Source organism: Macaca mulatta, chromosome 1 (assembly GCF_049350105.2).
Source record: "Macaca mulatta isolate MMU2019108-1 chromosome 1, T2T-MMU8v2.0, whole genome shotgun sequence".
Taxonomy (NCBI): Eukaryota; Metazoa; Chordata; class Mammalia; order Primates; family Cercopithecidae; genus Macaca; species Macaca mulatta.
The window spans coordinates 128,599,448-128,671,536 of NC_133406.1; the positions used below are offsets into that span (position 1 = coordinate 128,599,448).

At 40.2% G+C, this 72,089-nt stretch overlaps 1 long non-coding RNA gene across 1 annotated transcript; it reads left to right on the plus strand.

Moving 5' to 3' along the window:
- The first annotated feature begins 35,297 nt into the window (after nt 1-35,297).
- LOC107000284 (uncharacterized) lies at nt 35,298-40,964 on the plus strand. The gene is made up of 4 exons (XR_001447317.3): nt 35,298-35,373; nt 35,502-35,635; nt 37,748-37,811; nt 39,889-40,964. It is a non-coding gene; the product is annotated as an uncharacterized LOC107000284 (long non-coding RNA).
- The last annotated feature ends 31,125 nt before the right edge of the window (nt 40,965-72,089 follow it).

Consider the following 72,089-nt stretch of genomic DNA (forward strand, 5'->3'; position numbering starts at 1 on the left):
AGAGGAGTGGTAAGAATAGAATAAGAGTGAAGGGAGGGAGGAAGCAGGAAGATGAGAGAAACTTGACAAAACTTAACCTCTGAAGAGTGGAATTTTTATTTACTAGCATGCTAATATAGAACTAGTCTTCATGTCTCATTGCTACACCTGAAGACTTAAAAACAAAATGAATTATAAAAAGAAAACTAATTATTTCTATATATGCGTATATGTGCATATGCATGTTTTTACCGGAAACTTCTGTAAGGATACACTGCGAACCGAAAACCATTATTTTTGTCTCATTTGCCTTCTTGATCTGTACTTTTCAGGGCATTACCTGTATTCTTTTAAAATACATTACTTAACAAAAATAGTGGCTTTTTTGTTTTTTCTGAGACAGGGTCTCACTGTCACCGAGGTTGGAGTGTAGTGGCGCAATCATGGCTCACTGCAGCCTCAACCTCCCATGCTCAAGCAATCCTCCCAACTCAGCCTTCTGAGAATCTGGGATTACAGGTATGTGCCACCACACCCTGCTAATTTTTTGTTTTAATTTTTGTAGAGACAGGGTCTCACTATGCTGCTTAGGGTGGTCTCAAACTCATGGGCTCAACCTATCCTCCCACTTTGGCCTCCCAAAGTGCTGGGATTACAGGCGTGAGCCACCATGCCTGGTCAAAAATAGTGAATTATTAAAAAACCATGTGACTAAAAGGATGCTCAAGGATTACTTTATTATTACTTTGAATAGGAAAATAATTACAAAAAAGGGCTAGTAAAAATTACTTGATACTTTCCTGAAAAACAGCTTGCTTTTAGTCACTACACGAAACATAAAAATCTCTCAACTTCTATGTACTGTGAAGATGTATATTCTAACAAATCTATTAAAGAATCCTTGCTATCAGATGGCTATTATTAAAGTCTTACTGATACTAATTCATCACAATATTGAGGAAAAAATGTTTTAAATAATGAGAATAAAAACATTTTAAGTTTTATAAAACACAAAATATCACACATTCTAGTTTTTGTAATCGCTTATAATAATCTCACATAATATTTAGTTAAAATCAAATATCGTCCTAAAAATAAATTAAACATCACTTACATGGACTATTCAGTTAAATGAATTTGAAGTTTTTCTATGGTTTCAGTCTTCAAAAAACAAAGAAGTAGGCAATGGTGGTAGGTAAGGCTTTATCTAAGCAATCAGGCTTGGCCAAAGGTCTAAGTGATAATGAGTTAATGCTCAAGCATGGGTTGTCATTTGTTTGCAGCTGTGATTCTGAGATAAAGGATTCAGTTTTATGTACATACACAAAGCATTTAGGTTAAATTTTGCACCAAAGAATACAATCTCTAACCTAAATGGTAAACCTCGACACACAAAATCACTGTTGTGATTTAATTTTCATAAACACACCATGCAAAAAGCATACCACTACCATGAAGGGAAGAAGTTGGCTTTTCACTTTGACAGATGCAGACCCACAATTCAAAGCAAGGTAAACCTCTGCAATAAGCTTAACCTAGCTGTGGTGACAACTCAACTCCAAGGGAGGCTAGTGTCAGAAAACAGTGCTGTCTGAAATGCCTGGGTACTGACTACCATTTATTATATTTATTTGATTAGTTTTCATCCTAGTGGTGAGTGTAGTACTCTCAGGAGAGATTTTTCATTACAAAGGTAAACTAACTCTTCCAGAACACTAAAACCATTTGAGAATCTCACCTGACAGTACGTCCTAACGAAAAAAAAAAAAAGCTCATATTAGTTACTAATAGTATCAGAATCAACATTTAAAAATTTTAACAATGCTGTGAGTGGCTACATTTAAAGAAAAAATAGTCTCAGAAAAAAATTAGTTTTAGAAAGGAAACATATTTCTACTTTAAAAAGCAAAGTGTAATTCATATGCAATGTTTACTGTTTTCTCATAAAGAAACCTACATAAATCCAGCAAAAACACTAGATTTTTAAAAATTCAGATTCTAATTCATAAGTGTTACCTACTATAACATCTATTCTGATATTTTGAGCTATATTAGACTAAACCTCAGGAAAATGTATGTATAACTCTGAAGGTAACACATAGGTAGAGAACTACAGAAATAAGCAGAAACAACACAGTATGATGTACGATGTACCTAAATACATTACCAGAAATGTAAAAAAGATAGAGAGTATATCTCCTTTAAAAAGAATAAAAGCTTGACAGCAGAAAGAGTGTAAGTCCAAAATACTTCAATCAATAAACCAAAGATTAAAAGGCATATTTGACAGAAATGTTATGGTTCCAAGTATTCCCAGAAAGCTCACAGTTCAATAGGTTGTTTGTTCACTATGCAACTTTGATGTGCTTTTAGAGTTCTGAATTACTGCCAGGCCCTAAAAGTCCTCAAAAATCTGTATTATTCTAGACTATTTAAAATACAAATACTTGTCTTTAAAAAAAAAAAAAAAAGATAAAAACCAAACACTTAGCCAAAATTCAACTGCGACTTATCTGCCTACTTATTAGAACATGTTATATTTCCTGATATAAAAGTAATTAAAATCTGGTCCAATACCAGAGTAGGCAAATAAAGGAATGAAAAAAATAGAAAACACAGGGTACGGTGGCTCATGCCTATAATCCCAGAACTTTGTGGGGCAAAGATGGGTGAATGGCTTGAGCCCAAGAGTTCAAGACCATTCTGGGCAACGTAGCAAAACACTGTTTCTACAAAAAATACAAAAAGTTAGCCAGGCATATTGGCATGCGTCTGTAGTCCCAGCTACTCAGGAGGCTGAGGTGGGGGAATCACCTGAGTACAATGAGCCACAATCCTGCCACAGCATCATAGCCTAGGGGTAGGAGTAAGATCATGTCTCAAAAACAAAAACAGAAAAAAAAAAGAAAGAAAAGAAAGAAAGAAAGACAAATAAACACACAAAAAAAGACCTGCACATATACTTTCAATTCTTAAATGACCCAGAATTCCATTACAAATAGGAATTTATGCTAAAAACAAAGACATACACAAAAACAAAACAAAATGGGAAAGAAAAGATCCTTCCATAGAAGAATGGACAAATTACTATGTATCATACAGCTTACAAGAATGAGGTAGAATTATACATAGTGATATGAGATGACCAAAATCTCTCAGGCAAAATGCATTAGGCAAAAAAGCAACTTGCTGTAGTTAAGGAACAATCTATTTTTCTTTTTTAAAAGACAGATACAGCTATATAAATTATTTATATGTAGTTTTTATATAAATAATATATATAGCTATTTATGTTAGGATATATACAGGAAAAGGCTAGACAAAGATTCATTTTAATGGTGGCTGCCCTTGGGGAAAGGGACTTTCACTTTCTAAGTCACACATACCAAAAAATATTAAAATGTACAGAATGAAGTAATTCTACTTTTTGGAATTTATCCTGCAGAAATAATTAAGGATGCATGGAAAAATTCAACTATAATGATATTCATAGAAGAACTTTTATAATAAAAACTTGAAAACTATAGAAAAATCATTTTTTAAAATGATGGCAAATTCACATACTACTATACATCTATAGTATTTATCCATTAGAGATGATACTGTTAAAAGATATTCATTTATCATGAAAATTCACAAAATATTAAGAAAAAAGGGTGCATGAAATATTATGTATCTGATTTCACTTTCATCAAAGGCATATATACATTGAACATCACTGAGAAAGATGCATGCCAAAATATTAACAAGTTGTAAGGTAAAATTAAATGTGATTTTTGTTTTGGCTTATTGCATGTATTCTCAACAGGGGCAGTATCACCACCAATGGGGTAAAAATTGGCTCTTGAGGGGCAAAAAAAAAAAAAAATTCTTATTCTTTTAGTGCATAAAACACAGATACACATACAATACATAAATATACAGTTATATCTGTGGCATTAAAATTTCATGAGGGGGACAATTAGAAAAATATCTAAAAAGGCTGAGAAATAATCTCTAATTGGTACTTTATTTTTTTTCTACAATGAACTTGGTATTACTTGAGTTTGACTTAAGTAATCTACGCACATTTAACTAATTGAAAAGGTAAAACAAAACATAACCATGGAAAGCTAAGACATATCATTAATTTTCATTATTAAATATAAAATGTGCTTCTTTACTCCTATGGCTTTAAAAATACAACGCAAAGCATTTTTTAAAAATAATAGTAAAATGAAAATATAGAGATAAATAAACCGAAAAAGTATCTCATCAGAATCATCTGGGGATCACCCACAGGAGTAAAACACAGCACCCTAGGCCTATCCCAGACCCATAAAATCAGTATTTCTGCAAGCGGGGTTACGAGGTATACCAGAGTAGCTTTTATTAAATGAAGCACACTTACATCATCACACCACTCCATGGAAATATGAAATCTAGACAGGAAATATATTTTAATTTGGCCTAAGAGATTTAAAAAATTATGTACTGAAGTAATAGAAATAATATAAGAGGCTGGAAATCTAGAAATTCCCAGTAAACTCACTCCTTCCCTTTAATGTATTCAAAGATTTACATTTTATCGGGCTTTCTCTGGGCACTATGTTCACAAAGAAACAGTTTTTAATTCTATGATGAAAATTAAGTAGAGAACAAAAGTCATGTCACTGTTGGGTAATAAAAACTGGGATACTGTCAGCTATACTCAATTCTCTAGTTAACAGACTTGTTCAGCACATCAGCCTTGAATTCAAAATTCTGCCTATACCAGATTATAAAGTTTTCATGCTAAATATTTTAGGTCTAAACTATTAAGTCATGAATGCCAAAGATTCATTGTATACATAAACAATGAAACTACCTAAGTGAGGGGTTAATGGTCCCACTTAATTAATGGGGAATACACAGGGTTGACCAAAACAGGGGATACACGGCATAATATATTGTTCCAGTCCCTAGGGATCTTTTAGCTCAGTTTCATAGAAACATCAATGCCAGCCTGGCACAGTGGCTCACACCTGTAATTCCAACACTTCGGGAGGCTGAGGTAGGGGGATCACCTGAGGTCAGAGGTCAGGAGTTCAAGACCAGCCTGGTCAACATAGTGAAACTCCATCTCTGCTAAAAATAAAAAGATTAGCTGGGTGTGGTGGCACACACCTATAATCCCAGGTACTTGGGAGGCTGAGGCACGAGAATTGCTTGAACCCTGCAGGCAGAGGTTGCAGTGAGCAGAGATTGCAGCCACTGAACTCCACCCTAGGTGACAGAGTGACACACTGTTTCAGAAACAAAACAAAATACAAAGGAAACAAAGAAACATCAATCCCAACTTTGGGATAATAACAGCAGCAATAATTTTAAGTGCTTCTTGTACCTCAGGCATGCTTATTTAATCCTCAAACAAGTCTAAGACATAGATACTGTTCTTTTTCCACTGATAGATGAGAAAACTGAGAAAAACTGGTAGGCACTATATGCAAACTTTTGCCAAGTGTTTTGCCTGCTGACCACAAATACAAATGACCAAATATTAAAAGCAAGATTTTGCATACCATTTATATAAGTAAGTTTAAATCCTATAATTAAACACTTATCCATAAAACAGCATGTGATGTAACTGAAGCAAATCTGAGTCAGAAGAATCAAAAGGTTTCCAAGGCAAGGTACAACAGTACAAAACCTTTCCTATTTCTCTCATCCCCATGCCCAGAAAATGGCAACTTAATTGTGTGTTTGTTTTAGTTTTAAAGGAAAAATGTTTACCATAACATAAAATTCCACTTTAGAAATCCTATTTATTTGTAAAACCTTTAACTCATTTTATCACCTAAGAATCTTTATCTTTAAAAGCTTTATTAAATTTAATTTCATACTCTATAATGAATTCATTTTAGAACTCTTAGTTTGATTATAAAATATATGAACAGGCCAGGCGTGGTGGCTCACGCCTGTAATCACAGCACTTTTGGGAGGCGGGTGGATCACAAAGTCAGCAAATCGAGACCATCCTGACCAACATGCTGAAACCCCATCTCTACTAAAAATACAAAAATTAGCTGGATGTGGTGGTGCGTGCCTGTAATCCCAGCTACTCAGGAGGCTGAAGCAGGAGAATCGCTTGAACCCAGGAGGTGGGGGTTGCAGTGAGCCAAGATCGCACCATTGTACTCCAGCCTGGCGACAGAGGGAGACTCCATCTCGAAAAAATAAAATAAATAAATAAAAAGAAGGTAGAGTTCATAAAAGGCTTAACAAGGGAAATAAAATATAATATAACCTATAATAATATATATTATATAATATATAACATATAAAGTATCTATAACCCACACATCAGAGATAACAATCTAGGTCTTTTGGTGTTTCCTTTTAGCCTATGTTCTACACATGAATAGATACATGTTTTAAAAATAAGTACAAAACTCATACTATGTAAACACTGGTATTCTGCATTTACCAACGTAACAATAGAGAACTTTTTAAAAATAGCACAGACAAATGCAATTTTATGACTGATTTTCTATAAAACATTTTGGCCTATATAACTAAAAAATAGTTTATTATATTGTGAAAATTAACCAGGGTGGGTCCTTCATATAAAGGGCACTCTCTCAAATATTTGAATGTTTTTAAAAATCATCTTTAAATTTTACTGATTAAATAGCCATTTTCTTTGCACTATTAAAAACTTCACATGTCCATCTTTGGTATGCCAACACACAGAGGACACTGAATGCGTGGTTATGGGAGTGTTGTTATAAATGCAAAAGATCAAAATTGACCACAGGCTCAGCCCAGAACACTAGAACTTAAGCAGAGTCAGTTAAGAAAACCATAAAACAATGATTCTTTATATCCAGTATCTAAGGCCTACTATAGCTTATGTACACATGTAGGCAGATGGCACTGAGTGGTGACACAATCTCAAGCATGTTCTGTTGTGACAGCAGTCCAAGTTTGAAGCATAATGGGAATAACAGGATGAGTATATCAACTAAAACCCTCCAACCCATGGTTTCTATGGCAGATTTTGGTTGGTTCTTGAATTATAATGCTATTCCAATGTAAAAGTTGTAACAGTGAAATACTAGTCAGAAGTTATTAAACAGTAATTTAAAATTCAAAGGGATGTTTTACAACTGAGGTTTGTCCTAGGTGTGAAACTAAGTATTTAAAAAGACACAGAAACTTTTTTTTTTTTTTTTTTTGAGATGGAGTCTTGCTCTGTCGCCCAGGCTGGAGTGCAGTGGTCAGATCTCAGCTCACTGCAAGCTCTGCCTCCCGGGTTTATGCCTTTCTCCTGCCTCAGCCTCCCAAGTAGCTAGGACTACAGGCGCCCGCCACCTTGCCTGGCTAGTTTTTTGTATTTTTTAGTAGAGACAGGGTTTCACCGTGTTAGCCAGGATGGTCTTGATCTCCTGACCTTGTGATCCGCCCACCTCGGCCTCCCAAAGTGCTGGGATTACAGGCTTGAGCCACCGCGTCCGGCCGACACAGGAACTTTTTTAAAAGATTATATACTATTAGACCAATTTCGAGATACTAAACTCCCAGGCTTCTTACCATTTGAATGTAAAAGAAACACTACCAAAATAACCTAATATATGAAAATCTAAACATGCAAATAAAGGTGTGCCTGATTATAATATTCTCCCTTCCAAATCACTTGCCTATGGTTTTTCTTAAGTTAATCTGATATCCTTAAATAATCACCAGTTTTTACAGATACACATTTACAGAGCAAATTGATACTTGCACTTTGTATGCCAAACAATTTTCTGAAGCATAAAAACTTCATGCTGGGGGTGATGTATGTCATTACTAAATCAATTGTATGATTAGAATGGAGAACAGCAAGATGCAATAGTAGGGCAGTCTAAAATCTGTCATACAGAAATCCACCAGGGAAAATTAAAAACCAACACTTTGCGGATACCAAGAACCAAAATATCATATAAAGTTATCTTTCATAGACCTGTCATAACAAGTGTCAGACAACTAGAAACAAATTTTAAAATACGTTCCTTCTTCACAACAACCCTCTTCATTTGATCTAGGTTTATTGTCCTTCCAACTCAAACCAACAAGACACCATACCTCATGTAGTAGTAATTATACTGCCACAAATGGTGACAGAGTAATCATATACTCTCTGAAGGTCCATGTAGGCTGCAGTATCTTTTTTTTTTTTTTTTTTTGAGATGAAGTTTCACTCTTGTTGCCCAGGCTGGAGTGCAATGGTGCCATCTTGGCTCACCACAACCTCTGCCTCCCAGGTTCAAGGGATTATCCTGCCTCACCCTCCCGAGTAGCTGGGATTATAGGCATGCATCACCACGCCCAGCTAGTTTTTTTGTGTGTTTTTTTTTTTGAGTGGAGACAGGGTTTCTCCATGTTGGTCAGGGTGATCTCAAACTCCCAACCTCAGGTGATCCACCCGCCTCGGCCTCCCAAAGTGCTGGGATTACAGGCATGAGCCACCGCGCCCGACCGTGGGCTCCAATATCTAATCCAAAGTATTCTATTCCTTCAACCATAATTTACCTCCTCCTAGCCCTCATTCCATCAATTTCATTTCTCTTCTTTGAGAAAATAAATTCCTTTTCCACAGTCTAGCACGTCAACTTCTGTGTGTTATTCCCCTATGGTAAATTCTGTACCATAATTATGTTCCTTTCTCAAACTTACTTGGATTTCTTTCAATTTCTCAATTAACTGTATTTACTTTCATCCTTTAGGTATCCATTCCTAATTTTAAATATTCATTTAAAAGAATACTAAACTTAAAACTTATTAAGATATTAATTAATCTGAAGGATTAGAAACTTGATAAACACAGGGTTGAGAGATTTCATACTCCTATTCTGCCTGGGTAGAGATGTTTAAAAAAAAAAAAAAAAAAAGCCCTCATTTATCCTACTAACCATTAAATTAAATAACCAAGAATTATCAGTTCGTATTTCTAAGCAACAAATCACACACTTTGATATTCTAATAGAAGACAGAAAGAAACATATGCCAGCAACCCTGCCCCACTCCCCACAGACTGATAGATATTAGGTAGACAACTAACGCTGGCTACATAAACATCTGGACTACTGTAATTCCATCACTTCATTTCAGAATACTAAATTCCTAAATGGTTACCAAAAAAAAAAATTAAGACACAAACAGAACCAAAAGAGGTTACTGATAATGAATACTATGGTGCAAACCAGACTTTTTTTTAAAGCTGAAAATTCTACAAATTACTCAGTTAACAAAGCCTAAGAGAAAATTATACTTTGTAAGTGTTTGGTCTTTATTTCTCTCCTCAGGATTTTTACCATATGATTTATGAAAAAAAAGACAGGTGAAGTCACTTTATTTCTGAAGAAATTTTCTAGACTCATTTAAGAGAAAAATGGTGTGACTCACTGAAAACAGTATAGGGATAGAGGCAGTCTCCTGTCATTTACTCATTCATTCATGTTTACATTTAAGCAAGATACAAATATGTATTGATCACCTATTTTCTGCTTTGTATTGCAGAAGTTCCTTCTTCTGGAAGTTTACCATCCACATGATCCTCTATTATTGGAGCTGTGTAAATTTTCACAAATTATATAATTACTTTGAGTTTCATCGGCTGTAAAAAAACTGAACAATATCTACTTTATAGATTGACTGTGCAAATTAAATAGGATATAAGGGGTCTACACTCAAAAACATGATTCCCTTCTCCCTGTAGGTTCATTACAGATAGGACATTAATCAATGGCTCCCAACCTTTCTACAAAAAAACTCTATTCCCTTCCATGGGTTTCGCGTCTTTAAAGATTTTTTGTCTACCAACTGCATTGACATCTTATTAATCACGTAAGTAAAAGTTAATCAAAATCACACAAGTAAAAATTCTCAAATTGCCAAAGACTTAAAAACTAACAAAACCCAATGCTAGGATCTTGAAGGGATAAGAACAATATTTTATTTCCTTAACAATCTGGAAATCGCTACAATGCATGATAATGATTTGAGTCAATATAATCATTGGTCAAAGAAAAGATACATAATATTTTACCTGTATAAATCTGTTTAGAGTAAATGCACAATTTTCATTTGGCCTTTTGTAATACTAATCATAATTCTTTCCTATCTCTGCAGATCCCTGGGAAAAACACAATTTATGGACCATAAATCAGTGATTCTGTATGTCTAGAAAAACTACTGGTTATCCTACAGATGTAAATGAGTATTATTAGTAACACCATCTTCAAATTCATAAGTTGCATATATTTACCCATAAAGAGAAATAATATCCAGTGAGTTGTTCCCTATAAACCTCATCTACCAGGCTTTTCCTAGTCTTGTGATGACAAGGATCTTCTTGTTCTTCCTCAAACATGATGACCTGCTTCCCACTTTAGGGCCTTTGCACCAACTGGGCCCTCTGCCTGGTTCATTCTTCTTATATACCGCTATGTGTCTGGCATTTTGTAATTCGGGTGCCACATTAAATTTCACCATCTCAGTGAGCTTTTCCACAACACTCAATTTAAAACCCTTTCATCATTCTCTATCATTTCATCTTGCTACAGTTTCTTCATGGCATTTGGGACCTCTGAAATGATCTTATTTACTTGTTTTTCTACTGTGTTTCTCTACGATCATCAACCCTTCAGTGGTATAAAAATTGCCATGAAAGCACACCTTATTCACTGCTAAATCTCTGGTTCCTAGAATAGTATCAAGCACTCAATAATCACTCAATAAATACATGTTGGACGAGTAACCAAACTGTTTATTATTACAGTAGGGAATAACTGATTTCTTAGTCAAGAATTTATAGTTAGCATTCAAAATTGCTGATTCAAAAGGAGTATGAAAAAAATCTTCTGATAAAGAAAAATATACATAATATTTTATTCAACCAGTAGGCTTCATTGTCTTTTATTTTAATCCTCTGGGATAGGCTATAATACTTTATTCACATTTCAGACACTTCGTATGTCACCTTATATAAAAATTAAATGAACTATCTTATAACAGTATACCATAAACTGCTAGCTACTTAATTTAATAATTTTTCTGTCAAGATGCAAGCACATTTCTAAAAATGTAAGACAACAGTCCATCATAGTGACAATACCAGAATGGCCCAAACTAAGGACTACGCTATTCTCTCAGCTACAGTTTAAGGAGTAGGAGTGATGGGGAGAGAATGACTATAGCTCAGATTTCTGCTGGACAAACAGGCAGAAGTATCCTCAAACCTATTCAAGAGAGACTCATAGTCTGTAGACATTAAATCATCGTTTTGAATATCTGAAGCCCCTTTAGTAAATGAAATTTCATTCAGTTGACCAGACCTGGGCTTTTGCAGATTCGCATAGCAAAAAAAAAAAAAAAAGTCACACGCACACAATCCCCAACACTACAATGAGCACTATGAGTTACATTTGCTTATTCATTTAAAAATATTTTCAAGGATACTTTTAAAGGGAAGAGATTTGAGTAAAAATAATAAGAACTTTATTTTTGAATTTAGGCAATATTTGGAAACTAAAAGAAACATTAAGAAAGGTATGACAACTCACTGTTTTAAAAAATGCAAACACCTTAGAAGTATCACAAGCCTGTATTTTTTTAAATTGGTGGTTGCTTCTTTTCTCCATTGGAAGATAGCGAGCAAACAATTCACAGTTCATGTGAGTTTACTTATTAGTCAAAAAGAAATACTATTAATATCAATCTCTGGCTAACTTGCTTTATATTATTCAGTCAAGTGGAAAATATGAGTAGAGCTCTAGTCAGGTACTAGAATGACTAAAAATGGCATCTGCAAACTCTCTTTTTTTAATTAGGAAAATTCAGGGGTGAGGGAGAAAACAGGAATACTAAAAGTAATGTTTTTCTAAAGATCATACACCCAATTTCCCATTTTTTTGCTTCTATATTTTACTTAGAAGCTGCTTAACAAACAAGAACTCTATATTTCACTTCTCATCACCTCTGCTCACACACGACTGGTGTTTTTAAAGTCCTGCAGCAATCACAAATGCTACAAAAACCACATGCAGAAGAACTTCACCTTACAGTGAAGAGTTTTAAGGTAATACCTCCAGAAATACAAAGTCTAAAAGCGAGGATATCCTGTTAATCAGGAACTCAAAATGCTATCTAAATAAAATTACTGCAGGAGATTGTGCATATATATTTTTAAAAGCATAAATATATGCTTTTTACTGATGAAATGATAGGAATCTCAGAATGTTTTATCCTTCAATTTTTTAAAAACCAATAGTAACAAGCAAAGTATACTGAGTCCCATCTTCTCTCAAAGGCTGCCTAAATGCATATAAGCCTAGACTGTTTCTTTTGAATTTAATCTCCAAATTGGTTGCACAGATCTTCACAACCATGAAGCCTAAGCACTTCCCCCAAAATCCTCCCTGTTTTCATTTAAACCCTCAGATCTTACCTTACCTGTGTTTATATTAATCCAGATTCCCTGTCTTCAACCTCTTCCTTCCTCAATTCATTCTGTACTCTACAAGCAAATTCATCTGCTTTTTGATGAATGCTTTTATCAAGTCATTTTCCGCATACCAAAGCTTGCACTCCTGAAAAAGTCTACTTACCAACCTAGCATTCAATGGCTTAAAAGTCTAACTCCAATCTCCATATTTCTCCCTTATCTCCATATTTTCTAACTATACAAAAGTCTAGGCTTCTGTCAAATTAATCACCTGTCCTCCAACTTCTCCTGAACTTTCCTTCTATCTTGGCACATGCCATTCCTACCACAAAGAATGTCCACCACTCCCCTCCTGCTGCCACTGCTCACCACAGCCCATTTGCATTTCTGTATTTATTCATGTAAACAAGAACACAAAAATGAGATATTTCTTGCCCTTGAGGAGACTGTCAGAAAAAACAAATTTAATGAAAATAGCTAGTTTTTATTAAATACCTATGTGCCAAGTGGTCTTACGCATTATTTCTAATCCTCTCAACAATCCTACGGGGTAGATATTATTATTCTCCTTTTATAAAAATAAGGAAGCCAAGGTTTAGAAAAATAAAATCATACACATATTTAGCAGGTTGCCTCAAATCATATACTTAGTGAGTGGCAAAGCAAGGACACGAACCCAGGCTGCCTAACTCCAGAGCTACTGCTCTAGACACTAACAGATTTTTTGTTTTTAAAGTCAGAACCATGTGACTACCCCCTTCATCTATCTGAAATAATTTAGTTTTACATAATATTTCTACTTATTACATACTATAAAACAAGCTTTCTCATGTTTGTCATTTTAATAAAAGAATATTAAAATTCTAGCTCTCCAAAAAAAATGCTCAAATTGCAACTTTAGGGTAATTTTTTTTGTCACAGATTACTTTTACCTAAAATATTTTTAAAGAAACTCATTTCAGTAAGTTTTTGGGAAAATAACTGCAAATTTCTTTCATACACTATGATGGTTTTACACACTACTAATATGAGGATTTTTGCTATTACCCCCCAAGAATGTAACAGATATCTATCACATTGGCAAAGACTGTAAAAACTGACCTACTCAATGCCATTGAAGGTGCAGTGAGACACATACTCTTATACACAGGGTAATCACCCTCTGATCCAGTTACCCCACTTCTGGGAATCTATCCTACAAGAAGAAAAAAAACCAGAGATGCAATCAAAGATACATGTACAAAAAATGTCTGTTCCAGCATTATTTAAAATAGTAGTATTATAAAGAATCAACCATAAAGTCTCAATCTAGGAGACCAACATCCCATTCAGGAAAAAAAAAAAAGTAGGATCAAAACAGTATATATAAAGTTATAATTCTAAGTTTGGTAAAAAAAATAAATAAATAAATAAATAATCTGTACATGCAAGGAACGAACTGGAAAAATGTATATTAAAAATATTAGCAGTAATTTTTTCTGGATGATAGGATCATGGATCTTTTCAATTTATTCTTTACACTTAACATTCTTTTCAAAATATGCCACAGTATAACATGAATTACTATAAACAGAAAAAAATAATGTTTAAGCAGTTATAACCACTGAAAAACATCCTGAACCTAACAAGGGCATATTTCTTGGAATATGAAATACATTTCTTAGTGCAAAGAAAATGTCAGACTTGTTTCCAGCTTCTATTATGCCCAGAAGCTTGTTTCCAGCTTCTATTATGCTCACCTTTACTTTTAGGTTGTGTAAAGAATGTCATCCAAAACCCAGTAGTACCTGTATTTATGAAACTGCACAAGGTCCACTATCTAAAAGTCAGCCAATGTTCCAAAACAAAGAATCACAGTTAAATGGACTATTTTATTATATATGTCTACTGAGAATAATACATGTCCAATTAATCCAAACTCAAAACATGCAAAAATGGAAAAACCAGAACAATTATTCTCATTTTGCAAACTAACTAAATATATTATTGTTGCCTTATAAGTACATCATAATTAGGTTGGGAGAGAAGAGGATCTTGAAAATAAAACTGTCAAGCTAATAACAGTCACTAAAAATGCACATTTATGCATGTTGTCTATTTGCACATTTCTGTCCTAGCAGATAGTTGACTTTAGTGGCAAAGGATGATTTTAATCAGCGTAGAAAAAAAATTAACATGCCATTCTACAAAACAACTTCTGACATTAAACAGAGAATTGAAATTGCTAGCTGAACCAGGAAACAACTTCCCTACAATGTCTGTATATACAGGCATATGTGTGTGTGTGTGTATGTATGTATACATATGCAGAAAAGCTATTTACTAAAAATAAGTGTTGGACTGAAGTAAAATAGGCAGTAAAGCAAAAAATTCTTTTTTTTTTTTTTTTTTTTTTTTTGAGACGGAGTCCCGCTCTGCCGTCCAGGCTGGAGTGCAGTGGCCGGATCTCAGCTCACTGCAAGCTCCGCCTCCCGGGTTCACGCCATTCTCCTGCCTCAGCCTCCCAGTAGCTGGGACTACAGGCGCCCGCCACCTCGCCCGGCTAGTTTTTTGTATTTTTTAGTAGAGATGGGGTTTCACCGTGTTAGCCAGGATGGTCTCGATCTCCTGACCTCGTGATCCGCCCATCTTGGCCTCCCAAAGTTCTGGGATTACAGGCTTGAGCCACCGCGCCCGGCCAAAAAATTCTTATTTAACTCTATTTTAAACAACTGGGAAACTGATTTGGTCCAATACTAATAAGCTGTTAGAAAACAAGACCACCAAAATAGCTGTTCACCAACTAAGAGAATTTGAAATGTCCACAATTTATTTTACTTATAAAAATGAGTATCATTCTATTTTCACTCTATAATGAAAATACAACAGTGATTTACAAAACACATGACAGGCTGTGGCAAACAAAATAAACTGCTAGACTATAAATTCCTTAAAGCAGAAACTACACCTTCACATCTCAGTATTCATCAAAGAGCCTAATTTGGGGTTACTCAAACATCTGTTCAATGACTGAATCTGAAATCTATTAATGAAATTATGAATTAACTGTGGTGGCACACGCCTGTAGTCCCAGCTACTCAGGAGGCTGAAGTGGGAGGATAGCTTGAGCCCAGGAGGTGGAGACCAGCGTGGGTGATATAGCAAGACTGTGAAAGAAAAAGGAAGAAAAAGGAAATAGAAAAAGAAAAAGAAAAAGGAAGAGGAAGAGAAGAGAGAAAAGAGAAAAGAAATTATGCAACCTATTCACAAGCACAGGATGGAATTGAAAGGGTAGTTACAAAGGTATCAATAGATTTGGGCTAGATTGTTAACTGTGTAAAACTGAAAGATTGGTGTTAAAATTTCAACTGCTACAATATTTAACTTAGTGCCTGTTTGCTTAATGTTTTATAATACAGCCAACGTGTCTAGAACAGAATAATCATACTGATAAAGGAATTTTAAAATGTCACTGAAAATACAGTGAGTGAATTTACTCTCTGGATTACACATCTGACATATCTGAAATGTATATAGTCAGCAATAAGAGATTTCCACTACTTACAGTCATATAAACTGCATTTGTGATATATCCAAATAGTTGTATTCAGTTCTTTGTGCCTCTTTTTATAGTTTTGTCTTTTCTAAAGACAAAAAACCAAACAAACAAAAAAGAAAACAGTTAAAAAACAAAAGACAGCTAAACCACAGTCCTATCATGAACAAAATTATCTTTTACATCCAGAATAAGTGGGTACAGCACTGCACTGCAAAAAACCATGAATGAGTAGTAACATGTTATAGGTGTATACACCTAGGAGTTCAAGGTAAGGCACTTCAAGTTTTAATTAACCCAATAGTATCTTTTATTCATTTTTTTTTTTAGTTTAATATACTGCTATTCTTGTGAAATATGGCCTAATTTAAATACATTCAGACACTAAAACATATGAATACATATTTAATTTTAAATTTGGTTAACTTTAACACTTTGAACCACTCTACCAGTATAAACTAAACAGGTTAGAGGTAAGAAACACTGGGAAAATTTGAGTGACTTATAAAGAAATTTTTTTCAGATTTATCTAACCTAAATTTATATAGCCTAAGTAAATAAGTCATTAGTGCTTTTTAAAAAGCCATTACCTTGTCTACTGATTGGAGTTTATTTCATAAAACATTTAATTTTCCATGTGGATATCATGTACTTCTGAAAATTTTATTAAAAGAATTATTTAAACCACTTATAAAAGCACGTTATTTCCTGTTTCAACTCTACCTTAATAACCATACACAATTTCCTTTTTTTATTGGTGCACATGTATATGCGTGTTTGTACCTTCTACCTCTAAAAGGTTTATTTTCAAGCGGAAATGAGAGCACCGCATGGTTCTCTGTTGAACTGCTTTGTTGATCAGAACCTCATGATAATGAACAAAGCTAAGCTTATAGGTTCAATACTCATCTGGATCATTTAACTTTGAAACAAAGTGCCCTCTTAACCAGTCATCTCACAACTGTGTGTAGGGGACTGAGAGAACGTGAATTATGCAGTGCAAATCTATACCACTATTACAAAAGTTTCAAAATGTAAATGAGCTAATATTAACATCATCTTTGTATATGAAAAACTGAAAAGCACATAAAAACGAATGCTTGTAATTCCCATACTTCATGCACACAATAAAAGAAAATATGGACACTTCATCTGTCTCAGTAACATACTAAAGCTTAAATATTTTTGTTTAATGCTAATCTGTTTCACAAGATATGAATCTGGCATTAAGTAATGCAGCACTTACATGACATCAGAATAAGCAAAACATTCTTGGAAATAGGCCGTAACTCTTCTTACAAATGATTAGGTGTAATCAATTAATTGTTACAACCAATTAATTTGGAAAGTGACATTATAAACAAGTAAACTTACATTCAATGTATCTCAATATTAAAATATAAATGCTTTACATTAGTTATTTTCATTGATCAACTAAAGAGAATTTTAGAACCACGAGATTAGAAGTTATCTGAGGTTCAATGAACATTTACGGTGTCCCTATCACATGTCAGAAACAGAGCAAGGTGCTTTCAAGTAACTCAAATGATTCAACGCACTCCCCTGTATAGATGTCAAAGCTCCCCACCTATGTCAAATTAAGCCATCTAGGTTCCAGAACCAGAAATACTGGGCAAAGCCCTCAAAATGGTATAGTTTTCTATCAAAACTGGTATCATCATCCCCTATAAACCAAATAAAATTTCAATGTTGACCTATTTAACAAAAACAATAGTCTCAGTCACACGAGGCCAGCACTTTGGGAGGTCGAGGCAGGCGGATCATGAGGTCAGGAGTTCGAGACCAGCCTGACCAGCATGGTGAAACCCTGTCTCTACTAAAAAAAATACAAAAATTAGTCGGGTGTGGTGGCACACACCTGTAATCCCAGCTACTCAGGAAGCTAAGGCAGGAGAATTCCTTGAACCTGGGAGACGGAGGTTGCAGTGAGCTGAGATCACATCACTGCACTCCAGCCTGGGTGACAGATCAAGACTCTGTCTCAAAAAAAAAAAAAAAAAAGTCTCTTGAACAACTATAAAGAATTACAACAAAAAAATTCAACTGTGAGTCTACAACTAAGTACCTACACAATTTACTGCAAAGAACAAAACATGGGGCTGTCACAGCTATAAAATTCTAAAAACAGCACACAAAACAGAAATTAAACAAATTACAGATACCATTAAAAATCGCTTTGTTGCTGGCCACAGTGGCTCACACCTGTAATCCCAACACTTTTGGAGGCCAAGGTGGCCGGATCACTGGAGGTCAGGAGTTTGAGATCAGCCTGGCCAACATGGTGAAATCTCATCTCTACTAACAATTAAAAAAAAAAAAAGAAAAAATTAGCTGGGCTTGGGTACCTGTTATCCCCGTTACTCGGGAGGCTGAGACAGGAGAATCGCTTGAACCCAGGAGGCAGAGGTTGCAGTGAGCCAAGATTGCACCACTGCACATCAGGCTGGGTGACAGAGCAAGACTCTTCTTTTAATTTTTAAAAATATCCCTTTGTAAGGAAAAAAACAACTACCGACATGAAAATTTGGATGTCTAATCCCTATTTTATATAAAATATCATCAACCATACACTAAAGTTCATAGGTAACACTAAACACTGGCAAGATCTGGAGTAACACTAAACACTGGCAAGATCTGGAGTAACTATTACAATACAAATCATGACAGACTGTGAAACCCCCTGAGGGCAGAGACCCTGTCTAATTCATCTCTGTATCCAACAATTAGCACCCTGTAGTTAAATGTTGAAGAGAGGTAAGCTAACATCCGAACTTTAAATGTGAGCTGTTGAAATATTCAACTTAACAATCTGAAAGATCTCCTTTTATGACTGACATTGTTTTTCAAATGTTAAACAATAATGTCCAATGCAAGTATAGCAGTGGCATTACCATGAAATGTTTGTCAACAACTGTGGCTGTCAAAATTAGTATAACCTAGTCTTCAGAGTATAAGGCAGGGTAAGGAGATAGAAACAGTGGCAGGGAAGGGTAGTGAGGGAAGACTGAGACTGGTGCAGAGACCTGAAGGAAGTGAGGGATATATTACAGGCAGAGAGGACATCAAGTGCAGACACCTGAGTGTATTTTACCTTTTGGGGAACTAGGAGGCCAGTGTGGCTGGAGTACAGTAAGCAAGAGGAAAAGTAAAGGGGCTTGAGATTCCAGAAATAGCCGGGCCGCTGTAAGGCTTGTCAAGGCCATGGTAAGAACTTTGGATTTTACCGCCGAGATGGGAAAACACTGGAGGGTTTTGAATAGAAAAAAGACTTGTTCTGAAGTTTGTGAGCATCATTGTAGCTGCTGTGTGGAAATCAACTTGGGGTGGAGGGGCAAGAGTGGAAGCTGGAAGATCAATCAGGAGATTAATAATCTTCATTTCTGGCCGGGCGCGGTGGCTCAAGCCTGTAATCCCAGCACTTTGGGAGGCCGAGGCGGGCGGATCACGAGGTCAGGAGATCGAGACCATCCTGGCTGACACGGTGAAACCCCGTCTCTACTAAGAAATACAAAAAACTAGCCGGGCGAGGTGGTGGGCGCCTGTAGTCCCAGCTACTGGGGAGGCTGAGGCAGGAGAATGGCGGGAACCCGGGAGGCGGAGCTTGCAGTGAGCTGAGATCCGGCCACTGCACTCCAGCCTGGGCGGCAGAGCGAGACTCCGTCTCAAAAAAAAAAATCTTCATTTCTAACCTTTTTCAGTGACTGCAAAAGTGTGTATCTTTCTGCTGTTGGGCCAGTAGTTTCCTTTTCTTCCCATCTATTAAAATAACTAAACGAACATGTGCATACACAACATTTTCTTTCTTTTGGAATATTTCTTTGGGATTCATTTCCAGAAGGACTACAGGATCAACGTATATGAATATACTTGTCGTCTGGGGTATATTAAGTGTAGATACTGTCCTTCCTGAGGCCATACAAAGAGTGAACAAAGGCTTTTGAGTTAATATCTAACTGTGGGGATTCCATCCAGTTCACTTCTAAGACAGATGTTCATGGTTGGCTTCAGAGGGTCCCTAAAATTAATGCAAAATTTTGTGAATAAATGCCTATTAACTTTATTCTGGGAAGAGAGTTTATATATTTCATCATATTCTCAAAGGTGTCAGTGGCCTAGAAAAGGTTAAGAATTACTATTTTACAAACTGGAAATGGACTGCAATATCCTAATATAGGGTACCTCTCAAAAGGACAGAAGATTTAACACCTTGACTCATCTTTGTAATCATTCAATTCATTCAACAAATACTGAACACATGATCCTCAATACCTAACAGCTAATCGTATCTGAAGTAGACCGTAATTTAAAACACCAAGGAAACTAGACAGGATTCACTGAAATATCACGCTACAAAAGAATATCGAACCATATAATTTCAAAACAAAAATGTTACAGGAAAGCATAATAAAGACAGAAAGTCTGGGGCCTAATTTAACGCTTATTATGTCAAAGTATCACAGAAATAAATTACATCACAAGGAAAGAAAAACTACACATAGGCATGTCCACCCCCACACATTCTGACAGGAAACCCAAAGAAAGTTTCCAAATCCTGTTTCCAGCAGCATCTCTTCTGAGACGGCCCTTCATGCTTTTGACGGTAGGAGCCCCAAGTTAAATCTAAGAGCTGATGCTTTACTCTTACTGTAATAAAAACAGAACTATCATCCGCCACCTAAGGAGAAGAGTGGCCACCTGTAGGGCTGTGGCTCATTCACCTTCTGCCCTATTATTTTATTTCATTTTTTATACCTCCTCCCTTCAAAGAAGTAACAAAACTATTTTCCCTCCCAAAACAGAATGCATTACTCCTCAACGGCAGTTCTTTTTCCAAGAGGTCAAAGGTTCCCTAAACTCTGGTTCTCAGCTCTATGAGGAGATCCCATTTTGTAGGCACAAATGTCTTCCTCTCATCTTCTCCCCGTAGCAGTAAATTACACAATTCGGCTGAAGACACTGTCCTTAACTTCCTGAGTAAGGGGGCAAGAGATACTCTCACCAACGCTAGTTTGAAGGATAACAAGAATCACACCGTGACCTCTTCCCTAACAAAATTCAGGGAAGAAGCAGAGACGCATGAAAAGTAACATTGAAAAGGCGAACACATGGTAAGCTAAGGAAGACAGGGGGGTAAAGAAGGCGGGAAAGGGGCTGGAAGGTGGAGTGGGATGTAGATGTCAGCCCTATTCACTGGGGGAATAAAGGAAGGAAAGGGAGACCCTGAACCCTGACAGAAGTGAGCCCGGAGACAGCAACGCTCCAGTCTACCCGCACTTCTACAGCAGAGGACAGAGAATTCACCCAACCCTCCAACCCCCTTCCCCGTGTGTCCCCCCCGCCCCTCCCTCCGGCCCAAAAGGGAGAGCTGGGTTTGAAGGAAGCTCTGACCCTAGACAGGGGACATGCAAGAGGAGGAAGGCAGCGATGTCCAACCTTCTACGTCTCTCAGGCAGTGAGGGACGAGGGCACCGTGTCTGGGGAGACGGCGAGGTAAATGGGCTTGTGCTATGACACCTCAGGGAGTTGAAGGGTGGGGGACACAATGTCCTCTTTCTCTCCCACAGCCGGCCGGGGCCCCTCCCGACGGTCTCCCGCAGGCCTACAGTCGACCGGGTCGGTCCGCGGGCGTGGCTGGCCCTGGTCCTGGCTGCGGCCGGGCCTCCCAGATCCCCGGCCCCTCCCGCCGGCCAGGCCCCCGGGCCGCCGCCCCGGACACCGACGGAACGCGGAGGAGGAAGGGGGAGCCAGGCGACTGACCGGCGACATGAGCCGCCTCACCCTCTGCTCGGCCGACCCGCGCCCCCCGCTCCCTCTGGGGCCGTCTGGGGCTCCCCGCCCCTCACTCACCCCCCCGGTCCAGCGCCTCCTCCACCTCCTCCACCTCCTCCTCCTCCTCCTCCTCCTCCCTCCTCTCGGCCGTGGCTCCGGCTCCGGCTCCGGCTCCGGCTCCGGCTCTGCGCGGCGACGGCGGCGGCGGCCTCGGGAGCGGCGGCGGCGTCTCCTCCAGAACGCGCACGCACGCAGCACGCAGGCCCCGCCCCCCTGTTCTACCCCGCCCCTCCAAGTTGGCGACAGCTGGGCTTCGGCCCCGCCTTCCCCGCGGCGTTCCGGAGTCAGCTTAAAGGAGCCGCGCACATGGGAGCCGGGAAAGCCTGGAACTACCGGGAAGGGGCGGGGAGTTTTAGCTTTGCATAGGGCGGGATGGAGGTGGGTAAGACCGGAAAAAAAATGAGGAAGGGTCCAAAGATTCAGGAAGAGCATTTGGAGGGAACGCAATCATTCGACAAGCCCTAATTGAGCACCTGTTAGGTTCCAGGCGCTGTTGTCACTAAACGCAGAGGGATAAAGCCATAGAGTAGGCAAATACCCTCTTGCAGCTCGCATGCTAGTGGAGTGGGAGAGGGAAGACAGACAACAAACAAGTGACAAAAATTGCAGGTAATAATAAGTGGTGTGGAGAAAAATAAAGCAGGGGATAGGGTGACTTTACACCTGGTGAGATACTGCCTCTCGAAGAAGACCTTTGAGCGCATACACACGGGATGAAGGAATAAGTCTTGCAAACACGCGGGCCGGGAGGAGGAATAGCCTTTCCAGGCTGAGAGAAAATCAGCCGTAAACCCAGAGGTGGAGATACGCTTGCCATGTTGCAGAAACAGTGAAAGGCCAGCATGGCTGAGCAGCGTCAGCCAGCCCGAGAGCAGTACCAGCTAGGCTCGGAGAGGCGGGCCAGTAGCCAGATCCAGTGAAGCCTGTGGGCCATTATAACAGCACTGGAAACCATGAGAGAAGGGTGAGCCGAGGAATGACGGCATCTGATTCACATTGTTAAAAGTTAGTCTTGCTGATGTGTGTAAAATACACAATGGGGAAGCACGGATGTCCTTGGGATACCAGTAAAGTAGCTTGGACTAACTAGCCTGGCAGCCACGGACAGGATGAGAAGAAGGCTATTTTATTTTATTTAGATACATTTTGATTGGAATGGATTTGGATTTGGGACATAGCGTGTGAAAGGACAAAAAGAAATCAGAGTTGATTCTTAGGTTCGGGCCTGATGACTGAGTTAATGGCGGTGCCACTTAATGAAATGGAGGAGCAGATTTGGGGATGAGGAACTTAAGAGTCTTTTCTTACACGTTACGTTTAAGGTGCCTATTATACATCCAAATGGAGATGTTGAATAAGCAATTGATATATGAGTCTAGAGAGACACATTTGGGATTCATTAGCACATAGATACTTTTTAAGTCTTAAGTCTAGTTAGGATCACATAGGGAGAGGAGATAGCTGAAGGAAAGGACGAAGAGGCACTCCAACACTAGAAAGGTAAGTAGAAAAGGAGGAGCTACCAGTCAGGGCAGGAGCACCAGGAGAAGGTGAAGCGTTGGAAAACAAGAGAATTGTTTCAGGAAGGAGGGAGTGAAGAGTCTTATCAGATACTGCTGAACTTAGTAAGATAAGGAAAGAGAATTTGAACACTGGATGTGGCCTGATGAAGTTGCTGATGACCTTGATGAAAACAGTTTCAGTGGAGTCATAGGGGAGAAAGTCTGATTAGGGTATGTTAATAGGATAGGAGGTGAGGAAGAGAAAGTGTTCTAAACAGCTCTTGAGAGACTTTGCTGTGAAGGTGAAAAGGGCAGTAGCCAGCGAGGTACTTGAGATCAAGGGAGGGTATTTTAAGATGATAAATGCTTTTTCTCATTTTGGTATGCTGGAATGATTTTTTTTTTTTTTTGAGACAGAGTCTTGCTCTGTTGCCAGGCTGGAGTGCAGTGGTGCAATCTCAGCTCACTGCAACCTCCAACTCCCTGGTTCAAGCGATTCTCCTGTCTCAGCCTCCCAAGCAGCTGGGATTATAGTCATGCGCCACCACACCCGGCTAATTTTATATTTTTATAAAATATAAAGAGACAGGGTTTCTCCATGTTGGCCAGGCTGGTCTAGAACTCCCGACTTCAGGTTATCCACCCGCCTTGGCCTCCCAAAGTGCTGGGATTACAAGCGTGAGTCACCGCGCCCAGCTGGAATGATTCTTTAGAGAGGTAAAATTGATGACACAGAAGGCAAGAGGAGACAACTGGAGAGAGTGTCTTCAAGTAGGTGAGAAGCAATTGGATCTAGCACACAAGTGAAAGGGTTGGCCTAGGATAGGAGTAAGGGAATGCATTCACACGCTATTTCTGGAGAGAAGGTAGAGTGTCTGGGTGCAGATACAGATAGATTAGGCAGTACATTTGGTGGTGGCACACTCAGGCCCCTGCAGAGCAGAGGCGGCAAGTAGGAGCTGAAATGTAGCCCTTGCTTTGCCGGCAAAGCCATGTGCCCTGGTGGGGTCACATCAGCCTTGAGGAAAGGGTACCTTTCTGATTGCTCCACCAGGAGAGGTGGTGCATTTTAGCAGTCCTGCATATAACACACACACATGCGCATACACACACATGCATACCCACACACACACACGTATGCACCTTTTCCCAGTTTCCACTGAGTGCCATGTGTACTGGCTGCCTCACTGGGATTGATGAGGTAAGATCTGTTCTTTAAACAATGAAAAGCTGTTTGCTATTAAAGGAGATAGAAGAAAGTGAAAAATAATCGCCTTGAAGGGTGGAAAAGTAACTAGAGAAGCGTAGTATGGACAATGCTGAGTGCCCTCTTGAGTCGATGGTCATACATTAAAGTGAGACCACTCAGCAAGGCCGTGTGATTCTCCTCCAGCCACATTCCATTGCTCGGGGGTTGGAGGAGAATTGTATTTGACCAGGTCTGAGTTTTGCTGGGGAAAGCCGATGAGAGGGTAGGAGTATTATGTAAGGGAGTCATTATGGTGATAGACCTTGGAATTTAAGCTGGGAGGGAAGAGAGGGCAAGTGGTGGAGTCACTGGTTTGGTGTGGTCCCTGTGAGAAGTAGTTTGAGAGGAAGTAATCAAACAAGTGAGGGCAAGGGGACTTTCCAAAGGTTGAGCATGGGGAAGGGTGAGTAAGGCGGTTAGGGGAGAGGAAGCACAAAGTATCTGTGAGAAAAAGGTTCAGGCTGGCTCCAAGGAGTTAAGAAAACAGCAAAGCCCTTGGGCTTCTGTCCTCATCACAGTATATATGAACCATTGGTTTGGAGAGGTTGAGGAACTGGATTGCCCACTCATGATCTTCAGGGAGCTTCACAAACGGGAGAAACTGAGTGCAGCAGGGGATAAACCAATTAAATCCTCCCAGGGCTCCTTTACAAGCTTTGGGAGAACACAACGGGCACTTTGCTTTCCCTGCCCTTTCCTTTCACCAGGGATATCTGACCATTTGGTAGACAGTTTATCTGACCTGGTATTTGACAGAAGCTAAACGACACCTTTCTTCGTAAATCCAGCTCTTCCTCTTCCTGACTTCCTCTTTTCTGTTCATGGCACTACCTTTCTCAGTCGCTCAGCTGCCAAACCGAAGCCTCCTTTAATCCATCTTCCTCATTCTACGCCCAATTAGTCCCTAAAGCATAGTGAGCTGCACTGTTCAATAAACATCGCACTGTGATGGAAATGTTCTTTATCTGCATAGTCCAATACAGGAGTCACATATGGCTATTGAGCATTTTAAATGCAGCCAATGCAACAGAGGAACTAATTTTTTTTTTTTTTTTGTGACAGAGTCTCGCTCTGTCACCAGGCTGGAGTGCAGTGGCACAGTCTTGGCTCACTACAACCTCCACCTCCCAGGTTCAAGCAATTCTCCTGTCTCAGCCTCCCGAGTAGCTGGAACTTCAAGCAAAGGCCACCAAGGCCAGCTAATTTTTGTATTTTTAGTAGAGGCAGGGTTTCACTGTGTTGGCCAGGATGGTCTCAATCTCCTGACCTCGTGATCTGCCTGCCTCGACCTCCCAAAGTGTTGGGATTACAGGCGTGAGCCACATGCCCGGCCTAAATTTTTAAATCCTATTTGATTTTAATTAAAGTTACATTTAAAGAGCCTTGACTATGAGATACTATATTGGACTGCACAGGTACAAATACTGTACTTTCTACACAGTGACCCTTCCATCTGCCCCCACCTCTCTAGCTCTATTGCCACGACCCTAGGTCAGGTATTGGTTAACCTAGGTTGAGACTTTTGCTGTGCTCTCCTGTCTGGTCTCCTGCTTAGTTGCCTTCCCTTCAGTCCGTCTTGTGTTCTTGCCAAAACCATCTTCCTAAAGCATTGGCCAGATCATGACTCCACCCTATTTTTAAAACTATCAATAGTTCCCCATCAAATTTAGTACAAACTGCTCAATCTGGCACTTGCCCAATTATGTATCTCCATCCCACTTTTCTAGCCTTACCTTTCACTATACCCTTACACGTATACCAAACTACTTGTTGTAACTCCTACTAGCTTTTTACAAAGGAGTCAACTTATTAAGTTGCCTCTCTGCCTGCAACAAATGCCTTCCATTCCCTCTATCAAACCTAAAATCTGTTGAAATCCTTGAAGGCCTGTCTCATATTGCAGCTTCTAAGTGGAACACTCCTCTGAAGTAGTTCCTATTCATTCCTCACCTATGGCACTTATAGGCTGCCTTATAGTGCATTTTATGTATTCATTTTATTCTGATTACTAAATATTATTCCTTGCAAATCACTGTGTTTTAATTATGTTAATGTCCCTTGCAATATAAGGGGCGCCTTATAAAATAAGGTACTCTTCAAATAGCCCCTGAAAGTAGTTATGCACTTTCAAGAAATCTGTAGAGCATCCATACCCCTGTCTAACTCTAACAGCAACATCACTAGCCCTCAAAAAGAAAGTCTTTATACCCTGGAAGCAACTTTTCTAACATGAAGTTCAGACGTTTGAAGAGAAACAGACTAGGTACATTTCTTTTCATGTTATTATTGGCTGAGAATTTCTTCCAAAGGCTCCCCAAACTTAGAGCACTTTTACAATTCAGTTCTAGTTTGTAATTCTAAAGAGCACAGTTATTCTTAGAACTGACAGGACCAGCATAGACACTTCTGGGACCAATTGAAGCCTTTAAGAAGATTGTGATACATATCGATAAAAAGAGGCTTCCATCTAATAAATGTTTAGAAAATATATTTTTAGAGCTTGAACTCTTAGGAATCTATAATGCAAGAGTAGAATTACTTATGTTATGCCCTACAATGCCTTATGTACTTTTCTTATTGGTGCAGTAGCTTTTAAGGATTTGAAGAGCAGGTATAATATTTTAAACAAAAAATGTATTTCACACATACGGGACATTAGGCACATTTATTCAATGAGCCTTAACTGAAGCTTGCTACTTAGCAAGCCCTTATGCTTGCCGCTGAGGATACAAAGACAGGAAAAATACCATCCCTTCACTCAAGAAGGGCACATGATAAAAATGTGACCTGGCATTGGTATGTGATTTTACAGTTTTCACAATATCTAATCCTACCAATGATGCCATTAAACTACGTATTATTAGTCTCATATTGTAAAGGGAAAGACTTGCTTAGAAAGATTAAATGAATTTACACAAAAGCAGAGAGCTATTAATTGGCAAAGCCTCAAACTGGTACCCAGATGTTTGGGTATCAAGACATTGATTGAATTAGCATTTTAAGTTCCCTGAAAGCAGGTACTTGATTTTCTTTATTCATTACTGTATTCTCAGAGCCTAGAAAAGTAACAAGAATATAGTAGGTTCTCAGTAAATGATTCAGGAATAAGTATTCAGGAGCATGTGTCTGTGGGTGTGTAGAGAGAGAGAGAGAGAGAATATAAGCGAACCATATACTTTACTGGTTATTTGTATACTTGAATTAACTAAACTGATGTTATCTGTATTAGTGCCACTCAAAATGTGGTCCATAGATTGTTGGTGCTGGTCCACAAAATGACCAGTTGACCTTGAGATAAATACAGAAAATGAGAGTAAGCATTTAGAATCCTTTCTAGCAACTTGCCATTGCTATGATATCCAAGCAAGTGATTAGTGGACTTGTCTAGGTGAACCAGGGCGTGGACCAGTTCAGGTGTTGTCTAAGTCTTATGGTTGGTTACATGAGGCATATATAACCTATGTACTAGCCACATAGCATTTCATTTAATCCTATCATGTTGGCCACTTACTGCCCAACTTCTCCTCTTCCTAGATGTTCTTTACTATTTAACAAAGAGAACACTTCATGCCTTTGAAATGAAAGAGCTGGCAACAGATTTAAAACTTAAAAAAAAGGCCGGGCGCGGTGGCTCAAGCCTGTAATCCCAGCACTTTGGGAGGCCGAGACGGGCGGATCACGAGATCAGGAGATCGAGACCATCCTGGCTAATACGGTGAAACCCCGTCTCTATCAAAAAAATACAAAAAACTAGCCGGGCGAGGTGGCAGGCGCCTGTAGTCCCAGCTACTCGGGAGGCTGAAGCAGGAGAATGGCCGGAACCCGGGAGGCGGAGCTTGCAGTGAGCTGAGATCCGGCCACTGCACTCCAGCCTGGGCGACAGAGGAGACTCCGTCTCAAAAAAAAAAAAAAAAAAAAACCCTACATTTTCACCAAAAAAAGCGCTATCTACCACTGATCTTACGGTGTAAAGGTATCGTTATGCAGTAATTAAGTATGTGATCCCTGGAGTGAGGCTACGTAGCTTTAAATGCAGCTTTTGCCACTAGCTGTGCAGCCTTGGACAAGTTACTTAAACTCTTGTAGCCTCAGTGTTCTTGTCTGTTATCTGATACTAAAAAGAGTACAAAATTTCATAGTGCTTTGGTAAAAACTAAGAGAGAGAATGCATGGACAGTACTCCTCATAGAGACTGGCACATAATGACAAAATGTTATTTTTATGTTATAATAAGTATACCTATTACTATTATTCTATTCTTGGGTTATAGAAATTCAGGCTGTTTGAAATATTTAAAAGATCTTGACTATAGAGGTAACTCTATAAATATCCAGGCTTGTAAATAGACAGTTACTTTTCGGTTATTCACATTGTTAAAAGATGATAAAGATCAGCCAATTCCAAAGGCTTTTATATTTGTTTTTTAATGCATTGTGTGATTTGAGGGGCAATACAGTTGGTTTCTACATGGCCACTGAAAATAGTGTCTATATTTTCAGCTTAGGTGATCCAAGTGGTGAAAGGCGGGTGCATATTGTGCATTGTAAGAGAGCTCAATCAGAGTGGAAGATACCCATGGAGAAATAAGAGTTGTTCATTTGGTGGTGTATATATTGCCTATTTATATGTTTTTTTCAATGAACTTTATATATAAAGTTCTTCTAAGTTCCAGCCCACTGATTCTTTTCTGTTTCCTTCTGTGAACACTGTCGTCTGGAAGTAAGCTGCTACTCAGTCATGCACCTCTGCAAATCTTGGAAACAGTCAAGGATTCCTGAGGCAAGAAAGTTGGGTAGTGATGAGCACCAGGCAAGACACAGCTGGCCACTGGAGAGAGAGCCCAGTGTAGGCAGAAGGCCAGAATGTACCAACAGTAAGTGAAGTCTTTTCTTATCAGAAGAGAAAAGCTTGCACTTAGCTGCACTATCAGGGAGAAGACTGGCCTCAGACCAACCCAGCCTTCAATAAATGGAGGGAAGAGAAATCCAGGAGCCTAGCTTCGTAGATATGAATTAACATCGTTTATTCTGTAAAAAACAAAACAAAACAAAAAACTCAAGCATGTGTAAGCTGCAAATTAAACAACCCAAATATATGGATATCTGAATTTACAGAAGGCAGAATAGTGTGGTTAGGGTTGCTAGATTTAGCAAATAAAAATAGAGGATCCCCATTTGAATTTGAATTTCAGATAAACAAAAAATATGCTTTTAGTAAAAATATGTTCCATGCAATATTTAGGATCTGTTTATCCAACAATCAAGTGTGACTATATTTTATCTGGCATCCCTAAGTGTGGTTAAACATGTAGGCTCTGGAGTCATACGGCATGAGTTCAAATTCTGATCTTGCTTCTTACCAGCTGTGTGACCTTGGGCAAATTATTTAACCATTCTGAGCTTCAGTTCCTTTGTGTGTAAAATTAGGATAATATTTACTTCATAGGGTTGTTGTGAAGATTAAATAATACATTTAAAAATTTACAGTGTTAACTGATATATCATAGGTGCTCAAAAACTATTAGCTATTTTTATAGGAAAGACAAACTGTTATTCATTAACCAAATAATTTTCTTTAATTGACATTATGATTCAAGTACCTTTAAAAAAATCTAAGTGGAGCTTTTTATTCTCTTCTATTTCCATGGTACTGTCTCTTTATTTTACAACAAACTGAGCTAACACAACTTTTAGACTCACTATTTATGGTATAAAGGAATACACACCAAACATTGTACAATATCATCAGGTTTCCTATTCCTTCCCTTAGTACCTGATACTTGAACCCAATTTTGAAGACATTCTAAGCACAAAATTTCCAGTGAGAAATTTGGATAAACATTTACAAAATATTCCCTGAATGTGTACTAGATAAAAGTTAGGAGCCAATGACAGCTCTAGAATGGGGTTTTCTTAGAGAGAGGTTTTGTTACAATGGATTTTTTGTGATAGGACTTCTGTACTCTGCGTAGATCATTTAAGAATAACCAACTTATACAGGGAGTTCCAGTTCTTGTAATTGAGCTCTATTATCATGAAGTTAAAAATCAAACAAGAAGAAAGGGCAATGGGCTTGGAATAAAAAAAAAATATATGTTTCTCCCGTTCAGTGCAAGTCACTTTCTGAATATTTGTTTTCTCATTTATAAAGTGAGAATACTACCTTAAAGAGCAATAATTAAGTTAAATGAGATAATATAAGGGACAATACAGTACTGGTTTTCAAAGTAAGCATTCAATAAATGCTTGTTAATATGGATCTGTTATATTCAACAGAAGAAAAACTATATACCAGTGCAGCCTTATGGAAAGATTAAAGCCTGAGGCTTATGCTACTTTATATGGCTGAGCTAAAACTCCTTACTCTGTCCACGTCTGCTTTTGGATAAGAACCAGTAACTTCCAAACAATGATACAACCTAAGGGGAATTCAAGGAAGAACTCCATCTTCCCCCATCTTCAGTGAGTGGTGTTGGCAGTGTGTGTGTGTGTGTGTGTGTGTGTGTGTGTGTGTGTGTGTGTTGGGTGGAGGGAAGTAGTGGGATAGGAGAAAGGCCAGAAAAGGAGCTGGAGATGTCCTTTTTCTTTCAGTAACTAGTTAAGTCAGATACCCAACTTTGTGTATAAAACTACTAGCTTGAGTCCGAAAAGTAGAAAACACATTTCCAGTAAATTTACAATATTAATTTTGAGCTGAGGGAGTAAATTCCAAATTCAAACCAGATTCAGAAATTATGACCTCAGTTTTTCCAGAGTTTCTACTGATTCGGATTGTTATAGATTGGCCAGGGGTAGACTGTATTAGGGGAAAAATAAGAGAGAAAAATAGAATTCACAAGAATACGTAAACTCAGTGAATGAAGTTTCTTGTGGTAGCATTTGCTGCTAATAAATGAGACTCAAGCAAAAAGTATAGTGTTTTGCTAAGGAAGAGTGAGGGGGTGAGTCTTAGGGTTTTGCAAGGAGGATTACCAAGGGAGTCAATCATTTTTGGCTGTAAGGTCATAAGGGGCGTATAGTTTTTCAGGGCATTACATGAATGATGTTAAACTAAAGTAGTAGAGCTGTTGTTTACAGAATAAACTAGAAGGCGATTTTGAAAGTCAGTCAGGCCAGGTGTGGTGGCTCATGCCTGTGATCCCAGCACTTTGGGAGGCCAAGGCAGGCAGATCACCTGAGGTCAGGATTTTGAGACCAGCCTGGCCAACATGGTGAAACCCATCTCTACTGAAAATACAAAAATTAGCTGGGTGTGGTGGTGCGTGCCTGTAATCCCAGCTACTTGGGAGGCTGAGGCAGGAGAATCACTTGAACTCAGGAGGCAGAGGTTGCAGTGAGCCGAGAGCACACCACTGCACTCCAGCCTGGGTGACAGAGCAAGAATCCATCTCAAAAAAAAGGGCCGGGCACGGTGGCTCAAGCCTGTAATCCCAGCACTTTGGGAGACCAAGACGGGCGGATCACGAGGTCAGGAGTTCGAGACCATCCTGGCTAACACGGTGAAACCCCGTCTCTACTAAAAAATACAAAAAGCTAGCTGGGCGAGGTGGCTGGTGCCTGTAGTCCCAGCTACTCGGGAGGCTGAGGCAGGAGAATGGCGTAAACCCGGGAGGCGGAGCTTGCAGTGAGCTGAGATCCGGCCACCACACTCCAGCCCGGGCAACAGGTGAGACTCCGTCTCAAAAAAAAAAAAAAAAAAAAAGCCAATCAATATTTATATATTGAATATCAACTCTGTACTCAGTAGCCTCCCAGTGTTCAGGGGATACAATGACACAGAGTAGAGCAGCAGCACCTAGTGTGTCTAGTTTAGGGAGAAATAACCTGTGAGCCTAGACGAAGACAGAAGAAAAAGATGGAAGACTCAGTAACCAAAGGGTTAAGAAATCTTGAATGACTAACATTTGAGTAAAAAAAAAAAGTAAGGGTCGAGTTCTAAAATAGAGAATAGAAATAGAATTTGCTACCAAAGAAGGGGGCTCTTGCTAAAAAAGTAATAATAATAACGAAGTGTCAGGTGTGCCAGGGACCTGATTGAAGGGCTCACTTGGGCTTTGAACTTGGCAAAGGGTAGAGGTGAAGCATTCTCAAATCCTTCCCTTGCCTCCTGCACCCAGGGTTCAAGGTGTGAAGGAAGAAAAGCCAGGGCATGTGCATCCTTGACAGACATCTGAAATAGATTATCATCTTGCTGGGAGTTGGAGGGTTTTTTCTCACCGCCCCTCTGTTCATCCTCTGAGCTGTAATTGCCAAAATAGACAGATTATCACAAACTCAGCCTATGCAAGTATCTTTTAATGCTCATTTGCTGACTTTAATGAGTTCTAGAACCAATTTGTGATCTTACAATCGCTCAGGTTTATCACCAAAAGAAAGCACTGTAAGTCTAGTGCAAGAGGTCAGCTCAGCAGAACTCAGCAGTGAGATATGGATATGAAAATGGATTCAAATGAATTCTTGTGGCCATTGTAAGGCCTCGCTGTTCTCTAATATCATTAAACAGAAAAACATTAGGTGCTGGGTGTCCTGATGAACCAGTTCTTGTACAATACCTGTCTTACAAACTACACTCGAGTATCCTTTTGTTCTCTCTTCGAATTTCACAGCTTCCTCTACTCTGCCTAAAAAGGAAAACTCACATCTTTAAGCTGTTACAATAAAACTATTGGCAGCCTGTAAAGTGAGAACAGAGCCTTGCCTTAATTTATTGCACTACACAGATTTATTACACATCAGGGTAATAATAACAACACCGTGACTTTGCTGCCTGATAGTCTCCCCTTTTGCTCCGGTAGGAGTGTGGTGGTGGGAGCTTGGAGGGCCCTGTAGACTCGCTGTATGGTGCTAAGCACTGCTGGGCACACTCTTGGCTCAGTGCCATGAAATGATGTGGTACTACTGGGCCGTGCAGTGCCAAGATATATGCAAAGCTGGTGAGGAGATGTAATATTTGGACAGAAAATACTGGAAGCCATTTGCCAGGTCTATATGAAAATAGTGTTTCCACAGTTGCTATTTGCCAGGAGAACAAGCATTCTCCAGCTACCTTCTTCTCATAAAAGGTTCTTCGTGCTCTGAGAATGAAGGCATTTTTTTTTAAAAAAAGGTTCCTCATCCTGAAATATGAGGAGAACCCAGTTTTAGAACCATAGAGGTAAGGAATTCCCTTAGGGGGCATTTTACCTGTCTTTAGGCAACACCACACCTAGAAGAATTCAGGACTATAAAAGTTAAATCGATTCAGAGAGACTTTCTGAGAAACAGTTAACAAAATTCAGGGTTAAAAATGATCACCTTTCAGGTCAAGTGTCTCCTTCCATGACAGCCTCGCTTCTGGGCTGCTTCTCTGTCTATTCTTATGGCTCCTGTGTCCTGGGGTGCCTGATCAATCTTGGTTGCTTCCAGGGAAACTGCGCAGAGGCACTTGGGCCCTCAGCTTGCCCCTGGTGACGACAGTGACATCCTCACAGAAGACAGCATCCATCAGAGGTGCCCTCCTGCTGCTCAGCTTGCTCTGGAAGCCTCTCATTAGAGTTTCTAATTTTTAAGATAATGGGAACTAAATGGGGATTATTTTGATTTCCTCTTACCAGCCAACACTTTTGTAGCTGAAGCCTGCTGCCCCCAGCTGCACTGCCTGAACAAATTGCATCTGAGCAAGCCAAAGCTGCGGCCCAGGAGACTGCTGACATGACTTCAGAAAGGCACAGCCCAATCCTATTGCCTAATTTTCTTTGTTCCGAGGCCAAGACTTTGGCCTGTAACAGTGTTTGGATTTCTGGCCTTTTGGGTGACCACTTTAGTTCCTCCTTTCTTCACCTACCAAGAGAGAAACATCTTTAACAAATCATCAGTACATTAATCCATGAATTCCAAGCAGTTGAGAAGCTCAGGCTACTGCTGCTTCTTCCATACCATGCTTGATAAAAATGAAAAATTCAATCCGCCCATAGTCCATCACCTGGTTGTACTTAACGCAGAGATCGACTCTCTGAATATAGTACAAAGACCAAAATGATTGGAAAATTATGTATGCTTTACCTCTCAGAAGAATCAGATGACCTCAGTAAATATTTTTTGAGACCATTAGGCCCTGGGGATCCAAAGACATTGTCCCTGTACTCTCCAAAAACTTTAGTTTTCTTCCCAATAAACACATGTACGTTTATTTGGTTTTGCATTGGCAAGTGGCAATCGGTCAGGTAAATTGGCTCTTGGAAAATTTTATCCCGCCAAAGTGATTCACAAGCCACAAAAATGTGACAACTACCATCCTTAGAATACCAGTCATGCCCTACACTCCACAGGATAGGCTGGGTTTGGGTCTCCTCTTCCTCTATTGGCTGTTGCCTCTTACAACTACTAGGCAAATTCTGAATCTTGGAAACCGCTTCAGTCCTGTAGTCACTAACTGCTGCCTGGCAAGAAACCATGTCGGTGTCCCGTCTGAGTCCAATGGGGAGTTATCACTACTAACTAGAAGCTCTGGCAGTAGATCTTCCTCTCCCAAATGACCTCAAAACAATCTAACAGCAGGGAACCCAGTGAGGCAGAGTGGTGGCTGAAATGTATAAATGGAGATAAACATGGTCCCAGGTGCCATCAGAGAGTCAACAGACCCCAGGCTTCAAAGCACATTGCTGATTACTCTTGATGGAGGGCCCACAACTGTTTTAATCATGCAATTATTTTGAGGATGGATTTATGAGAAAGGAGATTCACCTCCCAGCCATTTTGCAGGGTGGCTATCAATAGATTGGTCTAAAAGGAAGAACAAAGAAAAGGGCACCAAAGAAGATAAATGAAAATACAAGGTAAGAAGGGGGTAGAAGCTGTAGCATTGTAAACAAATCCAAGCCAAAATTGTCAGAGGTGGGGAACTGTTTTTAAAAATTATTTTGAGGATGATGATGACTTTTTTGTTTTGTTTTTATAGTTTAAGGGCATAAGCTGAACTGTGGACATCCTGCCACTGGGAATTAAGTTAAAGTAGAAAAAAACACAGAATGTAATGGGGACTCCACTCACAAGAAGAATTTGGATCAAAGCGTGGCAGTGAGGGGAAGCATTGAGCAGGTGAAAGTGAAGCAGAGGCTTTAGTCCTGCAAGAAACAGTCGCCTGACTTTAAAGCATGCCTGTGTCACTGACAGCATTTAGCAGTGCACAGTGTGCAGAAACTTGGCTCGTCAGCCCTCCTGATGCTGACAGATAGGGCAGCTTCACTGTGGAGCACTACACAAGCTCATTTGCTGCCTTCATCAGTCTGTAGGTGCTGACTTTGCTGGTAGAGTCACCACCTCAGCCACAGGGCCTCTTCTCACTTACCCACTTCCTCCCCATTCACGTTGCTCCTCTCATCAGAGACACTAAGGCCCACTGGAGCCTGCTTTGCATCTCTTACATCAGAGGTTTGGGATGGCACATTGCAAATGATCTTTGCAAACTCTTCCGTCTGTACTCTTGAAGTCTAAGCAGACAGGCAAAGAAAAAGTGGCCCAGGAGCAAAATGTCTACATTTCTAAAATGAGTCTGAAATGAAGCTCATCTGAAAATGTAGCTGGAGCCAAAGACAGCTTTCAGGGTCAAAGTTGGGCAGGATCTCATAGAGTTGCAATCCTGCAAATTTTATTTGTTTTGTTAAAAAGAGAAGGAAGTTTTTTAAAAAGCTAGATAGTACCCCCTTAGTTGGCATGGTATGAAAAATAATCTAAAAGACGTTCATCATTTTTTAAACTGCCGTTGTGAACATTTTACTGGGAGGAGTGGGTTTTGTATTCCAACACAACTGTTCATGCCCCAAACTTGGGAAGGGAGAGAAGAAAACATTTTACAAAGGAAAAAATGAAATATTTGTTACCTAAAATTTTCTACTTTGACAAAAATGAAAGTTCAATTTACAAGCTAAAGAACATTCTGCTGAATCTTCAGTGCACCCCAGAACATCCTACCAGTGGCCTCAGCTCTGCCAAACTTGGTACCTTTCATCTCAGAGTCCCCAGTAAACACTAATTTCCACAACATTCTAAAGTTGGCCAAGTCATTCAAATTATAGTGATGACGGGTTGGGCGATAGGTGGCAATTTTCCTTTGTTGTCATTACCCTTCCCACATACTGGGCAACTGAGGCATGGAAGAACAGAGGTAAGATGTTGGCTTCAAGGTTCAGGACCAAATCGGTGGTGTTCCAGGAACCAAACCTTGAACATTCATGTCATCTCTGGGAAGTGGCTTTTTGATTCAGCACTGGTACTTTCCAGTGTCAGCACTTGTATGTGTCAGTAGCTAAGTCTCTCGTCCAAGGGCCCCAGGTCTTCAGCCTCTGCTTCATCTCAGGAAAGCCCTCTGGCAGTTGAAGAAAATGGGATGGGTGGGGAAGTAGGGTGAGGCCTCAGTGAGTTTGATGGTTGGGTGCTTGAATGGAAATCTAAGAGGGGAAGAAAGGCTCTGTGATTGTGATTACTGTAAGGAGAGCCGATTGGATTGGAAAGAGCTAGCAGGACGTATACTATGTCCTCCCTTGATAATGATGCATCACAGTGCCATGGCCACACCTGACTACACACTTCACTTGCCCTGCCCCCTTGGGTGTTAGGTATATCCCTTCAACTTTGGAAAGGGGCATAACATGTAGATACTGGGGTAGATTTTCCTGAGGTTTTATTTGTATCCACCTTTAATGAAAATAAACAGGACACTTATTTCTAGGTTGATAAAAATGGCCTTAGAGTATCTAAATAATTCTGTGTCAGCTGGACTTACTGTTTTTTTAAGTGGCAGAAGAGAAGGATGAACAATGTTCACTAAGTAGAAAAGGTTAGAGCAGTAGATGTTTGCTTCCTCCTATATTCTGCATGATCTCTTGCCTCAGAAAAGTGGGAGAAAAATAAACCAACACACCACCTGATGAATGTCCCACCCCACAGAGTAGTCTAACTCTGTGTCTCAGCAGGAAAAGGGGAAAGAGGAAGAGAAACTGACATTTAATGAGTGCCAACTCTATATTGGGCACTATACATAAATAGTTGAATTTAATCCTCCATTAAAAACCCCTACTATGTAGATATTATTATCCCCATTTTTAAAGATAACTCTATTCAGCTCTTGCAATTAGGAAAACATGAGACCAAAATTTAAGAGCCAGAGCTTCCTGACTCCAAAATCCTCTCTTTCCTGTTATCCTGCTGAAGTGCCCATTTCAAATGAAGCCCGACTTGATCCTGAACATAACCTACAAGAAGAAAAGGACCGCAGGTGGGTACTGTCTCATTACCCAACATAGTTGTTAGAACACCCTCAGTGACAGAAAGGGTCAGGATGCCAAGTGGTTGTTTACAAACGCTGTTTGGCTAAAGGATCTCATTCACTGAATGAACACATTTCTTTCCATGGTTGGGGATGCAGGTCATGGACTGTGGAGGAAGAAACCCTATGGCTTGTTTGTTGAAAATTCGGTTAAAGTTTACCCTGAATCACTTCTCAATAAATTTACACATGCCTTAAACTAGATGGACCTTTGAAATCATGTTACTCTTACCCTTGTAATAAAAATAATAATAGCCACATTTATTGAGGGCTTATTATGTGCCAGGAGCTGTTCTTTAGGCTTTATATGTGTCATTTAACCCTCCAACAATCCTATGAGGAAGGTATTATTATTTTCTCTTTTTTACAAATGAAAGGCACAAAAAGGTTAAGAAACTTGTCCAAGGTTACACAGGAGAGAAATGGCAGAACTGGGATTTGAACTTTCAAACCTGGGCACCTCTCAACTATACTTTCTGCTACCTGTCATCAGGGAAGATTGTACATAGATAGGAAGGGTGAGTTTTTTCCTGGGTGTTTGTTTCTTTACTTGGAGAAGGAGATATTTTTCTCATTTTCCATTTCTAGAATAATAGCAATCTTCTGTCACAGAAAGCACCAAATCCCTTTACCCACATTCATGTTAACCTGCTAGATAAGTCTATTCAGTACAATCTCTTAGTCCTCCTTAGTCATTACATAGCTTTATTCCTCCCTTTCCTTCTCCTCAGCTGGTCTTCGGCATCTTCCTTTTGTGTTAGGAGTGAGGGGTGATCATAGACAAGGATCTCCTTTCTCAGCAGTGGGTTACCTCTCTCTGATATGGCCATTGTCCTGGACACCCAGGACAACAGGTGTGATTGAAATCAGAGAGTGGTTGAAATTCAACTTCTTAGATACAAAAGATCCCACTGTGATCACAGGCCTCACAAAGAGAAGCAGGTGGTTTACCCACACTGAACATTGTCATCGAGGTTAATGAACGCGTTCTTACGTAGTCTAAATATAAGTATGTGGACCTCACTGAGGAGAGACCAGGCCCTCAAGAAAGGTCTTGGAAATCCCACCCTCTGCTGTTGTGGAGAGGGGAGTAAGCCAGATGCAGCAACCTCAGCTTCTGATTTTGACTGCTGAAACTCACATCTGCCTACGCTTCATGTGTAAACAGGGTTGCAAAATTACTCACTCCACTCACATGCGTAAAGAACGTAGAGTTTCTTTTTTCTCTTAATCACCCTCATCTCCCTTATGAGTCCTCACCTGCTGGGTAGCAAGAGAGAAAAACATAGTTTTAGCTCAATAGATTTTAAAACTAGTCTGATGCAATTATGTAAGCAGTTTCTTTAGGCTTAACTTTTTGACTTTGGGATAAAAGAGTGTTTCAGATTCCTTGCTTCTTCTGGTTTCTTTTCTGTAAATGGCACCAGTGGTTCTCAGACCAGGTCCCCTGGTGCCCTCCCCGTACTGCTCTGCCCTCTTAAACATGGTGGTGCAGGGCCATCTACAAAGCAGTGTCCTAACAAGGAATTTCAAAGGGAATGGGGAAAGAGCTCTCTTGTTCTTGATGTTCTTTAATCGATTTCATTCTTCAGGCAGAACACTGGAGAGGAGGCTAGGAGAAGACAGCTTGCTGCCTGGCATGTGGCCACTCCCTACCTCTCATAGCACTGGCTGCAAGAGGAGGCTTGCTAGCCTCTATCACAGGCAGAGGAATATCTATTTACGCTTAAGGGAAACTCTAAAATCAGAGACTTGGTTCGTGAACTTCTAGAGACTGTAGAATATCTAGTTTGTTTTTCAAGCTGTTGTGATTAACAGTCCTGACCTGCCAAGGCATTAGGCCAGGCAGGGCCTCTGCAATGTGAGCTGCAAAAAGCGGGGTTTAGAGAGGAATGGCAATACTGTGTGTGACACTGTGAAATACATATTTGGTCTTTGTTTTAGTTTGTTCTTGTGTTGCTGTAAACACCTGAGGCTGAGTAACTTATTTTAAAAAGATGTTTTATTTTGGCTCATGGTTCTGCAGGCTACACACAAAGCGTGGTGTCAGCATCTACTTCTGATGAGGGCCTCAGGAAACTTACAATCGTGATGGAAGGAGAAGAGGAAGCCAGTGCATCACATAGCAAGAAAGGGAGCAAGAGAGAAGGGGACAGTGCAACACACTTAAAAAAAATAAGCCTTATCTCACGAGACAGAACTAACTGAGTGAGAGTTCACTAATCACCAAGGGAATGATGCTAAGTCATTCATGAGGGATCCGCCCCCATGATCCAGTCACCTCCCACCAGACCCCACCTCCAACACTGGGGATTATATTTCAGCATGAGACTTGGAGGGCACAAACATCCAAACCATATCAGTCTTCAACCCCTCTTCCTGACATACAACTCCTAAAACTCTTAGAATTTCCAGAGTGCTATCTTTTTATGTGTTAATGAAGTGGCTAGTGGCTCACAGCCCCTAGGAAGCTTCAGGATGGGGGCTGGTCACTGGAAAGACCAAGTCATTATTAGAGGGTTGGGACTTTCAGCCCACCCCCAACCTCTGGGGAGGAGAGAGGGGCCAAAGCTCAAGTTGATCACCAGTGGCCAGTGTTTTAATTAATCATGTGGCCGGGTACGGTGGCTCACGCCTGTAATTCCAGCACTTTGGGAGGCCAAGGCAGGCGGATCACGAGGTCAGGAGATGAAGACCATCATGGCTAAAACGGTGAAACCCTGTCTCTACTAAAAATACAAAAAATTAGCCGGGTGTGGTGGCACACGCCTGTAGTCCCAGCTACTCAGGAGGCTGAGGCAGGAGAATCACTTGAACCTGGGAGGCAGAGGTTACAGTGAGCGGAGATCGCACCACTGCACTCCAACCTGGGCAACAGAACGATACTCCGTCTCAAAAAAAGTAAAAATAATAAAATAAGTAAAAAAGAATGAATCATGCCTATGTAATTAAGCCTCCATAAAAACACAAAAGAATAGGGTTCAGAGAGCCTCTGGATAGCTGAACATCTGGAGGCTCCTAGACAGTGGCATGTCCAGAGGGCATGAAAGCTCTGTGCCCCTTTTTTGCCCTATGCATCTCATCATCTGTATGCTTGGTAATATCCTTTATGATATACCAGTTAAATGTAAGCGTTTCTCCGAGTTCCTTGAGCCACTCTAGCAAATCAATGGACCCCAAAGACAGGATCGTAGGAATCCCAACTTGCAGTCAGTTGGTCGGAAGTTCTGAGGCCCAGACTTGCGACTGGTAGGAAGTAGGGGCAGCTTTGTGAGACTGAGCCCTCCCTCAACCTGTGGTTTCTGCTGCTATCGCCAGGTAGATAGTGTTGGAACAGAATTAGAGGGAGCCCAGCTGGTATCTACTGCAGAACTGCTTGCTTGCTTGATGTGTGAGGAGAAAACCCCACGCATTTGGTCACAGACGACTTCTGTGGTCACACAGACTTCTGTTCGTCACAGAAGTCTTCTGTGATGATTGTTGTGGTGTGAAAGCAGAGGAGAAACACAGTTTGAATTTTTCCACTTTCATACTGTGGTTTGCTGAACATTGCTCAATGTAGGCTTGGGATGGTTGATCTGGGGTATGTAATAGAAGGTGCTTAAAAGTGCTCCTCAACAGTTTTGAAGTCTGTGGGACAAAAAAAAAGTGCTCCTCAAAGGGGAGGCAGGGTAGTGTAATGCTTAAATATATGGAATCTGGATCCAGACTGGACTCTGGTATTTCCTTGTGATGTGGACAACTTTACTTATTTGTAAACTCAGTTTCTTCATCCTAAAATGGCATAATAACAGTATCTACCTCCTAGGGTTTTTACAAAGTTTAAATCTGTTAACATATATAAAAAAGACTTTTGCCTGTCTCATAGTAAGCACTCAACAAATGTTAGCTATTTAGATTCCAAACATATATAGCATTCGATTACAAAGCTGGGAAACATCTTATGTATGGTATAGCAGAAAGAACAGGGATTTTCAAAATAGCCTAAGTTACATAATCTTGAGCAAGTTCTATGGCCACTGTGAGCCTTGTCTGAAAAAGGAGGATAATTACATCATAGGATAGTTGTGAGAATTAAATGAAATAATATATGTGAAACACTTAGCAAAAAGTGGCACCTAACTGAGGTTCACAGTGTTTCTTCCCCTTTTTCCTGTGTCAGTAATATGCTGTCTTATGATTATTTACTATTGTGTTCTCAACCAGGAGTCTTAAGCTTTTATAATCTCCAAACCAGCTAGCACATAGTAGAAACTCAATAGCATCATTCACGGTTCAAACGAGCCTCCAAGTCTGAGGCATGAGACCTAGAATGTCTCCCCTGTTGAGTGTTGCTGGTCAGAGGACAGTTCCCACCCCTCCACCACCAACTTCAACTGTTCTAGGTGTATATTTCCCCCCTTTCTTTATGAAAATTGCTCTGTGGTCTGTCGGAGGCATTTATGTCTGCTTTACTCACATTGCTCAACCCACACTTGGAGAGAAATGTGTTTGCATAAATACTAGCAGATGATTTTTTTAAATATCGCTTTTTCTTTCCTGGCACTCTGTAAGAGAAATGAGCAAATATAAACAGAGGAGTATCACACTAGAAATATAGCAGATGGGCTTCTGCTGGGGATCTGGACTTTCCTGGAGTATACACATTTGGGATATGTAGGATTATGACAAAATCCACTTGTAATGTTCATGCTTTTTATTTCTTGGGCACAATATTAATTGCTTAAAGACTGGGCTTAATGCACACTTTCAGCCCCAATTCTCCCATTGGGAAAAAAGCAGGATCCTATAAACACTCTGTATAGTAGGGATTGTCTTCCTAAGCCTATCATAAATCCAGTTTGATTGAGGAATCAAGGAGAAGTAAGAAAAATAAAGTTTTTCTTCTCTCCATGCTGTAATGACAGGGGAAACAAGGAAACTCTTCACTCCTCATTTCAGATAGCTTCATGCTTATGAACAAGGGTTTATTATGGATATTAAAAAATGGAAACTGACAACACATACTCCTGACATATCTTGATTTAGGCCACCTCAATTCAGACTACACATCTTGAAGAATACATTTATATGCAGGGCATTGACCGTGAGCCGTCCATAACTCCAGCCTACACCTTTGGCCCAGATAATATTTTCATTTATTTATTCATTCAACAAACTTTGTTAAGCATCTATGCTATAGACTGAATGTTTATGACCTCCTAACCCCAAATGAATACGTTGAAAGCTAATCCTGAATGTGATGATATTTAAAGGTGAGGCCTTTGGAAGGTGATTAGGTTATAAGGGTAGAGCTCTTAAGAGCAGAATTAGTGCTATTTTAAAAAGGACTCCAGTGAGCTTCCTCACCCCTTCTACCATGTGAGTACACAGTGAGAAGACTGCCATCTATGAACCAGGAAGAGGGCCCTCACCAGCCACCACCTCTCTCAGCACTGCAGATTTGGGACTTCCCAGTCTGCAGAACTGTGAGTAATAAATTTCTGATGTTCATAAGCTACTCACTCTATGGCATTCTGTTATAGCAACTCAAATGGACTAAGATCATCTGCTATGGACCAAACACCGTACAAGGAATGGGACTATGGCGATGAAGAAGACAGACGTGGTCCCTGATATTATAAAACTCAAGTCTAGTGGGAAAACAGACTCTTATGTTATAATTTAACCATTCCTTTAAAAAATGCACCAAGAAGCAATCGTTTCCATTTCCATCAACCACACCATGTCCCAAGGATTGGCCTAGGACAAACTAGGAGGTGGAAGCTGTCCTGTGGCCTCCTTGTTGTCAGAGCCTCTGTATGGCCTTTCAGAACTCCAGGGAAGGGTTCCTCATCCATAGTTGACCTGGCAGTCATTTTTCCTTTTTTTCTAAAGGGCGCCTCAAAATAATGTTTTGTAACATGTAAATGATCCTGCCTACCCATAATGGTGACTCCTGGATCTCAGAGAAAGCCCTGCCTTTAATCAATAAACGTTAACTCTTTTTTTAAATTGCAAGTATGTTTATCTATTAGGTTTAACAAGGGAGGCAGCATAATGTAGGGCAAAGATCACAAACTTTGAAGTCAGCCCTATGTTCTAATGTTGGCTCAAACATTTATTAGCAAGTCCCCTTGGCAAGTTATTTTACTTTTCTGCTGTTTAATTGTCCTATGTGCAAACTGGAGAAGAGAGCACTTAACTCTGAATTGTTGAGATTCTTAAATGAAATAATCACTTAGAAGTGCTTAGTATGGAGCACATGCTCCTTTACTATGCTCAGGAACTTATTTTCTATGAAACAGGACTTGCCCTTGGAAAAAAAAAAACAGCATTTATATGAAATACTTAATGATATTCATACAACTTTGGGCTATTTGGCAAATGATAGACTATATCCATAGCCAACTCTGCCCATCCTGACAGGTGCCAACTCTCTCTGCTTTTGCTGCCCTAACTGCAGCTCTAAACACACCTCTCCAGCAGGTAACCTAACTAGGGAAGCCCAAAATAAAGATGTCAGAATGCTCCAAAAAGAAATGAGAATAAGAGACAATATGTCACTTTATGTTAAAACAAAAAAGATCCTCAGCTTTGCCATGTGTTATCCCTGTCCTTTGTTTTATTGTTTTTTTCACTCATTGAAAATGTCCTCTCTTTTCTCTAGGATACTTGAAGATGTTGAGCTGGAGATGAAGCTTGTGGGTGACATTAGACAGGGAATACACAACTAGAGGGCTGGTGACCTTACCTCAGGCAATTTCTTTGTCCTTCAAGACCCCTGTACCAGAAACTCCTATAGCCCAAGAAATCTGTACTATTTCCTGCCTCTGACTGTCCTACAGGTTCCTCCTGCAGCCTTCAGGTTGCTGGTCCAGATATTGGTAAGATTTGACACATGGCTAAGTAGTGGGGCTGATTCAAAAAGCTCTAAATTTTGTACATTAATTAAATCAAGACTTATAGTTTAAAAAGCTGAATACAAATTTAATGTTCAAAACATAGTGGGGGAAGATGGGCTGATTAACTGTATTGGTTATTAGGCAACTATTAATAATGATGGTGGCATAATTGTCTATATGATAATAGTAATATATATTTAGCAAAAAGCAGCATACACAATTCCTTATACACAGAACGAGTGCAACTGTGTTACAAGAATAAGTCTATATGCCTATAAGAGAACTTGAAGGAAACACACTGAAGTGTTAACATTTGAGGGTTGGAACTATGGCTAATATTTTTTGTTTCTACTTTTATTTTTATGACAACCATGTATTGTTTATAGTCTTAAACTATAAACTTCATTTTGAAATGAAGACTTCAGAGACCAAGAATATGCTTCCCTGTGATGATTTTCATGAATCATTTCCAAAGAAGAGTTTCATTTATTCACCAGTGGGCTCAGTTGAGCAGAAGTCAAAATGAGCAGAGGCAGCACTTAAGAAAGTTCATGGGTTCAGAAAGTTCACGTTTATCAAGTCTTGGGTCTCGGTCTTTTTTTTTTTCTTTTTCTTTTCTCTCTCCTTCCTTCCTTCCTTCCTTCCTTCCTTCCTTCCTTCCTTCCTTCCCACCTCCCTCCCTCCCTCCCTCCCTTCCTTTCTTTCTTCAGTCCTTCCTTCTGTTTTTCGTCTATCTCTCTTGCCCAGGCTGGAGCACAGTGGCATGATCACGGCTCACTGCAGCTTTGGCCTCCTGAGCTCAAGCGATTCTCCTGCCTCAGCCTCCCAAGTAGCTGGGACTACAGGCTCACACCATCACACCCGGCTAATTCTTTTATTTTTTATTTTTTGTAGAGATGGGGTCTCACTGTGTTGCCTAGGGTGTGAATCTTTCTTTGCAGGGGCTATAGTTGTTTCTAGCTGCCAAAGCTGTGTTAGTTTTACATTTTCCCACTTCTTCTCAAGATCAAATTTTTGCTCTTTCCAAGTCATGGCATCTGTTTTTATACTTATGCGGGATAGGGGTGGGAGAACTGCAGAAGATAAAAACCAAAGGCTGACACCAGCCCCCACTGCAGGGTCAAGTGAAGCGAAACGTTGCTGGAGGCTTAAAAATCAAAATCAACTTATTTTGTTTTCCTCTGTTTGTAAGCTAGTCCCTGAACTTCCTGGTTTTGACCTAAGAGAAAACCAGACAGCTTGTGATCAAATCCTGTCACCCTCGTGATCTGAGACCACCTGCCTCAGGAGACATTTTATAATTCTTTTTTCAAAAGATTCTCCTGGAGGTCATTTCACATAAACAGTCCTGAACGCATCTTAGGCCTTGTTCTTTGCACACATGGATTTTCCTTCTGGTCTTTTCGTGACAGATTAAAAGTCCACTGTGGGCTGGCCAGGCAGAGCCTCATGAAATCAGACCATTTGTCTTGTTCCAAGGGCTCAGCCTATTCCACTCCTTTTTTACTTAGAAAGGTTAAAAAAAAAAAAAGTAGGAGTCATATCTTAAGCTACCAGGACAAATTCCCAGTGGCTTCTAAGCAAAGCTGGCCTTATGGGGCAGCATCCCAGGATCTCTCAGCAGAGCCTCATCCTCTTAGGGTGCTCGGCATGGTCAGGATCAATGCTGCCTGGAGCCTTAGCTTTGAGGTGGCGATCCAGCTCCACCACTACATTTCAAGATCAGATTTTGAAAAAAGGATGCATTCTAAACATTCCCAACAAACAAAAAAGTACAAAGAAGAAATTTAAAATCTGCCCTGACTCTTGTCACCCAGATACCATATAACCAGAAAGGGAATGGCCTTAGAGCAGTATCATTGCAGGTTCCTGATTAGCAGCTTTGCAGCAACTTGAACAAAGAATTCCAAGCCCTACAACTCAGAACTTGTAAACACAAGAGTACAGCAGTTAGGCGACTTGTCTAGCTGATTTTTACTAGACAGCCCAGTGTTAGCAGTTCCCGAGGGGCCTGGGTTTAACTTGAGTCAGCCAGGGTGTGACAAGCCACAGCACTGATCTCACCTTTGCAAGCCAACACAACCCAGCTCCCCGCCCCCTCCGCCCACTCAGCTGCTCTCAGCCACCTCTGCCAACTTGCTCGTTTTGTTTCTATTTTTTCTCTCTCTCCCTCTCTCTGGGCAGCCACCTCCTCTGCTATTTACCCCCCAACACACCCGCTGATCCTCAGAGCTCTGCTGTGGAAGTGTGGTGACTCATTTGTTACTTAGGTATTTTGGGTTCATTACTCTTCAGCCACTTTACTCAGAAGAGCGACGCAGAGCCAAAACAGAGAAGAGAGGAAATGGGGGCGTGCAGATGGGAGGGGGTGGGGCAGAAATCCAAGAGCTGCTGTGGAAAAGTTCAGCGCAGTTGCTGTTGTCAAAGCTAGGACTCAGAGAATAAGGCCATTCCAAAAGCAACAACAGGAAGGAAACAGTGCTTTGATTAAAACTTCATTGAGAGAGCTGGAAACACACCCCAGAGTTCTCCCACAACAGAGATGGTGTGTTCAGGAATCCAAAAGAATCGTCATTGCTCTTTGGGAATATTTATGAGCAACCACACCCAAGCTATGTTGACTTGGCCAAAGCAAGGTGGAAGGGTGCAGTTACAGGACGGTCAAGCATGGCCTACAGAACATGATAGAAATCATTTACCCTAAACTTCGGGTTTCCTGCTTCCCAATATACACATGCCTTTGGCTCATATACCTAGATTTGCTCTGTGCACAATATCTAGGATTGAATGGCTGCTGTCCTGAGTAGACAGACGCTGCTTGTGCTGTGAACAACAGTGACCCTTTGTGACAGGTCAGCCAGGAGATTTGTGAATATATATGTTTGAGAGGCTTTCAGAATGTTATTGTTTAGACATTAATTTTCCTTAAATTGTTCTCCCCAAGATTGTGCAGTACATGATGCTTCTGCTTGCATTATAAGTCTGCCTTGTTGTAGACTGTGTTCCAATCTCTTTAGAAAGAGTATTGAATTACTATTTGTGACATTTGCCATCCATTTCTAGTTTGGGGCTAGCAGGATTAGCATGCAGGGAGTATTCATTCTTTTCTACTTATGTATTATTTAATCTAACAAATATTCCCCAAATGCCTAATGTTGGAGCCAGCCCTCCAGGTCCAGAGCTGGGGTGTGGGATAGAGTGCAGACCTCTGATGAGCAAATCCAAAATGGGACTCTGAACTTCAAATTCTGAATTCTGAAAGAGAAAAGCTGATGAGACTGATTCATGATAAATCTCGTGATTATTGAGCTTGGGCTGTTAAATCCTTCTTAATGTAGCATGATGTAGGATGTGTGTGACAAGCCACAGCACTGATCTCACCTTTGCAAGCCAACGCAACCCAGCTCCCAGCCCCCTACAGCTGCTATGTGCAAACCATTTTACCGAAAACAGTGGGAAATACAAAAAAGATCTGTGATGGAAGCCATGAATTAGGATGACAGAACAGAAAGATAGAAGGATCCAGGTATCTGATGACATCATGCCACCGTCTCAGCCCAGACAAGTCAGTATCATATAGATCATGTTATCTGATCAGTTTTTTAAAAAAACTTTAATAACACCATGTGCTCAGACATTTTAAAACACTTCTAAATAACTTTAGGAATAAATCAACTGTGATTAAGTCCTAAATAAAAGAACAAATTATAACAAAAGTTAGATAATATAGAGAGCTAAATAATGAAATATATTCCAAAACTTATGCAGAGAAATTTACAAAAGCTTTAAAATGTTTGTTTAGTAAAGAAGAAACGCTGGAAATTAAGGAGCCACATGTCCATCTCAAGACATTGGATAATGGAACAATAGCACACACACAAGGAAGTAAATGGAAGGAAGTATTAACAGAGCAGAAATTAATAAAATTAAAACAAAGTTATGATAGAAAGGATCAGGAAAACAAAAAACTGGTTCTTTGAAAAGACTAATAAAACTGACAGGAATAAAAAAAGAAAATCACTACATATGTAACATTTTTTAAACAATAGGAGATGATTATAAACTTCATGCAACCAAATTTGAAAACTTGAGTGAAATGGCCAGTTCCCTAGAAAAATAAAACTTACAAAACTGACTCAAGAAGAAATAGAAAATCTAATTAAAAAAATATAGCTATTTTTAAAAAGTTGAATTGGTAGCTTAAAATCTACCTACAAAAACAAAACAAAACATACCAGGGCTAAGGGGGTTTATAAGCAATTCTGCCAAACACCTAAGAACAAGATAATCATAATCTTGTACGATCTATACCAGATAACAGAAAAGGAGGAAATGACTACAACTTATTTTATGGTGCTGGCAGAATTTTGATGCCAAACCAGACCAAGAAAACTATAGACCAATCTCTCATAAATGCAGAAGTAAAAATTCTAAACAAAATAATAGAAAATTAAATCTAGTAATGCATTAAAGTTAATATTTGTGATCCCTTTGGGCTTATCCCAGAATATAATATTAGAACATTGGAGAGGCTGAGCACAGTGGCTCATACCTGTAATCCCAGCACTTTGGGAGGCCAAGGCAGGTGGATCACTTTCAGGAGTTCAAGACCAGCCTGGGCAATATAATGAGACCCCATATCTTTAAAAAAAAAAAAAAATAGAAAATGTATTATTATAATTTACTACATTTATACATTAAAGGAGAAAAATTCAAATTATTTTAATGGGTGCAGAGAAAACATTTTATAAAATTTAATTCACAGTAAACATTCTTAGCTAATCATTACAGAGGGAACTTCCCTAACTTGATAAAGGATCTTCATCCAAAATTTACAGCAAATAATATGCTTAGTATGCATGCTTAATGGTTAAATGTTTGTTAGAAGCATTCCCTTCAAGTCAAGAATAAGACAAGAATGTCTACCATCACTACCTCTATTAAATTTAGTACTGGGGGTCCTAGCAAGCAGTAATAAGATAAAAAAATTAAATGTATAAGGATTTGAAAGGAAGAAACAAACTACTGTATTCACAATCAATGTGATTATCTACACAAAATTCAACACAATCTACAAACTGTTAAGAGAGTTCAGCAAAATCCATAGAAACAAGATTAAAATGCAAAAATCAACTGTGTCCCAAATTAAGAAAAAACAAATAATTAGAAACTATAGTAGGCCAGGTACAGTGACTCATGCCTGTAATACCAAATCTTTGGGAGGCTGAGGTAGAAGGATCCCTTGAGCCCAAGAGTTCATGACCAGCCTGCGCAATATGGCAAAACCTCATCTCTACAAAAAAACAAAAACAAAAGCAAAAATTAACTGGGCTTGGTGACATGTGCCTGTAGTCCCAGCTACTCAGGAGGCTGAGGTGGAAGAATCACTTGAGCCCAGAAGTTCAAGGCTGCAGTGAGCCATGACAGCACCACTGTACTCCAGCCTGAGTGACAAAGCGAGACCCTGTTTCAAAAATAAATTAATAAAAATAAATAAATAAATAAAACTGGATGCAATAAAAGGCACAAAATCTCTCTGAAAGGAATCAGAAAACTGTATCTGCATGGAGTTGGACTTAGTATTTAAACAGGTAGAAATAGAGCAAAGAGATTCTCAGTGGAAGGAATTAAGGCCCATGTAGAGGAAATAACATACCAGGAAAATGTGGAGCATTTTCAGGGAGTGTTTAGAAGTTTAATTTAACCTGAATGTAGATTTAGTGCTGAATAATGGTGAAAGGTATATTGGGATAAAATCTTGGAAACATTTTATTTTATTGTCTTATAGAGTCAGAATCTTGCTCTGTTGCCTAGGCTTGACTTGAGTTCCTGAGCTCAAATAATCCTCCTGCCTCAGCCTCCTGAGTAGCTGGGACTACAAGCATGTGCCACTATGCCTGGTTTTGGAGAAATTGAAATACCCAGTTAAGGTATTTGGTAAGAAAACCTGAATTGCCTAAGGTGTACTATGGTGTCTAGATTGTGTTTCAAGTACGTTGGCTCTACTTGAATTATTTTGTTAGGAGTTTGAATCCAGATGTTAAAACTAATAAATTAGTTTCTTCACTGAAAATTAAAATATCATTAAGACACCAAAACAATAATAGCTGTGTTAACACATTTAAGGGGATGATACAATTTAGAGAAATATATAAATATAGATATCTAATTATAATAAGGCACTTTTTTTTGCAGTTCTTTCACTGTTATCACTACTTAATTTTTCTACAAGTTTTACTCTGTCTTGATTATAAAAAACACCTTATTCACTTGACCTTGTTTTTAGACCCAAAAGCTCAGTGGTTTGCTCATTTAGTCATTTATTTTATGCTAATATTTATAACGTCTTCAGCCAAAATCATACAGTCTTTGCTTTCATGGAGGGTAAATTCTAGGGCAGATGTATAAACAAATCATTAATGATAATAGAGGTGATAGAGGTATGCAACAGTTGTTCTTCTAGAATGGAAGAGAGGCTCCCAATTGTGTTGAAGTAGTTAAGGCTTCCTAGGGAAGAGATGCTTGAGAGGGATGTTCAGCAGTTAGTAAGCTGAGCCAGAGATAAGAGGGTAGAGAGTATCCCCAGAGAAAGCTCAGGGGCATGAAACATCATGTGTATATAGTCAAGTGTGATCAGAAAACAGGAAACCATTAGAAGTACTTGGTGGAATAAGGGGCTAAAGATGTGGGCAGGGGCATTTCATGGAGGACCTTGTTTGTTAGGTGTTTTAATTCCATCCTGAAATCTACTGGGAGAACAAAGTCTTTTTAAACAGGAAAAAAACATGATCTGTTTGGTTTTCATCTTAGATTATTCTGGTAGTAATGTGATATGTGGCAGCAGTGTGGCAGACAGATTAGAGAAGAAACACCCAGAAGCCCACTATGATGATCCACGTGACATATGTCAAGGGCCTCAGCTAAAGTAGAAGCAGTGGAAGTGGATTACAGAGATGGCAGCTTACAGGCTCTAGAAGCCTAAGTAGCCAATCAGTTGTGTGAGTGAGGAGGGGCACGTCCAAAGAGAAGGACGGATTTCCAGCTTCACACCTGTGTACATGGCTTGACACCTGAGGCAGGAAGAGAAGCAGGCTTATGGGGGAAGATGATGAGTTTGAGACCTGTTATCATCAATGCAGAGAGAAGTTTCAGTTGGGCATAGAGACTTGAGGCTGTGGTTATTTGCAGAAGCTAACATAGTGTATTTGTGATCACCAAAGAGAGCTCATAAGTAGACTGGGGAAAGCAAAAACCGTTTTTTCTGTCTGACCAAAGAATTAAACACAGAAGGACATGAAAAAGGAAAAGAGAGCAGTATACAATAACCAAAAGGAAGAGATGTCGAGGAGGGAATATTTCACAGCATTAAATACTGTATAGAGGTCAAGGATAGGCCTGTGCAGGTAATTAGTGATTTTGGGGAACAATTTTGTTGGCATGGTGAACATGTTTGCCAGATTGCACTAGACTTGTAAGTGAATGGGAGGTGAAAATGGAGGCAACAATAATAGGTAGACTTAAAAAACTTGGCTTTGAAAAAGAGAGAAATGGCTAAGAGCTAGAAGAGAAGAGTGGGCGAGTGGAAGTTGTTTTTAGAGTAGAGATGATAATATTTATATTTTGCCAGGAAAGATCAAGTAGAGGGGAAGCTTGGAGTAAAGGAGATAGAGAGGATAACTAACAGAGTAAGAGTTTCCTGAGGCGTAGGCAGAGGCCAGATGGAGGGATTAGTTTTGAACTAGAGAAAATGTCCTGAGAGGAGAGAAAGAAGAAGGGATAGAATTAGACTAAGAGTTTTTAGGTGTTGTTGATGGAGCTCAGGGAGTTCCAACTTGGTAGCTTTAATTTTCTCATAAAGTAGAAAGATGATTTACTGAAGTTGCAGGTGAGAAAGGTGTTGAGGGTTTAAGGAAAAAAGAGAATGCATGAGAGAGCTGTTGAGAAGAATGTCAGAAGGAACAGGTTAGCAGCAGCTTGAGAGTCACCTAAAGTTGAAGCAAATGAATCTATATAATTGCTTGTAACCACTTAGGTGCAGAAAGCAGGAAGTCGATTTGCAGGGATGGGATGTCATAGAATAGTGGAAAAACAAGGACAAGGAGGAGGAGGGTTGAGAGCAGCTGCAGGGGAGGATAAGAAGGCAAGGCCACTGGTATTGAGGAGTCAAGGAAATATAAGATCTTGTGTTACATTGAGCCTTCTATGTGGACCTTGGCATTTAGTTTCACAGTCTGATAGAGGCATAAGAGCTTAGCAGGGGTTGGGATGGGAATGTGAATCAGATTCCAAAGTCTTAGGTGAAGGCTGGGGCACCATGATTTACCCAGCCATGATGACTCAAGACTGCAGTACAGTTTGCCATAAGAAGCAATCTCAAGGAAGGCAGTAAGGCTCCTTCTCAACATTCCCAATTAACTACTTGTTTGTTTGTTCATCCTCTCATCCATACGTTCATTCAATCCTTCAACAACCTGCAAATATTTAGGGAACACTTACTGTATGCCACTCCTCTCTCATTGGAGGTGAAGAAGACATCTCACTCAACTCATCAGTTCTAAATCACATATTTTTCTCCTCCCCACCACCCCCCACTTTTTTGTTGTTGTTGAGACATGTTCTCACTCTGTTGCCCAGGGTGGAGTGCAGTGGCATAATCTCAGCTCACTGCAGCCTTGACCTCCTGGGCTCAAGCAATCCTCCCACCTCAGCCTCCTGAGTAGCTGGGATTATAGGTGCCTGCCACCATGCGTGGCCAGTTTTTGTGTTTTTTGTGGAGATGGGGCTTCACCCTGTTGCCCAGGTTCGCAGTTGTTTTTTAATGTTTCTGAAGTCATTTGGGATGTCAGTTAGACTGTAGTCATGATGGAGCTGTCCTGGTCTGCCCAGGTTCAAAATTAGTCATCACTGTTCATATTGTCACGACTTCCATTTAGTTAAGGACACTGTTGGTAATAATATGTTGAGCTTACTTGTTGTTTAAATTATAAAAAAAACTATACTATGATTCCTGTATTTGCAGAAGGCATGAACATAGTGGGGCATGAATTTGATACTAGTGAAGCAAATATTCATCATCAGAGAAATGATTGCAGTTCCATATATTATTCTGAAAAAAACAAGAATCAAGAGTTCTATGGGACCTGAGAAAGAAAGATACCTACAAGCAAAATTGTGTTGTTTTATTAGTGAGATACATACAAAAGAACTGTCTAAAATCAACCAAGCCATGCAATGGAGGGTGGTAGGAATTGTCCTTTATTTCAAAGCATGAGAGGCTGGTGTGATTAATCCCGGGGTCACAGGGCTATAGTTAGGGTATTGTGTCACAGTTTAGTTGGCAGGATCTTTTTTTTGTTAGTAGTACATAAAATAATGGCATATCTTATAATCAAATGTGTCTTAGAGTAGATAATATATGATAACTCACGTCCTGGAACTCTCTAAACATCTTTCGGAGAAACACAGAATGTCAGAACTATTAGAACCAATTCCCTCCTTTAGCAAATGAGGAAAGTGAATCCTGAGAGGTGGGTGGCTAGCCCAGGATTACACTCAGAGCATGTTTGAGCAGAGGAAATTTATTTGCTACAGGGGAAATAAATTGTCTTGCCTCATGGCAAAATGAGTAAGAAAAGATAAAAATTACATAATGACTTGATGGCTCAGACTGACACTAAAAACCATATGATTGCTTTTTTTTTTTTTCTATTGGAAGGACAATAAACAGCTTTAATAACTACTAATCTTTGACAACATGCTTCTGATTTATATCCATCATCCAGATATACTTAATCTCCTTAATCACTGGCCTTGCTGGCTTTATGGTTTAAATATTTCATTGAGCACACTCTCTCAGTGTACCTTTTTATTTTTCCCATGACATTTTGAAGACACATGAGACAGTTTTAAATAGATATAGAGAATAATTTATTATTTGATGTGATTATCTTTCAGTACCTAAAAAAAACCAAATTCCCTCCCTGTTAGTCCTCCCCTGGAGCTAAGATAGTTGAGGAATGCAGGTGTCCAGACTTGAAAGAGGAGGATTAAATTGGGAACAGAGGTGACATTCATTCTGTCCAATTGATAAAGCCACAATGGAATAGCTAGAGATAGACTTATCTCTTTCTACCCCATTCTGTTTGGTCCATGCTGTCATAGAAACAATCTATTGATTTACCATCCACGGCTCCTAATATTATAAGAATATATAGTAAAGGGTGTGAAAATAAAGATGAAAGATACTTAATTTTCTAGTTTTGCAGTGGAAAGTTGTAGACTCTTGTAGTGAGATTTTTATGGCCAGCAGTTGAAGCTCATCCTCCTAGGTTTGGTATTTTGACTGAATAAGCCTTATATTTGTGGGTTTATTGTTTTCCTTAGTTATCAGAGCTGTTACTTTTTCTACTCTTCCTAAATAACAGCATTGTGGTCACCAGCCACATCAGGCATATAAAGTATTCCCTATTTATGTATGAATTGCTCTAGAGACATTAGAAGGATGTAAACAGCACTATACGAGAGTCTGTTTGTTTCTTTGGCTCCTTCTATCTACAGTGTGAATGCAGTGTCCCCCCACATGCATATGTTAGAGCCTAATACTCAGGGTAATAGTATTAAGAGGCGGTACCTTTGGGAAGTGATTAAGTCATGAGGGCTCCACCTGAATGAATGGGATTAGTGCCCTTATACAACAGGCTTGAGGGTGCTTTCTTGCTCCTTCTGTCTCATAAGGACACACAGAAGCCACCATTTATGAAGAACCGGCTCTCACTAGATGCTGAGTCTGCTGGCGCCTTGATCTTGGACTACCCAGTCTCCAGAACTATTAGCAGTAAGTTTCTGTTGTTTATGAATTACCCAGTGTAAGGTATTTTGTTATAGCAGCCCAAGCAAACAGATAGGGAGATTTTGCCTTTTCTAGCGGTAAAATTAATCTGTGGTACATCTTGTCGTACATCTCCAATCATTTCTCTATGCATGATATTCACAGTTGAAATATCAATTGTGTCCAGGTGCAGTGGGTCACACCTGTAATCCCAGCACTTTGAGAGGCCGAGGCGGGTGGATCACCTGAGGTCAGGAGTTTGAGACCAGCCTGGCCAACATGGTAAAACTCCATCTCTACTAAAAATACAAAAACTAGCTGGGCATGGTGGTGGGTGCCTGTAATCCCAGCTTGCTAGGGAGGCTGAGGTAGGAGAATCACTTGAACCCAGGAGGTGGAGGTTGCAGTGAGCTGAGATTGTGCCACTGCACTCCAGCCTGGCCAAAAGAGTGAGACTCTGTCTCCAAAAAAAAAAAAAGAAAGAAATAACAATTGTACAGACAGTTGTGTATCTTGTTTTGCTTATTCAACATTATTATATAATTGTTCTTTGTGTTACTATTACTCTTGTTAAGTATAACTATTAATAGCTGCAAAATATCTACTGTTAATGTACCATAACTTTCTTTACCCATTCTCTTGTGATTGTAAATTGCATTTGATTTTTTGGCTATTTTTTAGTTCAGGTTTTTTTGTTTTTTTTTTTTCAATTCAGGTTTTCACTGTAAGCAATGCTATTTTAAACAATTTTATGCGTTAATCTTTTGTGTGAAATGAGACTCACATAGAAGTTGCAAAACTATGACTGGGATTTTAAAAATATACTGGAGTAGAAATTAGTGAACTCGTGACCTGAAAGTGATACATCCTGCTCAAACTGACTGTAATTTTTTTTTTTGTTTTGTTTTTTTTTTTTTTGAATGGGGTCTTGCTCTGTCGCCTAGGCTGGAGTGGAATGGCACAATCATAGCTCACTGCAGCCTTGAACTCCTGGGCTAAAAGTGATCCTCCTACCTCAGCTTTCCCAGCCACTGGGATTACAGGTGTGAACTATTGCGCCTGGTTAAACTGACTGTATTTTTTTTTTTAAGCATGAGCATTTATATATATCACTATCGGGGTAGACTTCTTGCCCCAGAGAATAATGGGGCATATGTCCAGCAGCCTGGGATGTATACTCCTTTTTTGCACTTTTCCAGGACAGGGAAAGACATTGGGGGTGGAGGAGAATAGGAATGTTTAGAAGTTCAGTGGCGATCTGTGCCTGTCAGCCTCTGCTCTGCCACCCGGAAATATAGAACTCTCTGCAAGATACTTTGTAAACATTATTTTTCCCACTTTCCAAATAAATGATACTTTCCATGAAGGTGGATTGGCTTCTAGACCTCCATGCACCCTACATCCTCTGCAGTTATCACAGGACTATATGGTTGTAGGAGCTGGGAACCCAGGATAGCCAGGTTCAGGCCAGGAGGCCAGGCTCTGGCCTAGGTGGGAGTAATCCCCTAGCTTGGCACTCAGGAGCTTCAAAGGACAAGCAGTCTGAAAGCTCTTAGGTCACACTTTCTAACACAGCTGTTAGAATACACACCCTCTAAACAGGAAATGCCTTAGGAAGTACAACTGAATACTTTTTATTTTTTTAAGAAATGATTAAAAAGCCTGAGCAGAGGGTGACATTTATCTGGCATTACAGTTAACAAGCTAGAGATGCTCCCTGACTGTCCTGATTTTATGTTCTAGGCAATTGCGTGCCCACTGCTGCTTAACCGGAGCTTAAACATTCCCGAATTAATCTATAACTCATTTTGCTTGTAAAATGAATGTCTCACTCAAGGGAGTTGCAAGTTACATAGCTCGTTTTTGCTGTCATAGGAAAGAAAAAGATTTACTAAACCCTAAACCAATATTTAGACACCTCTGTACTCGGAATATGAAACATTTAACACTGGGCAAAAGAAAAACCATGTAAAACAGAGGATAGGGAGGCTCAGTTATTTGAATAGCATTAGGAAAGGCTAAAATTAAGAGCTGCTGACTTCTAGAAAAGACTTAGCTGCATGGCTGCCATGGTACTTCTCCACCCCTTGTGGCCCACCTCTGCCCCTGCCCTGCCCTGTGCCATTTATTTCAGTCACACAGCCTCACCAAACGGCTGTTTCATACCTCAGGGCCTTTGCATGTGCTCCATAATATCTGGAATGCCCAGTCCTCTCTTTGCCTCTCTTTGTTTTACAAATTCCTGCTCATCGTTCAAGGCTGAGATGTCACTTGACTTGGTTATTGCATGAAGACAGCATAGTACAGTGGAAACAACTTAGACTTTAGGGTGAGATTTAACTGGGTTCAACTCTTGGTTCCATTTCTCACTAGATGAGTGACCTTGGACAAGTTAACTTGACCTCTGTGACTCTGTTTCCTCCCTAGTTAATGGAGCTAATATCTCACTCACCGGAGTGTGGTGCATATGAAGTCACACAACTAAATAAAGTGCTTGTATAAAAGCGTATTTAAAGTGCTTATATAAAGTAGACACTCAATGAAAGTCAATTTTATTTCCCTATTCCCATCTTGCAAGGCTTCCCTGAATTCTCTAGGCAGCATCATTTTATTCAAAACTTAGAGTATGAGCTTGTATCTTATCTTTGAGTCTGTAGTACCATAGTATTCAAATTTTTCATGCCATGCTTAAGTTGTAGGGCTTCCAAAGATGAAAGGAAATAGGATGGAATCTATTTATGGAATTTTAAATTCATTAATTTATTTAACAAATATGTATTGAGTTATATCGGGTGGAAGCTAATCCTATCACTTGCATTCTTGGTCTGTTTTTTCTTCCTTTAGATTAGGGTTTCTTGACCTCTAGCTTGTTGGCATTGGCCAGATAATTCTTTGTCATGAGGAGCTGTGCTGCGCATTAAAGGATATTTAGCAACATCTCTGGACTCTATCTAGTAGATGCTGGTAACAGCTCCTCTACCTCAGTTGTGACAACCAAAAATGTTTCCAAATATTGAATGTCCCTGGTTGAGAAAAACTGATGTAGAATTTTGCACCCTTGGTTATTCCCTCTCTCTAGTCTTCATGCTCAGCCACTATTGGCTCCTTTCCATCATAAAAATATGCTGTTTTCTCCAGTCTTTAGAAGCAAATCAATCAACCACAAAACCTTCTCCCATCATAGTCAAGCTCTCTAAAAGTACAGACTGCATTTACTGTCACTTTCCATCCATTCTTCCACCTGCTGCAGTGAGGCTCCCTGCATCCCACTTCATAAAGGGCCCTGGCAAAGCTCCTACTGAGAAATGGCAAAGCCCTGTGTCCTCTTTGTACTGTTCACTTTGATTGTCCTGTGTGACATTTGAAAGTTGGTGAATTCCAGGATCTTTCTTTCATGGTTCTTCTTTGACCCTCCTTCACAGGCCCTAGTGGTATCTCCTTTGCTCTGCCTCTTAAGTTCTGGCATTTCCTAGAGGTCTATTCTGTTGTTTTTTTGTTTGTTTATTTGTTTTTTTTGTTTTGTTTTCTTTGAGATGGAGTCTTGCTCTGTCGCCCAGGCTAGAGTGCAATGGCGTGATCTCTGCTCACTGCAACCTCTGCCTCCCGGGTTCAAGTGTTTCTCCTGCCTCAGCCTCCCGAGTAGCTGAGATTACAGGCACCTGCTGCTGCACCTGGCTAATTTTTGTATTTTTGGTAGAGACAGGGTTTCACCTTCTTGGCCAGGCTGGTCTTGAACTCTTGATCTGGTGATCCACCCGCCTTGGCCTCCCAAAGTGCTGGGATTACAGGCATGAGCCACCGTGCCTGGCAACTAGGGCTCTAGTCTTGATCTTCTCTCTTCTGTCTTTCTAGGGCACATTCACTTATTCTCATGGCTTTAAATCTAATGTAAATGCCAATTCCAAAGGTTTTACTTCCAGCCCCTATTTCTCTTTTAAGTATTAAACCTATACATCCACCTGTGTGCCTTACAACCATCTCAAAGAGAACTTATTATCCTCATCTCATCTTCCCAAAGTTGCTTCTCCTCCCACCTTCCCTTCCTCCTCTTGTCTACCCGTGGAGCACAGTGAGAGCATTAGGCCCTGGCGATACAAATATTTGGCACTTTTGTAAAGATGTTCTCCTTAGTTTAGCTAATACAAACAGTCCCTAACTTACCATTTTTCGACTTTGTGAATGGTGTAAAAGCAATACACATTCAGTAGAAACCATACTTTGAGTACCCATACAACTATTCTGTTTTTCACTTTTAGTTCAGTATTCAATAAATTACAGGCAGCCGGGTGCAGTGCCTCACACCTGCAATCCCAGCAGTTTGGGAGGCCGAGGCGGGTGGATCACCTGAGGTCAGGAGTTTGAGACCAGCCTGGTCAACGTGGCGAAATCCCGACTCTAGTAAAAATACAAAAATATTAGCTGGGCATGGTGGTGTGCACCTGTAATCCCAGTAACTCGGGAGGCTGAGGCAAGAGAATCTCTTGCAGTGAGCCGAGATCACACCATTGCACTCCAGCATGGGCGACAGAGCAGGACTCTGTCTTAATAAATAAAGAAATAAATAAATGGAGATAGTCAACACTTTATTATAAAATAGGCTTTGTGTTAGATGATTTTACTCAATGGTAAACTAACATACATGTTATGAGTATGTCTAAGGTAGGCTAGGCTAAGCTATGATGTTCGGTAGGTTAGGTGTATTAAATACATTTTTGACTTCGATGATATTTTCATCTTACAACAATGTGACCCCATCATAAGTTGAGGAGCCTCTGTAATGCAAGACTGAGTTTATTCTTCCCCTTCTGTAGACCCTCTTCAAAACCCTCTGGCTGTGGACCCACATGGAGCAGCAAACCTTAGAGTTATGTTAAATGAGATAAACTTCATAAAATACCTGCCACATAATAGGTGTGCAGTACATGTTGGCTCCCCTTCCCCTTGTGATATAATATAAAATATCTTTGGTGTTTTGTTTTTTTTTTTTCCTGGTTCCTGTCATAGCTTCTAAAACCCCTAGAATTTCCTTGGTGATGGGAACATCTTTGTTATTCATAATGAGCTCCTTTAATAACTCCAGCATTTATGCCAATAAGGTGACTTAGTGTAGGGGCATTAGTCTCAGGATAGGACCAGTCACCAGAAAGACCAAGTGATTAGAGAATTGGAACTTTCAACCCTACCCTCCAACCTCCAAGAAGGGGAGGGAGGGTGTTGCTGAACATCAAGCTCTACAAACACTCAAATAAGAGTTGATGAGCTTCGGGACTGCTAAACGCTAGGAGACACCAGGAGGGTGGCTCACCTAGACACAGCATGGAAGCTCTGCAACCGCTCTGCCATACCTTGCCCATGTGTCTCTTCATCTGGCAGTTTATCTGTATCCTTTGTAATATCATTTGTAATAAACTGGTAAAACAGTTAATAAGCTGGTTAATGTTTCCCTGAATTCCGTGAGCCATCCCAGCAAATTAATCAAACCCAAGCAGAAAGTTGAGGGACTCCCAGTTTATAGCCAGTTGGTGAAAAATAAAGGTGGCCCAGACTTGCAACTGGCCTCTGAAGTGAGAGCAGTTTTGTGGGACTGAGCCCACAACCACTGGGATCTGATGCTATATCCAGGTAGATAGAATCAGAATTGGATTTTAGGATACCCAGTGAGGGTCTGCTGGAGAATTGCTTGATGTGTGGGGAAAGACACACATCTGGTCTAAGAAGTGATCTGTATTGAGTAAATAGGGAGCAGGGAGAGTAGGAAAAAAAGTTTTTTTCCTTTTACACTCTGTTATTCTCTCTGGAAAACTCGCTCCAGTACATTACGAGTTGGGTATTGGTAGTCAGTTCATATGTAGTTTTTTTCTTGTGTTCCCCCCCCCATTGAAAATAAACTATTTTTGCAACTAGAGAAAAATTTTTCCTTATAACACTTACCCATATGTCTGACCAAACCATTCCCCTCTTATTGGCTTTCATTACCCTCATGGTCAAGCCCAAACTCCTAAGTATGGCTTAGGAGATCCTCTGTGAGTTGACCTTGATCTAGCTGTGTAACCTTATCTCTTGCTCTACCACCTTCCCCACACATCCCACACTCTGACAACTTCAAACCTCTTCCAGATCCCTGATAAGTCAGGCTGTTGCTTGTTTCTTGGTGACCCATGCCCACCAATCCTCCCCTTCCACTAAGTGCCCACACACAAAACACACACTCTGGAATATCTGGCCAATTCTCATTTCTCAAAACTCAGTTCAAACACATCCACTTTTAATCCTTTTCTTATTTAAGTCTCCAAACTAGAAGTAAACATGCTCTGCTTCATCACTCCTTGTCCATTTAGACATTTGCCAGAGCACCTAAGATACTTGATTATATTTATTTGCTGACTCATCTTGTCTCCTTCTAAGTGACTGTGGACTCCTTTAAGTGCAAAGACTGTGTCTTTTAGTTGGCATACAGGAGATGCTCAATTAAATATTCTCTAATAGAGAAGCAATGTAGCAGACTTCAGGATGAGTGGAGAAGAGGGAAATAGGCCCACAGCCCCAACTGCCTTTATAGAGCCTGACATTACTTCATGGGAAGAACATAATTAAGTGGGATAAGAAGAGAAAAAATTGTAATAAAAGCCAATCACTTTGTATGCTTTAAGTCTCATTTAATCCATGATATAAATATTATTTTTTAAATTTGGGAAATTGAGACTTCAGAGAGGTTAAGGATCTTGCCCAGATGAAACAGCTGGCAAACCTCCAAAATCCAAGCTCCTAATCTAAACCCAATAATATATGATCCTACAGTTTGAATGAAGCCCTAAAAAAATCTGTTTATGGAGATATTACCATCAGGGATCATCTTGACCACTTAACATAGAAGAAACTCACTTTTCTACAAAAGAATACCCATATGTCAGCTGATTAATCCAAGTTTTCAGGGTCTGGAATTTCTGCTACTTTTTTTCTTTCTTTTTTTTTTTTTGAGACAGAGTCTTGCTCTGTTGCCCAGGCTGGAGTGCAGTGGCACACTCTCAGCTCACTGCAAACTCTGCCTCCTGGGTTCAAGGGATTCTCCTGCCTCAGCCTCCCGAGTAGCTGGGATTACAGGCGCATGCCACCACACCTGGCTAATTTTGTATTTTTAGTAGAGACAGGGTTTCGCCATGTTGACCAGGCTGGTCTCAAACTCTTAACCTCTGGTGATCCGCCTGCCTCAACCTCCCAAAGTCCTGGGATTACAGGTGTGAGCCACCGCACCCTGCCGAATTTCTGCTATTCTTTCATGATTCAGCCTCCAACTCTAGAAAAACCACTAAAAACATAAACATCCCCAAGTGCTTGGATCCACATCTGATGGCCCCATGGAACTTCCTGGGTCTCAGGGGACAAGGGAAGTCTGATCTGTGTGTGGCCAGGTACCTGGAAGGGACCACATCTTGGAGCATAGTAAGAGCCTTGGTGATGCAGACTCTGGAGCTCTAGTAAAGATGTTCATCTTAGGTAACCCAAGGTTGAGTTTGTTTTCCCTCTCCATGTTCCCTCTTCCTAAAGCTCTGGCTGCAGGCCACATGGAGGCTTACCTCCTAGTAGCTTCGTTAATGACTTTAGAGTCTGATTGAGATCAGGTGGCCTCCAAGCTGGCACCAACACCCATTACACTCTCCAAAGATAAGGAAGCCAAACATTAGCTAGCTGGAGCAAACAGTGCCATAAGCACACCCACACGTTCCTCCCTCCCCTCACCCTTCCAGAGGAGCAGCAAAATGCCGCCCCTGTACTTATTAGGGTAGGGAAGTAAGGAACTAAATACAACTCGACTTGAACTATTTAAGGTCGCTGTAACCCACAGGGGTTCTCCTGCAGAGAATGTTTTCTTTATTTTCCCCTGCTGAATGAAGTGTCTTCCTTTCCTCCTTCAGGAATTCTCCAGATGACTTTACCTGCCTGAGCACTTTAACTCCATGGTCCTGAATTATATATATACTTAAGTGGCACTGCCATCTCTAGTCATGATATATACAAATACAGTATTCAATTTACTGAGTATTTTCTAGCCACTTGATGCATTTGGTTTTGTGTCTTGTGTATCCAGTGGTTTATAACTCTCCTTAGGACTCAGAAACCTATTTCTTCAGTGTTGCCTGGTGTGGTCCTGTAACCAGCAGCATCAGAATCACCTGGGAGCTTGTTTGAAATGCAGACCCTAGACCCACTGAATCAGAATTTGCATTTTAACAAGTTCCCCAGGTGATCCGCATGCACTTTAAGGTTTGAGATGTCCTGGACTAGAATGTCGTGTGTGGATACACTCTTTCATGATCCCAGTGCAGAGAATAGTATGCAGGGCAGGTTCAGTTTTCTCTGTCCCCCAAGGTCCTCAGGTGTAGACAAATAATTCTACTGATTCCCTTTTGTATGTTTTTGTGTATATTACATATTTTTAATGCCCTGCTCAGATATTTTTATTATTAGAAACATTTACTGAGCATTCATGTGCTAGGTGATTTACGGGCATTATTTCTTCTATTGTATGAGTTCGATAAGGCTGCTATAACAAAATACTCTAGGCTGAATGGCTTAAACAACAGCAATTTATTTTCCCACAGTTCTGGAGGCTAGAGGTCCAAGATGAAGGTGTCAGCAGGTTTGGTGTCTCCTAAGGCCTCTCTCTGTGGCTTGCAGGTGGCCACTTTCTCACTGTGTCCTCACATGGTCTTTTCTCTGTGTGTACTTGTGCCTGGTGTCTCTGTGTCAATATTTCCAATTCCTATAAGGACACTTGGAGGTATTGGGGGTTGACTTCAACATATAAACTTGAGCAGGGGGACACAATTCATTTAGCCTATAACAACTATGAAGCGGCTAATTATTATCATCCTCACTTTACAGATGAAGAAACAGAAGCTTAAAGACGTTTAGTACCTTCAGGCTGGGTGTGGTGGCTCATGCCTGTAATCTCAGCAATTTGGGAGGCTGAGGCGGGCATATCACTTGAGGCCAGGAGTTTGAGACCAGCCTGGCCAACATGGCGAAACCTGTCTCTACTAAACATACAAAAATTAGCTGAGTGTGGTGATGCATGCCTGTAATCCCAGCTACTCAGTTTTAGACACAAGAATAACTTGAACCCTTGCACTCTGGAGGCAGAAGTTGCAGTAAGCCATGATCGTGCCACTGCACTCTAGCTTGGGCAACAGACTGAGACTCTATCTCAAAAAAAAAAAAAAGAAAGACATTCGGTAACTTAGGTAATGTCATACAGGTAGTAATGATAGAGCCAGACAGAGCTGGAATTCATGTATTCATTTACTTCACAAATATTTATTAGAATATTTACTATGTGGCTTGCATTATAGTAAGTGATAGAAATATAGAAATAATTATTCCTTCTCTCATAAAACATATATTTTTGTGGATTTTTATTTTGGAGTCTATATGCGCGATTCATTTTTTGTGCAGCCACAGATCACATAATTATTTCTTGCCAAATTCAAAAGAATGGTATAGCAGAACCACTACCTTCCAAACAAAACCAGGCTCTGAATTTGGCTTCCCAAAAACCTGTCTGGGACTATACTTGTTTCAGGTCAGTTCCAACTATTTCCTACAGTTACTGACTCATCTTAGTTTGTCTGGGACTTTACTAGTTTTAGCATGAAATTTCTATGTCTCAGGAGAAGTGAAAGATCTCTATAGTGAGAATTACAAAACACTGCTCAAAGAAATTAGAGATAATACAAACAAATGGAAAAACATTCCATGTTCATGGATCAGAAGAATCAATATCATTAAAATGGCCATACTGCTCAAAGCAATTTACAGATTCAATGCTCTTTGTATCAAACTACCAATGACATTCTTCACAGAACTAGAGAAAACTATTTTAAAATTCATATAGAACTAAAACAGAGCCTGAATAGCCAAGGCAATCCTAAGCAAAAAGGACAAAGCTGGAGAAATCATGCTTCCCAACTTCAAGCTATACTGCAGGGCTAGAGTAACCAAAACAGCACAGCACTGGTACAAAAACAGACACATAGACCAATGGAACAGAATAGAGAAACCAGAAAAAAGGCTGCACACATACAGCTGTCTGATCTTCGACAAAGCTGACAAAAACAAGCAATGAGAAAAGGACTCCTTATTCAATTCATGGTGCTAGGAGAACTGGCTAGCCATATGCAGAAGATTGAAACTGGACCCCTTCTTTACACTATATACAAAAATCAACTGAAGATAGATTAAAGACTTAAATGTAAAACTCAAAACTATAAAAACCCTGGAAGACGACCTAGGCAATACCATTTTGGACATAGGAACAGTCACATATTTCATGACGAAGATGCTGAAAGCAATTGCAACAAAAGCAAAAATTGACAAATGGTGTTTAATTAAACTAAAGAGCTTCTGCACAGCAAAAGAGACTATCAACAGAGTAAACAGACAAAGTATAGAATGGGAGAAAATATTTGCAATCTATGCATCTGGCAAAGGTCTAATTTCCAGCATCTATAAGGGACTTAAACAAATCTACAAGAAAAAAACAACCCCATTAAAAAATGGGCAAAGGACATGAAAAGACACTTTTCAAAAAAAGACATACATGTGGCCAACAAGCATATGAAAACAAGCTTAATATCACTGAGCATTAGAGAAATGCAAATCAAAACCACATGAGATACCATTTCACACCAGTCAGAGTGGTTATTACTAAAAAGTCAAGGCTGGGTGCAGTGGCTCATGCCTGTAATCCCAGCATTTTGGGAGGCCAACGTGGGCAGATTGCCTGAGGTCAGGAGTTCAAGACCAGCCTGGCTAACATGGTGAAACTCTGTCTCTACTAAAAATACAAAAATTAGCCGGGCATTGTGGCTCATGCCTGTAGTCCCAGCTACTCTGGAGGCTGAGGCAGGAGAATTGCTTCAACCCAGGAGGCAAAAAAAAAAAAGTCAAAAAATAACAGATGCTGGTGAGGTTACACAGAAAAGGGAATCCTTACACACTATTGGTGGGAGTGCAAATTAGTTTAACCATTTGGAAAGCAGTGTGGTAGTTCCTCAAAGAGCTAAAAACAGAACTACTATTTGTCCCATTACTCAGTATATACCCAAAGGAATATGAATTGTTCCACCATAAGAACACATGCATACATACGTTCATTGGAGTACTATTCACAATAGCAAACACTTGGAATCAACTAAATGCCCATCAATGATAGACTGGATAAAGAAAATGTGGTACATATTCACCATGGAATACTATGCAGCCATAAAAAAGAATGAGATCATGTCCTTTGCAGGAACGTGGATGGAACTGGAGGTCATTATCCTTAGCAAACTAACACAGGAACAGAAAACCAAATGCTGCACATTTTTTCTTATAAGTGGGAACTAAATGATGAGAACACATGGACACAAATAGACACTGGGTCCTCCCTAATAGTGGAGGGTGGGAGGAGGGAGAGGAGCAGAAAAAAATAATTGTTGGGTACTAGGCTTAGTACCAGGGTGATAAAATAATTTATACAACAAACCTCTGTGACACGAGTTTACCTATATAGCAAACCTGCACATGTACCCCGAACCTAAAATAAAAGTTGAAAAAAGAGAAAGTTATATTTCCCAGTAACCTCTATAGTCCTGAGAAAACCATGACAGTTGGTCACCCTCCTATTTCCCAGTCTGGTCCTTGAAAACATAGAGGATGAGGAAAGATCAAGCATCACATAAATAGGTCTAACTTCAGAATCAGAGCAGATTGATGGGGTGGTGAAACTTCAGCTTCACCCAGGCCTGTCTCTACTGCTGAAGTAGAAATAATCTAGTCCAGTCTACTGCCTCCAAAGATGGGAAGTGAATCAGGGGATAAATGGAACATCTCAAGCATTGTCCATTCTCAATGTAGGCATGAACACTGTAAATGAACAAGATGATCTCTTGAGGTATTTCAGGCTGAGGATTCCTGAGTTGCAAATCTCCAAGCATCTTTCTTTAATCTCAGCTTCAATTCACAACATGTAAGAAACTCTAATGGCAGGAAGCTGTGGGATGGCCCAGGCAATCCTCTCTGAGTTTGCCATCTTGAGGAGAACAGAGCGCTGCATGCTTTTTAATGCAAGAGCCTTTGGAATGTGGTGAAAGGAGCTTCTGAAAGGCAGCCAAATCCTACTACATAATTGATTGCCACGGCATACCCCGGCTGACCGGCTCTGATACCTCCCTGGTGCTGGTGCATCTTTCTGCTGCCAGTTATCTCTTCGCAACTTGCTCAGAGGCAGCTCTGGCAAGCTTGTGCATATGGAAATAGCAGGTTTCTCAGCTGCAGAGGTGCCAAGGGCACTGTGCTGCAGCCCCTGCTTTCTGTCATTCTGTTAGCTCACAGGATTCAATAAAGAGGGTCAGAGAATAAGGAGTAATCAGAGAGCCTCATAATTAACTAAATCTGGGAAAACTCCCAAATAAGAAATTTAGCCTTTTTAAATTACAAAAATAGCCAAAAATCTATGCCATTTTATCTATCCTCTCACCAAATTCAAGGTTATGTATGGAGTTGGGGCTATATGTTCTTCTAGCAGAATGACCTGTCCCAAAATAAAGGGTTTCCCATAATCTTTCTGATTTCAGAGATAAGGGATTTCTTAGCCATTTTTAGCCCCTCATCATGCTTCCTGTGTTCCAAGCTAGTCAGTGAATTAACTGATACGTGCTTAATTAAGAACCTGTGTGCAATTGTGGTGCAATAAAAAATACATTTGGTTTTAGTCTCTTGTTCAAGTCAAGAAGTTCCTAAAACCCTTGGAACTTCCCGACTGACAGGAGTGCCTTTTGTCATTCATAAGGAACCCCTTTAACCACATCTGGATTTATGCTAATGAGGTGACTCAGGTTGGAGTGCCTAGGTATCTCCAGGATGGAGGCTGGTCACCAGAAAGACTGAACTTTCAGTCCCATCCCCTGAACTCCAGAAAGGGTGGGAAGCAGGGCTCTTGAAATTGATTGTAAAAAGTCTTGAACAATGGGACCCAGGAAGCTTCTGGGTTGGTGAACACAGGGATTGGCTGGGACAGGGTGCACCTGGACAGAGCGTGGAAACTCTGCGTGCCCTGCCCCATACCGTGCCCCAGACATCTCTTCCATTTGGCTATTCCTAAGTTGTATCTTTTAAAATAAGCCAGTAAATGTAAGCAAAGTTCTTCCCTGAATTCTGTGAGTCATTCTAGCCAATGATTAAACCTGAGGGGGAGTCATGGCAACCCTTGAATTTGTAGTCAGGCAGAAGTGCAGGTAGCCTGGGCACCTGAAGTGGGGGTAGTCTTGTGAGACTGAGCCCTTACCCTGTGAGGTCTGTGCTGGCTCCAGTAGTTAGTGTCAGAATTGAATTGAATTGCTGGACATTGCTATGGTTTGTTTGTCTTCACCAAAACTCATGTTGAAATTTGGTCCCCATGTGGCTGAATTGGGAAGTGGGGCTTGGTGGGAGTTGTTTGAGTCATGGAGGTGGGTCCCTCATGAATGGTTTAGTGCTGCTCTTGTGGTAGTGAGTGACTTCTTGCTCTGGCCAGACTGGGTTAGTTCCTGCGGGAGTGATTTGTTATAAAGTCAGATGCCCCTCAGGCTTTTCTCTCTTCATACACGTTTGCTTCACCTTTGACCTTCTCTGTCATGTTATGACACAGCGCAAAAACCCTCACCAGAAGCCAGGACCACATCCTTGAATTCTTAGCCTGCAGAACCATGAGCTAAATAAACGTCTTTGTAAATTACCCAGTCTCAGGTATTCTTTTATAGCAGCACAAAATGGACTAAGACGGACGCCAAGTTGGTGTTGGAGAATTGAAGAATCAGTGTGGAATCTCCCCACTGCATGCTCCCCCACATTTGGCATCAGAAAATACAATGAACATACTAAGTACAAAGGAGGAGACACGAAAATAATAGATGGTTACTTGCAGAGTTTACAATCAGCTGCGGGTTCCAATGCACATGAAAAAATGTACAATTCAAAGCCATTTTGATAGGTGCCCAACCTTCAACCTTGGTTTGACCTAGAAGTCCCTTTCAACTTTAGCGTATTTTCACTCTGTGATTCTCATGCACACAGACAATAGGACTGTGAAATGGCTCCTTGCCTCTTACGTGGCCTCTGAGGCTTGGTTTTGAAGCCTGTTTCCAGGAGGATCTGCCACACTCACCAATCACGACACTGGTGTGGCAGTGAGAGCAGGATGCTGGCTGTTGCTCACGGGGCATTTGAGATCCCATGCCAAAATGCAAGTTAGGTTGGCACAACTTTGCCTGTCCCCTGGGACATTAAGAAGGTTCCCCTCTCTACACAGTCAGGAGATAGCACTCAAGCAGTTTCCTCCCTGACATTTTACACTTTGCTTTTAGTTGTTCCCTGTCCACATGGAAGGAATACTACAGAGACTCCTCTTCTCAATGGGAAAAGACTTTGTAATATTTCTTGTTAATCAGAACCTTCCAGTGAGACCTTTGAGACCCCAAACATTTTGTGAATCCCAAAGTGCTAAAAAGTGGGAGATTCTAATACTTCTGAGCAGGTAGTGCAGCTACCTGTACACCAAACACGATTTGAAGACTTCTGGGAAGAAGTCCTGGCCAAAGGTACCTCCCCATCTTAGATAATGATTCCTTGATGTGGGCCTTGGAGACATTCATGAAGTCTTTGGAGGCTCTTAAAAGTGAACCCCAGAAAGATAACAGTTTAGAACCCTGGACTCATTCAGGTAGAAGACAGCCTAGGAATAATCTAGCTCATTCCTTAATTTTCCAGTACAGAAACAGAACTTGACTTGCCTGGGACCTTGCACCCAGTACAGCAGCTGAGCTGGGCTATTTCCAAGTACAGTTGACCCCTGAATAATGAAGGGGTTAGGTTAGAGGTGCTGACCCCTGGCAAAGTCGGAAATCCAAGGGTAACTTTTTTTTTTTTGGAGATGGAGTCTCACTCTGGAGTGCAATGGTGCAATCTCGGCTCACTGCAACCTCCACCTCCTGGGCTCAAAATTCCCCTGCCTCAGCCTCCTGAGTAGCTGGGACTACAGGTGCGCGCCACCATTCCTGGCTAATTTTTGTATTTTTAGTAGAGACAGGGTTTCACTCTGTTGCTCAGGCTGGTCTCAAACTCTTGACCTCATGATCCGCCTACCTCGGCCTCCCAAAGTGCTGGGATTACAGGCGTGAGCCACCGTGCCCGGCCTCTGAGTGTAACTTTTGACTTTCCCAAAACTTAACTACTAACAGCCTACAGTTAAGAAGCCTTACTGATAACACAGTCAACATAAACAGTCGATAATATGCACAATAAAATTTTGTATATTATATGTATTATATATTGTATTTTTAGAATACAGTAAGCTAGAGAAAAGAAAAGTTATTAAAAATCATAAGGAAGAGAAATTGTATTTACTATTAATTAAGTGGAAGTGAATCATCACAAAGATCTTTATCCTCATCATCTTCATGTTGAGTAGGCTGAGGAGAAGAAGGTGGAAGAGGAGAGGTTGGTCCTACTGTCTGAGGAGTGGCAGGAGCGGAAGAGATGGAGGAAGTGGAAGGGAGGCAGGAGAGGCAGGCATACTCAGTGTAACTTTTATTAAAAAAATCCATATGTGAGTGGACCTGTAAAGTTTGAACCTGTGTTTTTTAGAGGTCAAATATATTACCAGAACACTTTCAGCATTATTAGGCTACCTCCCTAATGAATGAGCAAAGAATCATTAGCTAGCTGTGACTGATATGGTTTGGATGTTCATTTCCTCCAAATCTCATGTTGAAAAATGTGAATCCCAGTGTTGGAGGTGGGGCCTGGTGGGAAGTGATTGAGTCATGGGGGTGGATTCCCTCATGAATGGTTTAGCACCATCCCCTTGGTGATGAGTGAATTCTTGCTCAGTTAGTTCACTTGAGATCTGGGTGTTTAAAAGAGCCTGCCCTCCTCCCCACTACTTGGGGTTCCTCACTGGCCATGTGACTGCTCCTGCTTTGCCTTGCGCCATGAACAAAAGCTCCCCGAGGCCTCACTAGAAGCTGAGTAGATGCCAGAGTCATGCTTCCCGTACAGCCTGCAGAACCATGAGCCAATTAAGCCTCTTTTCTTTATAAATTACCCAGCCTCAGGTATTCCTTTCTAGCAATGCAAGAACAGACTAACACAGTGACTATGACCCTTGGGGCATGACTCTAAGAGTGGCCTACAGGTACTAAGGTGTGAGAAGGGAGGAATAAAGCCCAAGGTGGTAAGAGGACACTAAACATCATTCTTGCATTTCCCCTGGAAATGTGGACAAGGAGGCACAGTAATAGCCCGCTGTTCCTGGATATTCTGCTCAGGGGCCAGGCATAGGGATAAATGGACCATATTTGTCTAAAGATCTCTATTAGTCTGCTCAGGCTACCATAACAAGGTACCACAGACTGGGTGGCTTAAACAACAGAAATTAATTGTTTCATAGTTCTGGAGGCTAGATGTCCAAGATCGAGGTGACAGAAAATTTGGTTT